The 63,783-nt window shown below is 37.3% G+C and overlaps 4 protein-coding genes across 5 annotated transcripts; 3 read left to right on the top strand and 1 right to left on the bottom strand.

Annotated features, from left to right (window-relative positions):
- The first annotated feature begins 2,161 nt into the window (after window positions 1-2,161).
- Window positions 2,162-8,717, top strand: gda (guanine deaminase). The gene is made up of 14 exons (XM_084114184.1): window positions 2,162-2,402; window positions 2,547-2,635; window positions 2,901-3,072; window positions 3,195-3,282; window positions 3,694-3,799; window positions 4,935-4,962; window positions 5,105-5,212; window positions 5,751-5,858; window positions 7,060-7,157; window positions 7,266-7,333; window positions 7,590-7,736; window positions 7,830-7,948; window positions 8,090-8,117; window positions 8,204-8,717. Exons 1-14 carry the CDS (start codon window positions 2,277-2,279, stop codon window positions 8,269-8,271), a joined length of 1,353 nt encoding a protein of 450 aa, XP_083970310.1. The 5' UTR covers window positions 2,162-2,276; the 3' UTR covers window positions 8,272-8,717.
- Window positions 8,718-22,554: 13,837 nt separating this feature from the next.
- Window positions 22,555-31,843, bottom strand: zfand5a (zinc finger, AN1-type domain 5a). Of its 2 annotated transcripts, none has more exons than XM_084114799.1 (6): window positions 31,161-31,843; window positions 26,453-26,611; window positions 25,942-26,041; window positions 25,693-25,796; window positions 24,023-24,154; window positions 22,555-23,932 (listed from the first exon to the last, which is right to left on the bottom strand). In XM_084114799.1, exons 2-6 carry the CDS (start codon window positions 26,607-26,609, stop codon window positions 23,784-23,786), a joined length of 642 nt encoding a protein of 213 aa, XP_083970925.1. In that variant the 5' UTR covers window positions 26,610-26,611; window positions 31,161-31,843; the 3' UTR covers window positions 22,555-23,783. The 2 variants fall into 2 exon arrangements, with proteins under 2 accessions (XP_083970925.1, XP_083970924.1); XM_084114798.1 differs by lacking the exon at window positions 31,161-31,843 and adding an exon at window positions 28,628-28,812.
- Window positions 31,844-33,884: 2,041 nt separating this feature from the next.
- Window positions 33,885-47,299, top strand: tmc1 (transmembrane channel-like 1). Its single transcript, XM_084114797.1, has 20 exons — window positions 33,885-34,067; window positions 34,782-34,805; window positions 34,887-35,367; window positions 36,186-36,389; window positions 36,462-36,552; window positions 36,650-36,731; window positions 36,858-36,964; window positions 37,097-37,195; window positions 37,694-37,836; window positions 37,976-38,120; window positions 40,633-40,827; window positions 40,911-41,090; window positions 41,232-41,384; window positions 42,948-43,076; window positions 43,155-43,222; window positions 43,323-43,562; window positions 45,723-45,848; window positions 45,936-46,014; window positions 46,382-46,475; window positions 46,693-47,299. Exons 1-20 carry the CDS (start codon window positions 34,031-34,033, stop codon window positions 46,923-46,925), a joined length of 2,910 nt encoding a protein of 969 aa, XP_083970923.1. The 5' UTR covers window positions 33,885-34,030; the 3' UTR covers window positions 46,926-47,299.
- A 2,821-nt stretch (window positions 47,300-50,120) lies between these two features.
- Window positions 50,121-63,428, top strand: tmc2b (transmembrane channel-like 2b). The gene is made up of 20 exons (XM_084113273.1): window positions 50,121-50,261; window positions 50,715-50,756; window positions 51,054-51,468; window positions 52,134-52,280; window positions 53,612-53,702; window positions 53,783-53,864; window positions 53,963-54,069; window positions 54,640-54,738; window positions 54,831-54,973; window positions 55,109-55,256; window positions 55,362-55,556; window positions 55,651-55,830; window positions 55,970-56,131; window positions 57,437-57,565; window positions 58,101-58,168; window positions 58,248-58,487; window positions 62,503-62,628; window positions 62,718-62,796; window positions 62,885-63,005; window positions 63,172-63,428. Exons 1-20 carry the CDS (start codon window positions 50,219-50,221, stop codon window positions 63,408-63,410), a joined length of 2,856 nt encoding a protein of 951 aa, XP_083969399.1. The 5' UTR covers window positions 50,121-50,218; the 3' UTR covers window positions 63,411-63,428.
- The last annotated feature ends 355 nt before the right edge of the window (window positions 63,429-63,783 follow it).

The raw sequence follows: 63,783 nt of genomic DNA, 5'->3' as shown, positions 1-63,783 counted from the left end.
TGGAATCTTGAAAGATATTTACCACATGGGTTTTAGAGGACGATTACCCATCTTCATTTCAAATTTTTTGGCTAGCAGGTGTTTTAAAGCCCAAGTAGGAAACACCTTGTCGGATATTCACAAACAAGAACTTGGAGTTCCTCAGGGAAGCATTCTCTCTGTCACTCTTTTCAGCATTAAAATAAACAGCATTGAGAATATCATCGGACCTAATATATTCTGCAGCCTATATGTGGATGATCTCTGCATTTGTTATAGAGGGAAGAATATGAGTACAATTGAAAGACAACTGCAGTATGTATTCACAAAGTATATCAGTGGTCAGTTGAAAATGGATTCAAGTTCTCTAAATCAAAAACAGTCTGTACCCACTTCTGTATCCAGCGATCCCTTCATCATGATCCAGAACTCTTCATTAATAGAGAACCGATTAATGTTGTTAGGGAAGTAACAATAAAAAACAAGTGTCTTAAAGCTATGAATATAATGAAAGTATTGGCAAAAACAAAATGGGGAGCAGATTACATTGTTCTTTTGAGACTTTATCGAACACTAATCCGTTCCCGTCTGGACTATGGAAGCATAATATATGACTCTGAAATCATATAAGCAGATGCTTGACTCAGTACATCATCAATATGACTTGCCTTGGGAGCATTTAGAACTTCGCCAGTACAAAGTTTGTACATTGAAGCCAATGAACCTTCACTTCAAAATAGACGATTGAAGCTCTCACTTCAATATGCTGTCAAAATAAAGGCAAATAAAACCAATCCAGCCTATTCTACAGTCTTTAACACACAATTTACTCCTTTGAATGAGAGCAAACCTAAAAGCATTGGATCCTTTGGTATTCGTATAAAACCACATTTGGAGAACTTAAATATAAATGTGAACATTTTAAACCAAATACATTTCAATTTTATATCTCCCTGGAAATTAAAGAAGCCTAATATCAATTTGGATTTGGCTCATCAGAGGAAAGGAGTGACTCATCCGTATATAGACAGCAATATTTGGACGAAACCAATTCCCTTTTCACGTACCAATGTTCACAGATGTTTCGAAGGTGGAAAATAGTGTAACGGCAGCAATGGTGACTGGACATCAACGCTATGGAATCCGTATTCCAAAACAGTGCTCAATTTAGCTTTGGAACATATTGAAAATACACAACAAAAGGATTCTATAATTTACAGACTCGAAATCTTGCCTTCAAGCAATGGACACTTTAAAAATGTATTTTTTTATCACTCTTAAAACTAGACTTGATCAAGTGGTCTACACCAGATGTCGTATGGGTCATACAAGTTTGACCCATGCTTTTTTGCTTAAAGGTGAAGACCCAACTTTATGTATGTTTTGTAAGATTCCCTTATCTGTCAAACATATTTTATTGGATTGTCCTGGACTTGGACATATTTAATAAGATTATGCCTGAAAAGGTTTTGGATTTTTTTATCATGTTAATTTTAAAAATCTTTTATAATATGACTTGCTGTTTTTGTTTGTTTTGTTTTTATTGTATTTATATGATATTTGTATTTTTGTAATTGCATTTTTGCCATGAAAATAGCTTTGAATGCTGACATGGCATTAAATAAAATAATCTGAATCTGAATCTGCTGTCATTTGAAAATAATGTGCTGAATTCTCATTCATAATCTTTGTGAACATACAAAGGCTACAGGAAGTCATTCTCATTTATTTCATTATCATATAAATTAGCACAACCAAACAAAACATTTCAAAAGCACTTTCAGTTCTATTCAGTTGTTGTAAATGCAACAAGATACTAATACTGATTGCACTGTTAAATTGATTACTGACGGTATGTTGTATATATAATGTATTATTAATTCAACAGTTTATTATGATTCTGACACAAGACTCCCTATACAGCTGCTACTGCTCATACATCACCATGACCACGCGCCCCATGAGACTTTGTAACATAGCCTAATGAAATGCGCGAGAAAGCACGCTTTCATTTTCTTATTTTAAAATTATTATTATTACTATTATTACTTGTGTCACTGTAGCGATTAATTACTAAAAACAAAATCTACAAAACAGGCGTTGGTGCGAGATCACCCAATTACACAATGTCCCAATGGCGCATGAGAGTTTGATTGGATTGACGCAATGACGCGCTTAGAGCTGTTGTAATGATTACCGGTTTATGACAATAGGCTATACACCTCCCAATAGTTTTTCCTTGCCATGATTCATATATAAAAGTTCAGAGAAGTCACATTTGAAAATTTGTGCAGACAATGCGTCAGAACGACACAACAGCGCGCATTGCGCACGTCTTCAGTGGAACATTTGTGCACTCCACACCGCGAGCTGCAGTCGAAATATTGGAGAACGGTGTCTTGGGAGTCGACGATGAGGGGAAGGTTTGTTTAAATAATTATCATTCACAAATTGTGTCATTTCCTTTTTTATTTTCAATCGAAGATAAAGGCTGTCATGTATGCTATACGTGTGTATATATCAAAACATTTGTTTCTAGTTGTTTTATCTGTTTTCTCTCTGAACAGATTGCATTTATTGAAAAAGATAAAGATTTGGTCAGTGTTTCGAAAATATGGGGGTTTGAAACTTCAGACATAAAACAGCTTGGACAAAAGTGAGTACATTTATCAATACGAATTTCATATAGTCTAAAGTCTTGCGTGAGTCTGCTCAGAGTGCATAGTCACTTTTACATTCAGAATAACCATTCAGCAGTAACAACAAAGGGCCAAAGCCTTTTGTAAACGGGTTTTAAGATCAACATGTCAATATGTGTGGTATAATGAACATGTTCAAGCAAGAAATCTTTCCATATCCATTGCTCTTCTGCAGTATCAGTGCTTAATTTTACTCATTTAGCATTCGATTTTGCTCTTCAGTGAGTTTCTCATGCCAGGAATGGTTGATACACACATCCATGCGTCTCAGTATAGCTATAGTGGCACTGCCTTAGATCTGCCTCTGCTGGAGTGGCTCAACACTTACACTTTCCCTGTGGAAGCAAAGTATAAAGACTTGGATTTTGCCAATGATGTCTACACTAAAGTCGTGGTAAGTTTATTTAAACAGACTAAATAAAGTCTAATTAAACTAATAAAACTGGCAAAGGCAAATTATTGATATGTAATGCATAAAATGTTATTTTCCTTTTTTTATGTTGACTGGAATTGAAGAGAAGAACCTTAAAGAACGGCACCACCACTGCGTGTTATTTTGCTACAATACACACTGATGCCTCCCTTCTGCTTGGAGAACTCGCAGGTACAACACGTGCAACCAAGGACACACACACACACACACACACACATATTGACAGAATTTCCCCTGTGACTGGTTAGCATCTGGGGTGGCAAACACAAACACACATCCTTTCTCTAACCTTTGGAGTTTGCCTTGCTTTATGATATATTGTCTTAGTTCTTGTTCCTGACAGTCTGCTGAGTAACTGCATTTGTTTCGTTTTTTTTATATATATTTTTTTTATATATTATGTAACGAGATTGATGTGACCTATCATTCTGTGAAGTAAAATTATAATCTGTCTAAAATTTAATATTATCTAAAAAAAACACTGTCAACTACATTGCTGTATTTAATCATTATCTCACAAGATAATAAATCAATGATTGATTTTAGATTGTGATATACAGTATTTTTCCCCTTTTCCACCAGATAAGTTTGGACAGAGAGCTTTAGTGGGTAAAGTTTGCATGGACTGCAATTCTGCAGTTCCACAGTACAAAGAAAGTCCAAGTGAATGTAAAGTGGAGACAGATCGGTGAGTTTTGGAGGACTGTGTGACTATACTGACACAACAGGGTCAGTAACCTCATGTACATCAAATAAAAGTTGAGTTAGCTATAAAGCACCAAGTTGCAAAGTATTTTTGAGTTTTCTCAACTTTAAAAGTTGTAGTTGTGACAACTCATTTTTGACATTTATACTGTTTATTCACTCACCCTTCCTCAGCACGTACATTAAATATTTGTTGCAAGTTAAATAATAAGAGACTAAATATTTTTTTTTTCTAATATTAAGAAGATATCACAAACTGCATGTCTCTGAATTCTATAGATAAAAAAAAATCCTTAACAGTTTATAGTTGCTTATATTCAATTGAACAAACCGAACCAAAAATAACACTAATCACACTAATGGTGACTTGTTTTTTCAGACTAAATAGATGTTATCCTTTAATATACACATCTTCGTAAACATTTTAAGTGCAAGGGATGGGTATTCTCAATGGGCATACTCAGTAACTCGCATACTGAGCACTACATTTGAATTTAAACGTACTTTGCGATTGTTAAAAAAGTACATTCTATATAGTATGAATGTATATGAATGAAATTCGGACGTACTACATCCACCATGTTGTTACTGTCACATGATCTTCCAGTGTCAGTTACGTCGCTTCACTGCCATTCATAAATCCTCTCCCGTGGCCTCATGTCCATCGAATGCACATCACTTCAGAATCTCTCCGGAAGAAGTAGGATTTTTTTCACCTACTGTTTTCCGAATACTATGCATTCAGCCATAGTACTCTGTTGGCATACTGTTTTTCACATTATGTATAGTAGGGAAGTATTCGATTTCGGACGCAGCGTTAGTCTTTATAGCTTTATAAAAGCAAACTCAAACTATCCAAATTTACAAGTAAATGGTATTTTATAACATTTACATTCAAGAATATAATTCATATTAATATGAAAATATTAAATTACCTGTAAAACCTTTAAACTTTAAAATAGAATCTGTAACAAAATAGATTGGATTGTACAGTGTACAATGTACAAAATGACTAATTTGCTGTCAGAATTTGTGTTTTAATCTAATCTGATATAAACCTAATCTAATCTGATCAATGAACTTGAAGATATGATTCTGCTTCCTCTTGTCTTTTGCAGTTTCATCAAAGAACTTCTCAAAAAGGAGGTAAAAAAACAGGTTCATTCTTATTCAATTGTTTTATTATATAACTCTAGTTGTTATGCTGATCAGAGTTGAGTAGTTTTGTTTAAATTCTTCCAGGCTCTGTGAATATATAAAACAAAACTGTATTATCTAACTGTTTTAGTACCCGAATGTTAAGCCTGTGGTTACTCCTCGATTCGCTCCCTCTTGTTCTGCTTCACTACTCAGTGAATTGGGTGAGATTGCCAATAACAACAAGCTTCACATTCAGGTTTGTCCTCCTTCCACAGATTAACATCAACTTGATAAGTATATTTACAATGGTTAAAAACAGAGTTATGACATTGTTCATATCGCATGACAGAAGGTTGAAATGTGATGATGACTAAGCATTTCTGACTGACACATATAGCCATACTTGTAATGGTGTTATATGTCAACTCTTTCTTTATGTTCAGAATTATTGTGAAGGCAATAATGAAGTGAACTATGGGTGTGTTCTGCTTTGCGTACTGGCCTTTGACTTTAAGATGGAAGTTCACATTCTGCTTGTATATTTCTAAGAAATATGCACACGTTCAGATACTCGATCCAAATTTATGTAGAAGTGATCATTTGTTGCAATTTTGCTTTATAAAATAATTATAAACTATAATTGTAATTATGAGAGATATAATAAAGACATATTATAAACTGAAATTCCAAACTCAATAATTGTGATTAACAGTTAGCTGCTGTAACTCGTAGGATAAACTAGACAATGAGTAAAACTAATAACACCTGTTTTTCTGCATGAATTAAACCTATAGAGTCACATCAGTGAGAACAAAGAGGAAGTTGAGCTTGTGAAGACATTGTTCCCAGGATGTAAATCCTACACTGATGTTTACCTCAAGCACAATCTACTTACAGATAGGGTGAGTGGTAGAGATTGTCGTCATACATTAAAGACCTGATGAAACATATCTGTCTAGTCTGCAATTTTACAGACACCTTTGTTACTGATTCATTGTATTGTGTTCTGAATTGTGTTGCAACATATCTATATAGCTTAAATGAGCATATGAGTCAAGTGTGGGTCTGAAGTCTATGCATGAGGTAAAGAAATGTCAGCAGTTTCTTCTGTAATCCCATTACAAATACATTCATTATTCAAAAACTGCCTTACCTGAAGGTACTATGAGTCTGCAATGAGATGAAATATTGTCACTTTTTGTATTTATTTATTTATTTTTGTGTGGTAATATTTAATTAGTGGTTTAAACCACCATTGCACTTAAAAAAGGAAATAGGGAGGAGCTCATGGCATAGGAGGGCTTTGAGTCTTCAGTATTGCAGCAACACAAATATATGCAGCTGTTTGCCAATATACAGTAGGCTATCATAAGTTTAAGATTAAAATCATATAAAAGCTGAACATATTTGATGAACAAATATGTTTTTACATAGAAGGGAAGAAATACTTTTTTCAGTATTTTGGTTTGTTGTCATAAGCCCTGTGGATACATGAGAGGTTCAGAATCATGTGCTTTATAATATGAGTTTTGTGCTCAAGAGTTCAGTACAGTGGAGAGCATTGTCATTTGTTTGAGCGTACACATGCCCTGCACTGATGAACCAAGATGCTCGTCCTCATTGATCTATGTAGGACCAAGTGAAAATCCTATTTCTGACTATGAGCAGGGCCGTTGGTAGCGGGGAGAAATGTGGTGACGATTCTAGGCCCCCCCGGCCTTAGTGGGCCCCATGATTTCCACCGAGGGTAACTAACCCTCCCACCCGGAACACAATTCCAATGGCCCCGGACACTCCAGCTATGGACCTGCTTATGAGGCCTATGATTAAAAGGAATTGTTTCCCAAAAAATGTATTATTTATTTACCCGTTTTCGTTATTTACCTCACTCTTGTGGAACAAAACATTTGAACATTTGAATCTGTATGGAAAAGTTATTTCGACAAAGCAACTTTCCAATTATTGGGCATTTTTACTCTAGTACTCTAGTAAGTACTCTAGTAGTTAAATTGAACTTTTGCAGAAAAATAAAAACTGAATTGGATTGGAATTAAATCATGTAAGCTGATGATGATGGTAACAGTGATGGTGGGGTTATTGCAGACTGTAATGGCCCATGGGTGTCACCTAACCGATGAAGAACTGGAGATCTTTCATGAAACTGGATCTGCAATCTCTCACTGTCCTAACAGTAACATTTCGTGAGCACCTCTAGCCTTTTACTATTAGTATTAATATTCAGATCCCTTTAATATATATATATATATATATATATATCTTTTAATTTATTGTCTCTTTTTCCCTCCCAGGATTTGCAGTGGGATGCTAAACGTACGCAATGTTTTGAAACACAAAGTGAAATTGGGTTTGGGGACAGGTCAGTTGTTTTTTTGTTTTTTTTGCATTTCAATTACTGAATCCCTGCTAAATAAATTGTTGCTATAGGCCATTTTGCACATTGTAGTGGAATTTTCTTTCTTAGCTGAAAGCTTTAAGATAATAGGCTATACATGTAAACTCAAATCAGTCACCTGTTTCATGTCAAGGTTTATGTATTTATATGTAATATGTACAATCAGTCTGTCATTATGTATTGATTCTGCATTTTATGGTTTTGTCTGTGCCATCTGTAGATGTTGCAGGAGGCTACTCCCCATCCATGCTAGATGCTATTCGAAGGACTCTGGACACGTCCAAAACCCTGACCATCCAGGACCCTCAGCATCAGACTCTAACCTTTGAGGAGGTTTTCAGATTGGCTACACTTGGGGGAAGTGAAGGTATAAGATTCCAGCTATAATTTGACAAAGATGTTATTTAATACTTGTACACGACAATATATAAACCTGCCCGGCTGTTTCCCCCCCACACAGCTCTCTCATTGGATGAACAGATTGGAAACTTTGTGGTAGGGAAGGACTTTGATGCCCTGCGAGTGAATGTTTGTGTTCCTGATGGACCGATCGATTTGTTTCCTGGTGAAGGCCCCAAGGTTTGACTGATCTCTTACTGATCTGTTCCCCCCTCGTACTGAGAAAACAACAGAAACTGTTTTCATTACAAAATCTCGAATGTGTAGAGATGATAAAGAATGCCTCATCTGATGCCTCATTTTTATTTATTTTTCAACCAGGTCATTTTGGAGAAGTTTTTAAATTTAGGTAAGTTGTTTTTTTTAATACTTGTATAATATCCCTTCAATTCATCTAAATCCTTACACTTTCTTTTTTATTATTTTTTTAAATAGGTGATGACCGAAATATTACTGAAGTTTATGTGGCTGGAAGACAGGTGGTTCCATTTCCAGTTAAATAGTTACTATCTATTCAAGTAAAAAAAAAATTGACCACAAATATTATACATCTACTCTGGACAAACATTTTCATAAGATCACACTTTGCATTTAAAAAAAAAAAAAATGTTTTAGATTTATATTATTCGGTTTAACATCTTGTTAAATGTCTTGCTTTAGCAAATTTTTTATTATTATTTAAACGATGATAAGATAGTATTAGTATTCCTTTTATTTTTTATTAAATTACAGTAATGGATTCTATTTAGTTGTGTTGATCATGGGGAAAAAAATTATATATCACTTGTAATATTTTATGTTAATTTAATCAGCTTTTAATCATTGACAAATGGCTATACTGACAATAAAAAAATGATTTATGATATATTACTGTCATCCTGCTTTTTATTTGTTTTGATTGCTTATTTCATGATAATACACTGCAAAACAAGTATTTGTGACTCTCACACACAGCTTCATCAGTCTCTTAGCTGTCTGTCTCACCTGTTCTTTCACTGTTTATGACATTTCCCAAGTAGAAACACACTTTCTTCATGTCCTCTACAACAAACAAGAGTTCCAATTTACACTCTGAATGTGGTTAACATTTCAAGCAGACAGCACTGTCTTGCAGTATGATATGCTATATCTAAAACTATTTTAAACAGCATCTTTTCAAATTATTCTTTAAAACGTTATGCCCTCATATTCGTTTTTTGGTTGTGTCTGAGTGAGAAATCAAGTCATGCCATTTGAAAGATGTTTGGGTTTATAACTTTTCTGACTCTCATTTTATCTAAAACATCAAAAATATTCTCTCTGTAAGGAGGTGCAAATCTAGTTTTCCGCTAAAAACCCATCAGTTGTATTTGATGCTTATCTTGCTCACACAAACTCATTGTGAGATTCTATGTGTTCTGATGTGCAGTAAAGCAGGGGTCAGGGGTCAGAGTGCTCTTGGCCTCACGCGGGGTGACGATCCTACAGATCACCTACAGAATTTTGGGAGAAACATCTGAGACAAAGTTAACAAACATAACTTAAAAAACTATTATGTTTCCAGAGATATGAAAGAGCAACCTCTGAGCGATAAAATATAGTTTTAGATTCACACACTGAAGCGTCACATCAGGGCTGTTTACGCCGTTCCCATTGTTTTTGTTTCCAGTCTCTCCACAGAGTTTGGATTCATCTCCTGGTTTGAATATCACATTTCCCTGTTCCAAGGACACATTTGCATTTGACACATTAAAACAAATTATGTAAAGCAAAAGCATAAAACAAAACTTATTTGTAACGTGTAAGCAGGGACGAGGCAGAGAATAAGCTCCTAAGGAGGAGCGTGTAATATTGTTTATAGAGTGGGGCGGCAGTGGCTCAGTGGTTCATGTAGATTGTCTACAAACCGAAAGGTTGGTGGTTCAATCCCCGGTTCCACCTGACCAAGTGCCGAGGTGTCCATGAGCAAGACACCTAACCCCAGCTGCTCCCGACGAGCTGGATGGCGCCTTGCATGGCTGACACCGCCGTCGGTGTGTGAATGAGTGAGTGAATGGGTGAATGTGAGGCTATGTAAAGCGCTTTGGTGGCCATAGGTCTGTGAAAGCGCTATATAAATGCAGTCCATTTACCATTTGCAGTCCATATAGAGAAACACGTGATCAACGAAAAACGAAGCCTCACTTTCTTTCAAGTCACGTGAATGCTTCACTTTGCTTGTCGGAAAGTTTAAACCCAGACCACTACTCAACAGGTTTTTGGAAAATTAAGTCCATTTACTAACTTTTTTATATATAAATAAGCCTATAGCCTATCCCAGCTAGCAAAAAGTAATCTATTAGATGTTGAAAAGATGTAAATCTTCAACGTCTAATTGCGACTTTTCAACGTTGAAAACAGGTCGACCTTCAACGTCTTGATGGAATATGTAAAACTCTTGAAATTTATTTGAGATAATAATGAACATGGTTTGGTAGTTTGTTTTTCTCCGTTATTTTAGCATAACAGACTTATCCTGTCTTAGATGATCAGTTGAAAACACGTAGTCAGACAGTCCAACTTATTTTCAACCATATTTCAATGTTGAAAGACGGTAATTGTTTACTGGGATGTTGCATGATCATATATTCTGCCATATAAACACCATAGAAACCATAAAATAATTAGACCAACATTGCATCAAGCAACTCTGAAACTCTGGAATCTGGAACTCTGGAATCTTTTCCCAGAACAATCAGGGGAAAGCCTCAGTGCTTCATGAGGTTTCATTTGCCCATCCCTAGCAGAGAGAGAATCTAGATGTAAGCACAAGTTTTAATAGACAAACATAAACACAAAATAATCCAGGAACAAAGGTAAAATCCACAAAGAGAATACTGGAGAACACCAACAGGAATACACAAACAGCAGTAAGGACTGATAAACAACAACTGAAGCACAGAGGTTTAAATAGACAGGCTAACAGGAGCTAACGAAGGACAGGTGTTGGTGACTGATGTCATGGAAACGAATAAGGTAACTATGGTGACAAACAAGGTATAAGGAACCAAATACAGGAAGTGAACACAGAAACAATGGGGAACTAAGAATTCACTTTAACATAAAATTCCTAGAAACCCCAAGACCATACAGGGATCGTGACATACGGGTTCCTCTTCCAGGTAGAAGATACAATGAAATTAAGTACATTGCTTATAGTAGCCTACTAAATGTCTTTATGCATAAATTAAAAGCACTATAACAAATAGCCTACTACTGTTTTGTTGACAGATTTGTTTTTGTTTTTTCACTTTCTGAAAAGGTGCAGTATTTTTCCTTCATGCCAAACAATTTCTTTTCTTTCTTTCTTTGGGGTGAACTGTGACCTGTTAAATGGTTTTGCGAGATTCACACGCTTGAAGACATTTTTAAACTACATCGTACAGAGAAAAGTAACCAAACAGTTGCAATAGACATTGACTTCCCTAAAATGGAAAAAACTAAAATATTATGGACGTCAATGGCTATTGTCAACTGCTTGGTTACCCACATTCTGAAGAAAGAAATTCATACGGTTTGGAAGAACTTGGTAAATTTATGACAGAATTTTTTTTTTTTTTACGACTTTTGGTGGGCAAGATCAGTAAAAAAATATATATAAACCCACGTTAATCATAGATGCTTATAATTTCTTAGATAAAAATAAATGTAATAATACTTTTTTTAGAAATGTTCTCACTTCGATCTGCTTCCCTTCACCATTCAAGAGAAAACATATCTTCCAGAAATTTACCAGCGATTGTTTGGTGAAGATAAGAACCAGTTACCTTTCTTTTCCTATTTCACCGAAGGTAAAAGAAGTTCACTTCAAAGTGATGAATGAGATTTATCCATGTAACAACTTCTTGCATCAAAGATTTAATATGGATGTGAATGTTTGTACTTTCTGTAATTCTGACATTGAAAACGCAGAACATCTCTTCTTCTCTTGTAGTGTAACCCAGACCTTCTGGGATGCTTTCCAGTACTGGATCATGTACGATACACAAAATATCCCAATGTTAACATATGAATACGTTAAATTTGGTCTTCAAATGGAGAACAGAACAACTGAGTTTGGAGTGAATAATCTGATTTTAATGGCAAAATATTTCATACACAAATGTCGATTTCTTAAAACATCCCCTGTCTTTAATGCCTTTCTAAATGATATAATTTTGTATAAACAATCCCTGAAATGTTGCAAAACAAAAAAAGCCCTAATTTTTCATGAAAACTTATGCAAACTCATTCCTTAGTGTCTACTGCTGAATCTCTTGGTCTCTTTTCCCTTTATTTTTTTTATTATATATATTTTTTTTGGTTTTGTTTTTGGAAAATGTATCAACGTTGTACTCCATGTTCAATTCATGTTGTAAGATTGACTGAATATGATTACAATGTGCCTTGTTGTATGTTTGATATAAATCTTTAATAAAAAAAATTAATAAATAAAAAATTAATAAATAAAAAAAACTTCCTGATGGCCGAGCGTACTGCGCAGACTCAAAATGAGCTTGATGACGTAGATGTGACGTGAGCAGCCACCGAATCTTGAGACGGCGAGCGTGAACACGAGCAACTTTTGGTAAGTATTCTGATTAATTATTTTGTCATTTTGCATAGTATTTATTTATTTTAAAATTGAACGCCAGTACGCCACATTAAGTTAATGCATACTATTAAGAAGTTATGTAAAATGATATTCAAGAACTTGTGATAAGTATTCTGATTAATTATTTTTGTCATTTTGCATAGTATTTATTTATTTTAAAATGTAATGCCAGTACACCATATTAAGTTAATGCATAATATTAAGTTATGTAAAATGATTTTCAAGAACTTGAAAGTTACCCAATAGGTACATGTAAGGAGATAACATACTAGGCACAGGCTAATTATTGCTAACTAAATGCTAGTTAAAGGGACACTGTGGAGAAATTGTGTTTTTGTCAAACAGCGACCCCTAGAGTCGCTGTGGAATACTTGCACTGTCGTAAATACCCCTCCTATAAGCTAGGCAATAAAACATAACGCAAAAAACACGTAGGCCTTAGAGAAGGAGTGTTTGTTGTCTGTTAACAGCTCTGATAATCGAAAGCTAGCTAGACATATGTGGAAATTATTGGACTGGTCTAATTATCAGCAATGGATGAATGAACAGCATGTAAAAAAAATGACATAGCCTACTACAAGCAAGCGCGACAACATACAACATAGAATGCAAACAAGTTTACAAATAAGAGATTTATTTACTGGCCACTTCGTGCGTTTTCTCAGATCGGATAGCTATCAGATTTATCAAAACGATTCTATTTACACCTGGTCACATAAATGTGTTTTTGCAAAACGGATTTAAATTCGATCTTCAATTCTCGCGCTATATGCAGATTTAATGGAGTGCACGTCACCGAAAGCAACAGATATGAGCTGCATTTTATTGATCATCAGCTAAAATTTCAAAATCAAAGACCGCAATAAGAGAGAGCAGCAGCAACAGCCCTGGTAAGATCATTTTGTTTCTTTACTTTTAATGATGATGATGATGATTGTGTGTTAAGCATCTGCGACTTACTTTCACTTTGATTTGCGATAGTTTGTACGTTGGCTTGATGATCTGATGCTCAGCTTCCCATCTGCGGTGATGCGTGTTCCAGCGCGTCGTCATATCTGGCAATAACATATAGCCTATAACACGCTCTCACACGGTTTTTTTATTATCTATTTTTTAGCATTTTTGGGAGGAGTACAATTTACATATGTGGTTTAAACAACCAGATGCATTTACACTTGTTCAGTTTCGTCTGGAATGCGTCTCAGACCTCCTCCTGAAGTGGTTTGAGCGTCTTGAATGCGTTTCGGAGGGCATTTACACCTGGTTTTTTCACGATCGGATAGCTATCCGATCTGAGAAAACGCATGAAGTGGTCAGGTCTAAACACAACAGCCCCCATGACAAAAACATACGCACGAAAGCCGAAAACAAACGCTGGTTGGCATCTCACGTCCATAGACAGTATATAAACGCTCACGTCCGAATTTGAGGAAGTGGTGGGGGAAGTGACGTATGCCGTAAAGCAGTCGAATTTTGTAGTTCTTTTTGTGCTCTGGTTACTACCCGAACCCCGAAGTTACATAGTGCCAGTAAAAGCGATACAGACCCCGTCAGGCTATGGCAGACGTGTCATTCAACCTATTGTAAGTCGATGTACCATCACAAGGGTCTTGGAAATATATTATGAAGGTTGAAAAGTTACACGGTGTAGTAATTAATCTTAAACAGCTAAGTCGAATGTAAGTTAAATGAGTCATATTTAGGAAGAAGTACTTTAGAAATCAGCCTTTATTAATTTTTAAGAGATGGGGTTTGGGGCTGGGTCCGTGGGACTGTTTCTGGGGGACGAGTCTGAGGGAAGGAGACAATGGTAAGGAGAATGCAGAAGACAAAAGGTAAGTAAAATAAAAAGTAAATCCCCAGAAACAGTCCCACGGACCCAGCCCCAAACCCCATCTCTTAAAAATGAATAAAGGCTGGTTTCTAAAGTACTTCTTCCTGCCTCTATGTATTAATGCTCATGGGTAGCCCAGAGCCATAGAGAGAAAGAGTTGCAACACTCCCATAGACCTCCGTTGTAAAAAATGGCGGCGCTTTTAACCGCCTACTTCCGGGATATGAAGATCGGAATAGTTCCAAACACTGTCATTTGGGCGTTGGACACCATTCACTTACATTGCTGCGCGTCGAGTTGTTCCAGAGTTAAGTTGCTGAAATATCGACCTCTTTTGAATTGTCAACTGTCTATATTGTTTCAGAGGCCCTTTGCGATGCTTATACTGGTCTTCATTTGTACATGCACAGCGTAATTATTTATATTTTATGTCGGTTGTTTCAACCAATTTTCAATCACTGCCTGCTAGCTAGTTAGCTAGCGCGACTTCGTCAGCTAAGAGTTCGGTGATGAATCGCTGCCACCTTTATAGCAACTTTTATTTAATTAATTTTTTTTGGGATATACTAACTTTTCATTATGTTTTATTGTCTTGAGTGAAGCGGCTTGTGAGAACAATGCTGGACCTCTAGGATTGTTATGGCCATCACCAGTCCTGTCTGTTTCATGGATCACCTGCCCCTGGTTTTTGTTTTTCTTGTTCACACACACTCACACAAGCACACATTTTTGTTGTCTGTCATTGTTTAATAAAAAATATTTTATTTGAAAACCTTCATTTGTATCAGCCATGCTTACATTCGTTTTTAATCTGTTATAGTTTTGATAATGTGTATGGCTTAATCTTAAAATAATATTATCTTAACATGATAATGTTTCACGTTGTGGTCCTGGGGTGGCCACTTTCATCAGAAGAAGTGAGCTAGCTTCTAAGCGATTTCTGAACGGACCGCCACGGCAGACCTCTTTGCGTGATCACGAAGGTATAGGCTAATGGCTGAATCAAAATTTATAAACAAAATCACGGGAATCAATAGCCTAATACAGCCCAGTTGTGCTAAAATAAATATCATGAGACGTCTATCATCAGATGAATGATATGGAAAAGTTAAGTTAGAGCCGCTAAAGCCAGTGCTACTACCCATGCGAACATGAACACTAAGCTTTTCCCTCCAAAAATATAGCCTAAAACTTATCTCCAAATGCAAAACTGACATTAACAAAATGCAATAACAGCTGAAAAATTACTTGGGTGTGTGTTTTATTTTATATTTACCGTTCAATAATGCAATCGCTGCTGTCTGTCCCATAGAAGAACATGACAGTCAGCGTATGTTTTGGAACTATTGGGGCTTACATGAACCACGTGACAGCCATAGCGGCGACATCAAAGAGTGTCGCAACTCTTTCTCTCTATGGCTCTGGGGTAGCCTAAATGGGTTCCATTCAGACCTTAATATTAAGTCTTTTACTGTTATGTGTCAACAAGATTCAACAAGACATTTCCACCTGTCTAGACCCAATGTTTAGATCTGTTGTGGTACATGCAAATTAGCACATACATAATTAGATTATGCACCGTTTGTCCATGTTAACAAACAATTTCAAAAAACTTGTAATACATTTTTTGTTTGTCTTGATGTAAGTAATCAACTCAGTAATTTTCATGGTGATATCTAAAGGTTACATTTTTTACCCTATTCACGTGAGAAAAAGAATGAATAGGCTATATTTGGGTCTTTTTCGAAACTTTCCCCTAATGGGATTCTTCGGGACTTTTTTTTCCTTACTCGGGACATATTGAGGATACAAAATCAGTTGAGTTTGCTTCTGTTGCAATTTGTTCAACCTTTTTTCATAAAATGACTGGACTAGTATGGTCGGCATGGTGGCAAAATCTTGAAAAGTTTATGTTCGTGTTTTCTGTCAGCTGCTGGTTTATTAGCAAAAATAATTGGTAACCACATGGAGGCGCTACAAGACTGTTTTACACTCCATCTTTGACTCCAGTGATGATGCCGCAATAGGCCTATCACACTAATGGCTTTAGCAAAAACCATAAAATCTGACTTGCTTCAGTGAGGGTGAGTCACATTTGACTCATATTTTCATAATATACTTACATTTGACTCACATTTATATCAGTAAACAATTTACTAATGATAAAATTCTGTTAGTATATCATAGGATATGCTTTTTGTTTTGTAGATTACTCTGTTTATTTAATTACCTGAAACACTTAGTTGAAGTTTGTTGAACCACATTGCCAGCATTCCAGTTCTGAACTCTTTGTCAGGCAGGTCTGTCTTGTGTGTTGGGAAAATAATATCTGATCACATTGCTCAACTTGCAAATCTTGATTTCATAATGGCCAATCCTCATTAGAAAACAGAAGTCATGAGCCTTCAACCTATATATAGGTGTCATTTACAGAAATGTTTAGAAACCTGAACATTCTCAAAGAAAATGTTCCCTATAAGGAATATGTTCTTTGTTGAGATAAGATGAGGGAAGATGCCCCCTTAAAGGGATAGTTCACCCAAAAATGAAAATTCTGTGATATACTCAGCCTCAAGTTCCAAACCTGTATAAGTTTCTTTCTTCTGCTGGACACAAAAAAATATATTCTGAAGAATGTCGGTAACCAAACATGCCCAGGGCCCCGTTGATTCCCATAGTATGAAAAAATATAGCCTATACTATGGAAGTCAATGGGGCCCATCCAATTGTTTGGTTTACCCATATACCCAAATTCATAAAGGTTTGGAACAATGTGAGGGTGAGTAAATTATGACAGAGTTTTTTATTTTTGGGTGAACCATCCCTTTAAGAACAAAATGCATTTACTTTTATATATGTAGTTTTTTACGGTTTCATTTCTATAAAATACTAAATCAACTATTCCATTTTACCTGGCCTAATAACAGACAAAGCAGAATCCCAATAAAAGAGATTCATCTGAATAATAATTTTTGTGACTTATATAGCCTACAGGCCTATGAACATATTTATTTGCCTATATATTAATTGAAGATGTCATAATCAACACTATGAATTCAAATTGAATGATTTTGCTCAATTAGCATACATGGTTCACTTCAATGCATAGCAAAGGTGTCTGAAATGTATATCTAACTCATGGAATTACTGAATAATAACCCCATGAACTATATTATGTATTAAATAAAATAATAATAATACCACCATCACCAACATGACAATCTGGGCCTTCTGTCCTCATTCTAAGGCCCCCTCTTAACCCAATGGTCTAAACTAAAGGCATCTTTACACAGCTGGGTTAAGGCTGCTCTGTGCCTGCTCAAAATTATGTGTAAAGAAGCAATGCAGCATAAAAGCTAGACTAAATTATACTTGCTCTGACCCACATACAGTTAAAATTGTTGTGCAAATGCATTAATGCCACCTCTGAGCAGCATTAAACAGTCTGTATAAAGCCACCTAAGCGCTTCTGTGCCACCTTTGGAGCGTAAATTTGGCATAATTTAGCCTACCTTTTCACTTCAAAATAAAAATATTTAATCCACAAATTGAAAAACATGAACGTGTCTACAAATCTCATTAACAAACAGAAAATCAAAACTGTTTTGACGTTTTGACTGACTATAGGCTAAATCTCACAAAAATGAAGAAGAGCAAGGCAATTGATTAATTGAGATGAGATTTTGTGCCATCTATTGTTAGAAGATAAAATTACAACTGAGGGGCATCTTTACCCCATTCTAACCTATAGGCTACAATATGCTCAGTTCCAACTGCTAAACACGTTTTATTTCTTTTAATACACAGTATTATGACTAATTATGACAATTAATTATTTTGTAGCCCAACTCTGAATGCTCTGAATCTGCTTTATAGTAGTGTCTGGTAAGTAAACACCTTAAGTATTTAATACACAGCTCTGTCTGTGTGACAAGGGAAACTGACTGCTTTTGCGTTCTGGCCCTGGGGCTTTGAAACAGACAGCATAAAGTGAGTGTCATAGAGTGAGAGAGAAGCCAGACGGACCGCGCAAGCAGAAGTGAGGGCGAGTGTATAAACATGGGAAAGACAAAGAGGCACACAGTTGGGGAGAGAGAGACGAGTGAGCGCTGCGAATGAGAGACAGAGGCATGAGTAAAGCGCATGTGAGTGGGCGGAGCTTCTCACACAGACGCGGTGGAAGCATGTGAATGAGGAATGAGGCGGCCTGTGTCATATGCAGTGACGACATAATACCCATCTAAATCCCGCCCCCTTCCTGCCAGCTCGCTCTTTTACAGAAGTGCTGAATCAGTCAAGAGTTGGATTAGTCTGGCTTGGAGTTTCCTGGCTAGACCACACAAGGTACATTAAATATTTAAGGCACACATAAGCACTTAACAACGAAGTCATAAAGAATATAATTTAGACCAATATTATATTGGAATATTGCAGTAATTATCATAAATGATTTATCTGTACATATCATTATTGTTTTTAATTAACAGCTTAAATTAAACTAACAGCTGCTTGAGTTCTTACCAGGTCAAGAATTTATGATCATATAACACCAATTTTATCATTTCTACTATCTAAAGTTCTATACTGATTACAAAGTATTGCTACTGACCCATAAGGTTTAGGTCCTGTGTGTTTAATCGATCTTCTATTGCCCTACAATCCATCACGCTCTTTAAGGTTACAAAACTCTGGACTATTGGTTGTTGGCTACCTATATCTAAGTCCACTAAAGGAGGGAGAGCGTTTACGCATTTGGCTCCTAAACTCTGGAATAGCCTTCCTGATAATGTTCGGGGCTCAAACTCACTCGGGTTTAAATCTAAATTAAAGACACTTCTTTAGCCAAGCATTCACATAATGCATCTTATAACCTTGTACTCCAGTTATATCAGATAAAATGCACAAGATTATCTTTGCTTAATTTTATGAACAGCAGCTACACTAATTATTTTCCATTTGCTTTTCTGTTTTACCTCGGGATGTCCATCTTATGAAGACTTCAGATGCTCCAACACCTGTGAAGAGATGACTCCAACTCCTGCAAGGACTTCAGATGACCAAATCTGAATCAACATGCACCAATGCAAAATTTTCTGTGTATTGTAATCATTTTGTTCACAACTTGTAGAATTACTTCAATGAGCTCATTGTTTCTGCCTTAAATTAATACATTGTTAGCTAACTGCATGATTTGTATACGTATATTTACATTACTTAGACCTTACACCTCTGATAACAGATCATTCTAAATTGTAATGTAGTCACATGTGTTTTCTGTAAAGCTGCTTTGAAACGATATGTATTGTGAAAAGCACTATACAAACAAATGTGAATTGAATTGAATTTCATGTGCCCTTGTAATCTTTACTCAAAATGACTTCCCCTCCCTCTTGCAGCAACATCTCTTTTCTTCTCTGACGACTGTCTCTACTGGCGTGAGGACGGGACAACCTGTCACTCACATGTGATCGCAGCAATAGCAAACCACAATGATTCAATGAATTCTTAATGGACTAAATCAAGTACCTCCCTACATGTTTTCTTGTTTGAAAAGCCATGTCACTTGGATACATCACAATAGAGAAGAAAAGACTATGACAACTTCCATTTCATGCTTCCTTTCATATGATGCAGGAAGAGTGTTGACTCCTTGTGTATTCATGAGTCAAACAGGTTCTCGTATCTGTCACTATCCCCTTTCGCATGTAATCTGACTGACTGACTGACTGAACTTCCTGCATGAGGAACACAAGCAGCTTTGTGAGCCACACCCAGACACACAAGTTAGAGGGGAGTTTTATTCTTTTCTTTTAACTGATTAGCATCTTCCTGATTACGCCTCAAGGAACAAAAGTACACACGAAACACAGCACGAGAACATTCCGGTAAAGTTGAGAAAGTGAGAACGTGTAAGTTTGGAGTTTCCTGTGAACTGAGAATTGTGTCGGATTGGAGTGTTTGCTCGTGCGTGGTATTGTTAGGTTGAGAGGCAGGGCTGGAATCCAGACCAGCCCACGAGTTCCCCCTAGAACGTTTTTACTGGACTTAGGGCCTTAAATTTGGGTAAATAAATTAATAGATAAAATAGAACAGGAACAAATAATGATAGATATTATTGAATTTACTGCGAATGCAGTTAACAAACTTAATATTGCATTTTTGTCACATAGAAATGCATTTGACAAAGCATTGAATTTGAGCTAGAATGCTGTAAAGTAAATTTGCTGCTTTTAAATTCTGTCATAATTTACTCACCATCGTGTTGTTCCAAACCTAAATGACTTTCTCTCCTTTGTGAAACACAGAAGATATTTTGACTTCTATTGTATGGACAAAAACAAAACAAAAACAGACTCAAATAAATTAAAAAAATGGTATTATTTTATATTCCACAGAAAGAAAGTCATTCATGTTTGGAATGACATTAGTAGGCCTAAATGATGCCATTTTGGGGTGAACTATCCCTTTAAAGCAATAACATTAGTAAAAAAGACATATCTCTCTTTCATCAGGATGTCACTGAATTAACATTTTACTTCAATTCAAATACATTAGAACTATTAAAAAGTGCATAAAACATATGTAAAGAGAAAAAAGCTTCATCTTTTATTCATGGAATCCAGGCTTTAAAGCTGTTTTGTTAAATATCCTTTAATTGCCCTAATGACATGTACCATAGTTCTTGCATAGAATCCAGAGTTTAACTGTAGTTTCCCATGTGCTCCAATTTAAAAAACAGTGCCTCATATGAGGAAGGAGGAGGCCTCTCTCTTGCTTCTGCCTGTCAATACATGATTGGCCAGTCCTTGGCAAAAACAAAAAAACAAGCAAACACTGTATTGGCTCCAAAATGTGTCGGGCCACCAGGAAAATGCCTGGTATGCCAGATTACCAATCCAGCCCTGTTGAGAGGGTTTTTGTGAGATCATACTGCCATAGTTCAGTGCATCTGTCATAATCTGGTTAGGCTTTGTTGACAGGCCATTCTCACTGTACACAGTAAAACATTTAATAAACTAATTGAAACTGAAAACTAAAGTTTGCAACCTTCAAATTCTCATAACACTTTTTATCACTAATTACTGATGGATAAATTCAGTATGAAACTCGGGGAAACATAAAATTGCGCAGAAATGACAAATGATTGTGAGAAGTTGTTTTTAAACTTGAAACAAAACAAAAATCTGCCAATGTGACAAGAAAAAAACTTAAATTCAAAGGGACAATATATATATAATTTTATTGAATAATGGTCAATGTATTCTAATTTCCTTCCCTTCTCCACTCTTTTGTCCTCTCTCTTAAATTTTTTTTCCAAACCCTTCTTTTTTCTCGTAATGACCACAATGCCCATTTTCATTTCATTCCTTCCAGCACAAGCTTCATAATTAGTTTTCATACGAAACTCTTTCTTTAAGCTCCTCTGCCTCATGGTCATGAGCCTTGCCCTCATCTCCTCAGCCAAACTCATGACTGTGAAGCCAATTTACATCCTCTGACTTGACCAAGGATTAACGTGAGAAGAACATGTGTGAGAACCCATCTGCTCCCCTGCTGAACCATTCCTACATCCTGCTTTTAATTAAGCCACATTTATTTTTGCCCGTGATACAAATTTCTAAGCCACACTGTTTTTCTAATCATCTCACTTTCCAGTTCGACTTTGCCTTAATATACACTCAGAATAACTCTTTGTACCCTCGGTGTACCCCTCCCCCTGACGGCCGTCTACACACAGTGGCGTAGTCATCTGCCCTTAACATCTGTCACCACCCGTCACTGTGAAGTCATCCTCCCAGACCGGCTTAACGCTCAGCCCCCTCTGTACAAATACTGAGAGCGGGCCACAGACGCTGACTAGAGTCTGACAAGAACACAAACTGACTAGACTGTGTCAGACAATGATACAAAAGCAATTTCTTTCAAGGGACAGATATGTACTTTGAAACCAAGAAAGGAAAAGTATATCCTCCGTTTTTGAATGAGGCTGATACTTAGGGTACACACCACCTGTTGTCATTCCTTAAAAGTGACACACACCTCTCCAGCTGTTACTAGGTCAGGCAGGGATTGTCAAATCTGCTTTGGTTGCGAGTACAGAAGTGCTAAAGGTTGTCAGGACAGCTGTTGTCAAAACAGGATGTCTTTGTTTCAGCAGCCGGGACAGGTGTGCAAAACAAACGACATCTGAAAAACCATACAGGTGTCAAGGAATCCACAGTTTGGGCCCTGAAGCATTTTATTCAGTGTAAAATAATGCCTAAAAATGACTCAATTATCTGCATGGTGTTGAGGAATTTTCCCCAAAATGCAACAAATGAACAGAACAGCTTGACTGTATATTTTCTCTCTGTATATTTTTATTTACAATACTTTTTTAATGCCAGGTAAAAGGATTAAATGCAATACATAAATATGAACATAGTAATGTTTTTTTTTCCATACAAATTTGCATATAACTAAAGGCTGAAATTCAACATACTCTCAACAGTTACATCTTTTTTTTAAGGAAACCTCACTCCCTAAAGAAGAAAAGACGTTTATATACACAACATATGCACTCGGACTCGCTTACATTAAGATATGCAGACACACAAAAATGACAGGTGCATTGTGGGTGCATTTCAAAACCAACAAAAAGAACAATGTTTCACAGACTCGGGTCTGACTTTATGCGTATACTATTGCGGTGTTGCAAATGCACTAAGGAGGGTCAGCTCATCTCGTTTTGACAACAGGAAGAAGGGCTTGTGCGCAAAATTCCCCCCTGTGCGCACAAATACGCTCACACGGAAACCGACTGCACCACCTCACAGTCTTATTAAAAAGTCTACGTAATGTTCACACAAAATTGACAAAATTAAAACTCCCAGACCACTGAAACTCTAAAGCGCAGTTGTGACAGATTGGAGGATTATTGGTTCTAGAATGTGGGAACAGAGTTGCCTTCAACAGATGAATCTCAATCTTTCATTCTAAAACAAAGAAAAGGTATGATGTCACAGTAGCAAGTTCACATTCTAAAATAATGCTAAAAAAAATGGCCTTGTCAACTGGGCGGCCCCACATTCCAAGTGATTTTGTTAGAATGACAAACTGCAGTTTAACAGACCAACACATGCAGCACACACCATCAGGTAGAGCTTTGACACATCTCTTGAAAATCCAGCGTCTTTCATAAGACAAAAGGCTAAACAACACTAGTTACTCAGAAACTACACGGCCACGTTTTGGCACAGAGTATCTGCCACTCCCATTGCATGAGGACGGGAACAAGCAAAAAAACAAAACAAAAAACAGCTAAAATTTCCTAAAAGGTGTCCTATGCTTTAGGGGAAAAAAGAATTTGCAATAATAACTAGCATAAAACACCACAGAGAGGGAAAAAAAAAAAAACACGGAAAGAAATGAATACCTATTAGAAAACCAAAATCTGTCAGATCGTTCATGCACGAGCCTCAGACGGTACAGTTCTCTCGTTTTCTTCTTGAGGTGATCGAAAAACACAAGTCCGTTTTTCCAAGTCGTCCATTTTATCCACCAGTGTTTTTGAAGAAAGAGGGAAAAGCTTATATTCTCTGGATCTTATCGGCAACTACAACTGGATTCTCCTTGCGGATCTTAGCAGCGGCTTCCGCCTTGTAATCGTACGTGCAGTTGTGCTTGTCAGAGTACCGGTGAATTCCACAGAACAGATTACCACATCGACAGTCAAAACCTGTAAAACAAGAGAAAACATTAAGACCTCCGTTCATAGATGCGTATGACCGTCAAACTAATAACAGAATGACCAATCCATGAGCCTCACCTGTTAGGCCGACTCTCTTACGGCAGGTAAAGCATCTATTTTTCTTAGGTTTGATGGAGTCTGGGATCTTGTCCTCGTCGCTTCCCTGAGCCACAGCGATAGGGGAGTAGGAGGAGGTGGGCTGTGTTATAACTGTGGGAAGAATAGAGACAAGAAGGATTGTTAAATTAAACAGTTGCAATGTGGCATGGGTGGATTCTGGAAGCAGTTTGTGGGGTTTAAAGGAAAATGAGTATGGTCGGTCACAATTTTATAGGTCTGTTCCTTAAAATAAGCTCTGCCACAAACCCCAAAGTCCCAATTTCTGTCAGAATGAAGTTATTAACACTGCATGAACTCGCATTAAAACTGGAGCAGACCCAAAGATGGCTCTGTTTGTTCTTGGGTCTGGGCTAACAATAAGAGTACATATCTAAACAACGGGTGTGTATGATGCCAAAATACTTCTGAAGACATGTTAGCAATTGAATTTATAGCAGCGAAGTTCATTTTAATAAAAAGAGGAACTGACAAAAGAGAGCTTACTGCCTGAGGCCCAACTACCACAAACTTCACTTCAGTTCAGTTTGAGATTGACATTGTAAACAGAGTCTTATGAATAAACACACCTTGCAACACCTGAATGGTTGCAGGAATGGTGATAAGTGATAAAACCAATAAAAGTCATCTTGCTCACTGCTGTAGCAGAAAAAATTGAAAATATATTTAGATGGCACTGTTTTGGTCTACCAACATTCGTCAGACTTTTTTTTTAAAATCCCAATACAGACATTATAAATTCCCCCCGGGGCACAATTTGTTTAAACATTATTTTAAGGGTTGTGATCAGGGCTAAAGCATTAACTTTGCATTAACTTAAGCATTAACTGTGGCTAGTGGTTTTAAAAAGTTTAAGTTTAAATTCAAGCCCTGTTACAGCACCAATATTCATCCGGAGCAAAAGAAACGTGTGAGTGAGGGGAGGCGGGTTTGTGCATCAACTCGCTGTCGGAGAGATGAGAGAGCGAGAAAGCACAGCTGGTATCGTGTATCTATTCTGCAGAAAATGAGTATTGGAAGAGTTTAAGATATTTCAGTATTGATATGTATCAAAAAATTTATATTTTTGACAAAACTACATTGCACTTTATTATTCAGATGCCCTTTTAAAAGACTACAATTGAAAAATGTATACATTATATATACAATTGAAATCCACCTGCATTTGGGAGGTGTTAATGTCAAGCCCTGGTTGTGATATGAATGAAATGTTTAGCATAATTATCTACATTTACCCATTTTAATACATTTAAAATGTCATTCTGCTTTCTAAACACTGGTGAGAAATCATGAGATCAAATACAATCATTTTTTTCCAATGACAGCACCACATTTTAACAGTATGAATCTACATATAGTTTTGTGGAAGAAAAAAATGATAAAATCTCAGATTAAACTTTATAAAAAGCAAATATTTGCAACAATGACAATGTACATTTTTTTATACATTTTTAGAGACAATTATTTAATTCAGTTGTCTTTGCAAGAAATCACACATTTTTTATATTAAGTATAAATACTTTATATTTCAGAAAGTGAGTCCATTTTGTCGACATGACAAAGTTTGAAACACCCTGTGTTAGACTAAACAAGGAGCTTTGTATGTCTACTTCATTTTTAAGTGCAATTACCTGGTTCAGTAGCCTCAGTTTTAGGAGACAGGGCCTTTTCCTCTCTAGAAATACTCATTTCTGTCATCTGTTGTGTCACCGGTAAGGAGGTTGAAGGAATACTTCTGCAAAAAACAAAAAAACAGTGGGGTTTCAGCACCTGGCTTTTCTTGAAACACATGAGATCATTGTAATGTCAAGCAGCTGAACATAAAATGCATCCTTTCTCAATCTGAGGTTTAACAACAAACACACATGTGAAGTACTCACTCTCTCATGGTATCTGTTCTGGGTGCAGGTGAGGCCTCTGCTTTGTTTATGCTGGCTTCTAGTCTCTGTATAGCACAGGCCTCTGCTGAGGGGCTGCCAGCTGGTCCAACAGAACACAAAGACACATAATCACAAACAGTGCACAGGTGCAGCTGTGCTACAGTATACAAAAAGCCTGTGACACAAAGCAGTGCTGCCTAGTACAAAACAAGTGCAGCTTATTACAGTTTCTCAGGGAAGTCCCAACATAGATCTAGAGACCTCATGAAAAATATCAAGCTCTAAAACAACTCAGCTATCACTGGGTGCAGGTGGGTCTGAAATGTCTTACAAGCAGTAATATGGCGGTCTGTTATTGCTGTAACAACTTTAATGTCATCGTCTCCAAGAGGTGCAATGAATGAGAGCCCTTATACCATAGTATAACCAAGTTGTTTGTGTGGTCTGTTACCATAGAGAGAGCTTTTTCCAGGAGGTTAGACAAACAGGTTAATGTTTCAGTGCGACTTACCCAGGGGGCTCATGGGACTACGATCACTGCTTTGCTGTCTGTTCAGGTGCTCCTTATAGCACACCGAGCACATGCCATTGGTCCTGGGGTTGCCATAGAAACCACAGCCTGTGGTACACAATATAGGCACAGGACTCTGGTTTGTCTCTTGGGCCATTGCTAATATATCACAAAAGAAAAAAGAGACAGAACAGGAATGTCTTGTTAATAATGACTGCATTGTGGTTGGCTTACATGCACACGCAATGAGTAGAGGAGATTATTGTTTTCAAGGTCCACTCAGCTAAAAACTAGCTGTTAAACCGTTTTAACCTACATGGACTGGGTCCCCATCATGGATGTTGCCATGTTCAGGTCACATATATGTATTATGATAAGAACCATAGTGTGTGTATGTATAATACAGTGAATAAACAAGTAAAGATTACTTCAAAAAACAATATTAACATACCAAATAAAATATGCTGTAAAGAAAGAAATATTTTTTCTCCCAAAAAGCAAATTACATACTTTTATTAGTAGTAACAACTGGTCATGTGACCTCAACATGGCGGCACCCATGAGAGGGCCCCACTCCATGTAGAATAAAAGAACTTTTTCTAGAAAACTATCCTTATCTCATGTAAATGTACGTCATGTTAATGACATTTAACAAAAGTACAACTCATTTCTCTGTGTAAAAAATAATTAGCACAAAAGTCACCTTGTGCACCTTTAAAGCAAACGGGTTTAAACTTCTCTAGAGTCTCTAAGCGTGAATACACTGCCCCTATAATTAAAAGGCATTGTTTTATCTCAGCCAAAAATAAAGACACAAGCTCCTCAACCACCCTCCTCAGGACAGAGTAATTACAGTGAAGTCAACCGTCTGACCGGACTAATACAGAGTTCAGCTGCATCTATTTCTAGCCACATCCAAACTGAACTCGCTTCAAGTAGGTATCCCAAAATAAAGTACACATAAAACAGCACGATACAAGCTCTCCCACCTAACCATGACTAAACAAACGAGTGGGTGTTAAGCGTGATATGCAATTTCAGGAGGCCGTAAAGGTAAGATATCTAAGACTCTGATAATGTTTTTAAGCAAAAGAAGCACACAAATGCTGTTAGGACAGTGTTCACGTGATCAACCATATGAGTCAAGGCACCGACACCACAACCACTGATAACCGCTCACGAACACTCGTGCTAGTCAATGCTGGCGGTTTAACAACTTTAAACCTTCACCAACCGAGAATTACAGACCATTTAACCGTCTAGATGACGGGACAGCCGTGTCCGTGATGGCTGTGTCTCAAAACACTATCTAGACAGCATATCATAAGCGCGTGGCTACCTAGGTAGGCAGCTTAACGTTACTTCTGTCGAATCTCACAGACAAACTAAACCGGGTGGACTGTAGAGGACTGAAAAAACTAGACAGGCAGGTAAAAGCCCAAAATAGCAAAACATCAAATATCATGACACATCCAAACGCAACCATCGCGACTGTGAAGCAGCTCTGGCTTTGTTTAATCTTCCTTCTTTGTCCCTTTGCTCCAGGATTTCCTCCCCAGACAGACAATCTGCCCTTTGAACAAGCCCGAAACAAAAAGCTAACTGGTTTAGCCAGCTGTTTGTCTGAGTTACTAGTATCATAGAGCAGGAAAACGCGAACAACTAAACGAGATTTCCTTGGATTTATAAGGGCACGGTCGAACAATAAACAACCCACCGCACAATGAAGATAATCCGTTGGATTGTGCGTCTGTTTCAAAAACCACAGTTGAAATTCTGAATTAATAAAAGATTTAAGAACCGACAGTCGCAATTCGACTTCTAGATCAATGAACAAGATGGAAAAAAGTTGGCGATTGTCCGTGTCTTGTGTTTTATGTAGAGGCGAGTCACGTTCTGGGGCTTGTGATGTTCATGAAGGTGCTGCTGACAACTTGGGACACTTTGTTATTTTAGGGATCCACCCGTAGAACAAAAAAAGCTCAATACCTCGAGCAACCCTGGCGTTTATAGATCCGAGCGAGCGGTTTAACTCGCTGTGCTACACGTTCTGAATCGGTAATCGTTAATCGCTCCCTTTTTCGGGGTCAGCCTCAGCCTGTCTTTCCGTGATCACAGCGACAAACCTCAGATTATCACCTAAAATAAAATTCAAAAAAACGTTGCGGTACTTACCTTGGTGGATTTTAAAATCTAACGTAATCGGTCGATGAACCTCGGTTAAAAAACAGGGACTCTTCGAAAATGAGTTTGTCTTCCTCCCGAGGCTTTGTGTCGGTGATGTAAATAAGTCAATTCCTCTCTTGTCCTCTCCCAAGCTCTCTCTTCTTTCACTCTGTTTGTTTCCTTCTTTAGTAAAGGGGAGTGGCTGTTAGCGTCATCACGTCGAGGCAGGTATTCATTGGTCACTCTACGTTTGGGGGCGGGGCCTGGAAGTCAAAGAGGGGCACAATCCTCTTTAAGGTTTGCCTTTGCCACCTACACTGATGACGAATTCAAACCTTCCTGATGAAAGTCTCCCAAGTCTGAAGACACCGACAAAGTCAACAACAGGCTCATGAAATTGATTTAACGGGTACATGTTGTCTTATACATATATTCTCATTTTTATTTGGTACTTTACACATTTATCAGTGACCAATTTTGTGTTATTTGTCCCAGCTCTTTTTGTTGTTGGCACTACAACATTTGGCATGTGTTGACACTCTGATGCCATCTTTACATTGCAAAGGTGGCACAGGAACTGCATCTGAAGTGGTGCATTTACACAGACTGGTTAAGGGTGTCAGAAACGCATTCACATAGGAATTACAATTGCAGAAACAATGTTATGAAAATTAGTTTGTAAGTAAATATAAATGTAGATAGATAAATTGATGAGTGGAAAATTAATTAGATATAATTAAATATATACTCTCTGTCAGGACAACAGTGAAGTTTAAGGCCTGTTCAGAGCAGCCTGTGTAAAAAAGATGTTTACACTGTCCGTTCTGGAAATCTTATTTCAAAGAAGTTCATTCATTTTGTTACTTCTGTTCCTGGAGATGCTGACAGCTCTCGTGTTTTTCAATACACACATACCTAGGTGTCAGTCAGCAAACACTCATGTGAACATGTGAACTGCATGAACCCATGAGCATTGGTGTGAGGGAGATTCCTTTCAGTGTAACCCAACTCAGTGTGTCCTGAGGGTGGCTTTGCACATGAGCAAATGCAGACGCCGCATGGTTGTTTGTGAAAAGAACAGTTTGAGGTGGAGGAGGGGGACGAGTTTAAAAGCTGCAAATATAGGGGAAATAAACCTGCCTGAACTAGTTTAAGTTTGGTTTGTCACACCGTGTCTGTGTGTGTCTGCATGCATTTGTGTGTGCCAATATGCTGTACAGGGGAGTGGCTTAATCTACAGCATGTTTTTCCTTTAAACTGATGTTTTTGGATGATTTGTGTCAGGGCTGAAGTAGAGTTCAAGCTCATGTCAAACGTGAGAACAAGGCAAACAAACATGTGATTTTTGCATTTTTAGTACAATGCATAGATAACAGTAGGACAGTAGGTCACTCTCTTCAGTCCAAGTTAAATGTGTAAATGCTGTCTTATCTGCATGCATCCTTAAGCACACAGAACCTCACTGCATTTACATTTCGCCGAAGTTTTCAAGATATCCACCTTATATATAATATAATATAATGTCTTCCTTATTTACATATATAACTGCTCTTTATGAGCCAGTTAAGTGGAAGTAGTTTTGCATTTGGATACCATTCTTGGCTGTGGCAAATGAATTCGTTAGATATGTGTTTTTTCATCATTCGTGGAACATGGTGGACAAAAAGATATGGTATATTTAGACAATGACTGTGTTGTACAGTAAGGTAATTTTCCTTCCTTCCGTCTATTTATGCTTTTAAGTGATAAGCTCCAAAATTACTGATACAGAGTTGATACACAAAAGTCTGTTTTGTTATAGTGTACAGTGATTTAAGTAACCTCTTGTGCCATAAGGTTGCCAACCATGTCATAAAGTTGAGTTGTAACAGCTGCTGGTGCCATTGGCTTACTTGTGTTGGCCCATAACAGCATCAGAATCAGATAAACACTCTGAACATCCTCACACTCATAAACACTAAGTGTGTCTTCACCTTAAGGCAATGATGATCTAATGAACGTATATTGGATTATCTCCAAAGAAACACATACACACACACTGCTTATTCTTCATGAGGTCATGAATGAAACCTGGTTAGACAATAGGCTACATTTTTAAACAAAATACTTTACTATGGAACGATAGAAAACTATCAGTGACACAGAGTTATGATGGTTAATTAAACCATAAAAAAACATTTTTGTTATTTGAAATAAAATAAATATAAAATTTTAACTTCTTTCATTTCAGCTAGTTGCCAAGGCTAAATTTCTAAATAAATCTTAAATACAAAATATCTTAATAAAAACTAGATATTAGATTTATAGCCTAGATTATATATAAAATAACAAAAACACATAACAAATGACTAAAGCTTAAAATAGAAATAAAATAAAAATAACAACAAATTCAATATTATTATTGATATTAATATTAATGTTAATCAAAACTTTAACAGTACCTCTAAAATAACACTGAAATGAGGTAATAACACATACCTTTATTCTAGAATGACAGAATTTAAATCCATAAAATGCGCTGTTTAAACCAGCCTTGATTTACCTGTCAGTTGCTCCACTTTATTTTGACAGCTTCTTCCTGCCCTTGTAGTTGTTTCAAGTATGCTTTCACTTTGGCTCTTCTTCCTCAAGGGAGATTTGTTGTTCAGTTGCTCAAAAGTACCCAATATTCTGACAGTTCTTCACAGCACAGTGTTTATTCAGTATAAATTAATTAATGAATCCATCACAGAATGATAGTCTTCAGTCAAAGGCTATTGAATCCTGTTATAATTATGAATTTTACAGCTTTATTAATGTATTGATTCTGTTTAAAAATATTTTAAAAAGTTAAATGAACAAACAATCAGAGGAAAACTGTCTGAGTACACTACAAACCAGTCAGCAGCCGTGAGTGTGAATATTTTTAGTCCTCTATCACCAATGTGATGTAAACAAACATGAAGTATGTAATGCTAGAAAGTTTTCTTCATGTTCTAGTACACTCATCCATATTTAATAACAGGATCTACAATTTCCCAATCACAAGTTTCGTCCTGTACCGTTTCGTCCGTCCTGTGAGCAAATTGACAACGAAGAGTAGGCCTACAAAATAGAAATGAATCATCTTTCCAGTGGGTAGGCTAGCTACTCTTTTCTTTTCCTGGACATGCAGTACTGAGAATACGACCTGAATGAAAACGTGAGAGTAACAGGGCACCGGCTCTTCTATAAATATAAACCTTCATGATCCACCCATGCTATTAAATATCCTGACTATAGGATTCTTCAGAGTAATGGAATGCAGAACAGCAGCGGCGGCTCACATGATCACCTGAGGGTGGTTCTGATGACAACATTAAAAGAGAGACACTAGTGTATGTGACTCATAACAGAGTCACTCCACAAATAAAAGCTGCCAGCTCATAGTTTTAGTCACGCGTCTATTGACGCTAAATAGCTCTTTATGGTGTCTTAGCATTATTTGTACAGTACTGTACACGTACAGTAGGTTTTGTCAAATACTGTTGAAGTAGCTATATGAAAAACCTTTTTCTTAAGACATGATTGGGAAAAGAGGAACGTTTCTGTGTTTCTCTTATCAAAGGTGTGCCAGTGGCTGAGGGAATGAGGGGGATAGAAGGAGACATGCTCAGAATACAGTTACAGCCCGTGTCAATCCTCCGAAGATGGAATCCCCAAACGGTGCTGCTAAACTTAGCCGAGGAAAACAATCTAGCTCTCTGCAGGGCGAACAGACAAATACTGAGGTAGACACTCAAGCACAGGGATCACACGCACAGATATTGACACAATATGCACGAATACACTGTGTAAATGTAAATATCTGCTGACTAGAAATGGGTCAAACGTTGAAATTTCAATGTAGCCTGACATCATCTGAATTCCCCCAGACTGCTCATTCATTTCAACAGAACAGCCTCAAACGTTTATCTTTAGTGACATCAGGTGGTCAGGCTGTGTAACAGCAATGAAGGAATCCACAAATACTATTGGTGGTGTTTGATTCGACCTCACTTCTTTGTTACAGCTATATCTATCACATGCACTGAACATCGTCCTTACATTAGTTGCAAAGAGAAATAGGTGAAATCCCTATTTTAAGGATGTAATAATTATAAGATTCCATCTGTAAACTCCAAATTACTGGTTGATCCCCACCATTGATTAGTATTAGCATCCCAATGCCTTAACTAAGGTTACCACTGCGTCTCAGTATCATCTGTTCTGTTATTATTGTTCTGTTCTGTTCTTTCTTTCTTTTTTCTTTCTATCTGTCTAATTCCCATTATTAAATATTGTTGAGATAATTTAGGCACACTGTAAGAAAGATAAAGATAGACAACCTTAATAAGATTCAGCTAAATATGGCAGCATATCAAGATTTATTTATAGAGCTCTTTTTCTCCTTTTCCATACCTCTAATATTTCCATGCGTCTACTGTTCTGTGGAGCATTTTCCCACAGGACACTTCAGGCATATATGAGTAAAATCTATCTTCCTATTCATTTCTCCACAGGCACTTCCAGACTTTCTGTTTTTAGCCTTTATTGTATGACAGCTTTGGTTCTAATGTGCCAGCCAGATACTGTACGCTGTTTGATATACAGTAGCACTGCATCGCTCATGTAGTTTAGAGTTTCACACTGCAGGACAGTTTAAGCTGAGGGGGGTATTTTATTTTAACAATTAGCATTTGGTCCCAAGTCAAATTCAGAAGGTGTAGCAGAAAAAACTGCCTGCCTCAAAATCAGGAAACGTTGGGGACCATTTTAAATTATTTTGGTAACACTTCACACTAAGGCCCCATTAGTTAATGTTACCTAATGCATTAACTAACAACTAACAAACAAACAAACACTTTTCCTACATGAAAGTCATTCCTTAACATCTTAGATTTGTAAAACGATTGTACCATTTCCTGCAAACTGAAGCAGTATTTAAGTAAGTAAGTTTTATGTATACGTTTTGCACTATAAGTGGAAGTACAGCTCACACTGACCCTGTGGCACTAATCTTCTGTTATCTGCCTCTTCAATCTTTCTATAGTCAGTCATTAGACCATCATCATCTATTTTGGCTTGGTACTGTGTAACCTCCTTTCTTTTTGAAAAAAGAGTCATAATTCTGTTGAATAATTGAAAGGGGTGAAATTGAGAGGCTCTAGAGTTTCGACTGGTTATTGTTCCTGGGAGAGGTCGCTGAATGCTAGTAAAAAGTGAACTCTTCATGCACGGTACTCATCACCCTCCAGGTTCTATTCAATCAGGCCATGGTCCAATGCTGCTTCATCATCATCATCACTCACACTCACACACACACACTTTCACTCTCACTCTCACTCACTCTCTCTCCTGTATGCATGGACACACACACGCGAGGTCACAGAGTGAAGGCCACTCAAGAGGAGGATGCCACGGCATAAACTCATCGCATCTGAAAGTGACGGTAAAGATGATTATTACTTTCTGTGCATTTGATACATTTTTAACACCATTTTTAAACATGTGATGTTTGTGTTTATCAGTGTTAGCCACAACTAACAAGTTTTTTGTAATTTGTAATTTGTGTTATTAATAATTACTATTGTTAAACACTATTGTACTACTATTAGTTATTAATAATTAACTAATGTAATATTGTATGCAGAGATTAGCAGCTTAGCAAAGACATACTGTCTCAATATTTAAAAATCTGATAATGATTTTTTTATTCTGATCAAATTATTTGAAATGTTTAGTTACTTAAAAGGCAATTTATATTTTATGCCTTATTTTCATTTTGATGCAAACCTATTGACTTAATCATGTATTTCAGCCGTGCTAAATACCAAGATGGTCATGCAGAAAATATGAACTTTAAGTATGTGTATGTGAACATTACTTTCATTCTTTTGACCTTTGACCCCATGTAAGAGGACAGTTTGCATTGACACTGAAGATGAAAAGCACCATTGTGTCTATTGTGCAACACAGCTAAGCATGTAATGACTCGGTCAGCACTTACCGGTCTGGTTACACTGTGGTCAAACACAACAGACGCTGAACAGCTGCTGGGAACCCTACATGTCTGACCTTTCAGGACTTAACCATGTCTTCTAAACAATGTCTGGAACTTATGTCCATTATTTTTTACTTTTTTGTTATTTGTTTGCCTTTACAGTGAGCATTGAGGTGGAGGATGAAGGTAGGATGGTTGACTGCTTTCTGTATGCATGTTTTTATTTTGTGCTGTATGTTAATCTATGTACAAACATTTTTCTTGTAGGGAAGGACAATGAATTCAGCCTTTACTATGTAGAAGTGGAGGAAAACTTTGAGGGAGGTACAGAGAAGCAGGCGACACGAGATGACAAACGGAGGAGAGTGAGAAATAGTGAAGTTAGCAGAAGAGCTTCAGAGAAGAGAACAACTGAGGCGGGCATTAAAAGAGCCGAGAAAAAGCATGATAAACGGCACAAAACAGCAAAGAAAGAGGGTGAAAAACATGGAAGAAAGCAAAGAAGAAAGAATGCAGATGCAGAGGAGGCTGAGGAAGAATCCAGAAAGGAGAAAAAGAACATTAAAAATGAAAGAACTAAGACATTGAAGCTGGAGGATGAGAAGGAAAAAGATGTGAAGAAAAAGAGAAAGAAGCATGCAAATGAGGAGGACGATGCAAAGCATGGAAAGACAAAACACAAAGATTGTCATGACATGCCCTTGAAGGAAAAGAAAAAGAAAAAGAAAATAAAGAGACCAGAAACTATGTAAGTTTGTTTTATTTTGCGAATCATTTTAGTAAATCAATTTGGGATGCACCGATATGAACATTTTGGTCGATGCCGATAACAGATAATTCTTTATATTTGAAAGCCGATAATCCATATATTGGTCCAAATTTTTTATTACAAAAACAAAAGTCTCATCATTACATCCATGTCCCAAGCACGCAATTATAATGTTCTCATTATAATTTTATGTAGCCTAAGCCTATTTGATAGACTTGCGCTGCACGTTTCCTTTTTGAAGTCATTCCAATCATATTTCAAGCAATTCAAAAACCTTAATGGTGAACAGTGCGCATCTCAAGTGTCGCAGGTGAAGGAGAATAATCCATTATTTATTGGCTTTAAGATATCGGCCAAATTTTCTTACCGGGCCGATAACGATAGCATTAAAAATAAACGCAGATACCGATATGATGGCAGATATATAGTGCAAAATCAATAAATGTATAACCACTAACTTCTGTCAAACTATGCACACAATGGACTAGATGGAGTCTTTTTTAATAGAAACCTGAAAAGTTTGTTTAAATAAGTTTTTTTAAGTATGTTTTAGCTTGTTAGAATATTTTTTCAATGATTATTATTATTATTATAACATTTTGCACTAAAGCAAAATGAAGATTTATTACAATTCTGAAAAATTTTCAATTCAACTTTTCTCTGAAATGGTTTTGCTATAGATGTCATTTGTATTGGATATGTTGTATTGAATGCAATACAAAATAGTAAGCATCCCATTTGTGGTCTCAGACGTTTGAGTCTCGCTCAGCATACCTGCATCCATTTCTCCCTCCCAGCTCAGAGTCTGAGTCTAAATCTGAGTCAGAATCTCAGTCCGACTCTGACTCGGAGTCAAAGGACAATCAGGCAGTGGGAGTTTTGGGGTCTCTGACCCCAGAGGAGCTGGAAAAGTTAAAAGAAGCTGTGGACGAAAGGAAAAAGCTAATCGCCACACTGAGAGGAAAGCCCTGGCCCATGAGGAAAAAACTAGTTATCCTTAGGTACGTCACTGCTGTCTTTATGTGTATGTACCACCCGCCTTCAAAATGCCAGCAATTTGTGTTCTGTCTCAGGGAGTCACAGGAGTTTGTGGAGAAATATGAAGGGGCTCTAGGAAAGGGCAAAGGCAGAAAGCTCTATGCCTACAAGGTCATGATGATGAAGGTGAGGAGATGACTGTCATTATGAAACTAATGGAGCTGGAGATCTCCTTCTACAGCTTCAGAGTGATCATCAATTTTCTTTTTTACTTTGATTTCAGAAATGGATGAAGTTTCAGCGCGACTTTGAGAACTTCAAGACTGCATGCATCCCGTGGGAGATGAAGATAAAGGAAATAGAAAGTGTGACGCCTTTTAGTTTGAGCTTACTTCTCTCTCCTGCTGTTTTTTATACTTCCTTTTTGTGCACCCCCCCCCCCCCCCCCCTTATCTTTTCTCATATACAAACTTATTTTTATCTCCTTACAGGCCATTTTGGCTCATCAGTTGCTTCTTACTTCATATTTCTAAGGTGGATGTATGGCATCAATATGATTTTATTTGGATTGACGTTTGGGCTGGTGATGGTTCCAGAGGTGAGAAATATATTAAATCCTGCAAAGTTTAAAATTATATAAGATATTAGTAAAGAACACCACACTATTTCCTTCAATGTAACTAGCTCATTCTTAAATGTATCACAATCTATGAATGTATTCACTTTCCAGGCTCTTATGGGGAAACCGTATGGCAGTTTACCCAGAAAGACAGTGCCCAGAGTGGAAGAGGCCAGTGCCCAGAATTTTGCAGTCTTATGGGATTTTGGGGTAAAGAGTCTATATAATTATACACTACCATTCTAAAAAAATTTAAAGAAATTAATAATTTTATAGTCTGCAAGGATGCATTAAATTGATTAAAAGTGAGATTAAAGACTTTTACATTGTTACCAAAATTATATTTAAAAATAAATGCTGTTCTTTTGGACTTTCTATTCATCAAAAAGAAAACTCCTGACAAAAATCTTTCAACATTGATAATAATAAGAGATGTTTCTTGAGCACAAACTCAGCATATTAGAATGATTTCTGAAGGATCACTGAAGACTTGAGTAATGATGGTGAAAATTCAGCTTTACCAACACATTAATAATTACAATTTAAATATATATTAAAATAGAAAAACATTTATTTTACATTATATGAATATTTAATATTGTACTCTTACAGACTCAAACTTTTGAACAATATAGTGTAAATACCTCGCCATCCAAGTACATAATTTCTCTTGCATCTTAGTCCAGTACTTTTCTTCTTTTTTTTCAGGGCTATGCTAAGTACTCTGTCCTCTTCTATGGCTACTACAATAGCCAGCGGGCCATTGGGTGGCTCAAGTTCCGCATGCCCCTCTCCTACTTCCTGGTGGGAGTGGGCACAGTGGCATATAGCTACATGGTGGTAATCAGGACGTGAGTGATGACAGTCTATTGTATAGTCTTACTGTCTATATCAGAAACCTTTATATATGTTGAGTGTATCAATAAGCACATTTCTGCCTCTTCATACACAAAACATTTCTTTAATGATTTCCAAACTCTTACCGAACAGTATGGCACGCAATGCAAATGAAGAAGGTGGCGGAGATGACACCAGCTTTAATTTCAGTTGGAAGACGTTTACTAGCTGGGATTACCTCATTGGAAATCCTGAGACAGCAGACAACAAGTTTGCCTCCATCACCACAAGCTTTAAGGTGTGTTTCTTTTTATTTTATTTCCCCCCTTGTGCTGGGCCCAAGTCCATGTTGTCCATAATAGAGGAGTCTTATAATGGGAATGAAAATTCTCTAAGAACTTGATATACCATAAAAAGATTCTGTAAGTTTCAAAGCTGTAATGCATTTAAAAAAAGACCATGAACTGACAAGGAGCTGCAAAAATGGCTATTTTTGGATTTCTGATGTTAGACCCTATGAAAGCCCATTCCACCACATAAGAAAATGCTTGGAAAATCATAATTACGACATAAAATGTCACAATTATGAGAATAGAATTCTAATTATGACTGAGTTATTATAAATTATGACATAAGTTAACATTATGTAAAAAGTCATAACTATGACAAAAATATGAAATTATAAAAAAAAAAAAATTATGTGAAAATCGACTTGACACTGGTGTTATATTGCTGACTTTTTATCTAATAATTTTGACTTTTTGTCATAATTTTGACATTTGTCATAATGATGACTTTTTATTCCATAATACATAATAATAATAATGATATCATAGCTTTGACTTTTTATCTAGTAATTAAAAATGATCTAATAATTATGACTTAGTATGTCATAACTTCTTTAATCTCATAATTGGGCCATTCTACAAAGTCAGAGTTGTAAACGTCTTGGAAAAAATGTGACTTTTTTCACAAATTTTGTATGTATGCAATTTGTATAATATCCAAGGTACACATTTCTAGTAATTGTGCAGTTAATTATCATATTGTATTTTCAGAAAGTTTTGGAATATTTTTCCTCTCCCCAAATTTGTCACTACCGAAACACAATAATAAATAATTTAATAAGAAGGCTTTTATTGGCCTTAATGGCCTATTAACATTTTGTTTACATCTACCTTGTAAATATATTTTTTGCTATTTTTAAACAAAGTTTTCACAGGTAAATCAATAACAATTACAATTTTAACAATATTTCAAGAGTAATTTATAAGATTTGTTGTATTTTGAATCCAATCTTTCATTTTAAAAGGCATTAAATTAATCATACTGATTTCAAAGTTAAGGATTCATTAGTTTGAATATACATTGAACCAAACACTATAATAACATCTTAGCTGATAATTAAATATACTTTATTTTAGACAAAACATGCATGTTTCGGTCATGACGGCACATTTTCAGTAGTGACAGTAATGCTTTGGTAGTGACCACATCACATTACAGAATTTTAACTCGCATACTAAAACACTAATAAAACATACTAAGATACATACTAGATTTGCATAACTGTACGAAAATTTTGTTTATTTCCCCCAAATAAATGATTATGTGTTCCCTTTAGTCACTACCAAAACAATGATGACATGTTTCGGTTATGACTGTTTCGGTAGTGACAATTTTAGATACTTTTGAGCCTAACTCAAAGATGTTAATCAGCACATGATTAATTAGCATAGTTCTGACCAGTTGTATACACACAAAAACTACATTTTATCAAATAACACTAAAAAAAACATGATATCACAACCGAAACTTCACCACATGTTTTGTTAGTGACTGTTTGGGTAGTGACAAATTTTAGATACTTAGCCTAGCTCAAAGATGATAACCAGCACAAGGTTACCTAGCACAGTTCTGAACAGTTGTACACACATAAAAACTACATTTTATGGAATTACACCCAAAAAAGTTTGCTTAATTACAGAAAAAAAGGTGTTTGGTAGTGAAGTTCCTTAAAGTTACACAGTTTTTCAGACTTTTGAACACATTTCCCTCAACATGATGGTACCTATCTACAATGAATGAGAGGCTATGAGAGAGAGGGACACAGGAATATTTCCTGATCAAAAATGTGTGGTTAAAAGCCAATGGGCTAAAACACACACTGTTTCGGTAGTGACATGAAAATGTGGGACACATTTTTTTACATAAAGTTTCATGATTTAAAAATAAAATATATATATTTTTTTTTACTTTTTAAAAACAACAATGGAAAAAATTGGAAAAAAAAAACATTTCAATATCATTTTCACAAGTTGAAATTTAGGGGTTAGGGTTCAGGACAGCCCCCTCCCAATTGAAAGTACCCAATACATTATGATTTTATATTAAGCTTACTGATATTTTTAATATTATTGTGGGATTCCATAGATAATAGAAGGATAATCTCAAATTTGAATACTTAAATTCTTTTTAAATGTGTTTTTTGTTTGTGGGACAGCAGTTTGCACCAATTCTGTAGAATGGCCCAATTATGATTAACCAAAACATGATTTTTTTTCTGAAATGGGCTTTCATATCAGACAGATATTAATAAATGCCACATTTACATCGATGACGCTATTCAGTGTTCAGAAACTTAGGCTCCTATACCTTCACATGCAAAGAAAGCATTTACACAGAAGTCTTAAAGGTCCCATATTGTTAAAACTGAAATTTAATTCAAAATAAACAATAATAAAAAAGAATGATGTGACCCCTTTAATATGGCGTCTCTTGGCTTCATAATAAATTCAGCGCTTTAACAGGAGACCATTGTGGAGGAGCAAGAGAGCAGAAAAGATGACAACATCCACCTTACAAGATTCCTTAGAGTGCTGGCCAACTTCCTGGTGCTCTGCTGTCTGGCAGGGAGTGGGTACTTGATCTACTTTGTAGTACGCAGGTCTCAGAAGTTCGCTCTGGAGGGACTAGAGAAATACGGCTGGTGGGAGAGGAATGAGGTCAGGCTCATGTAACAATGCACAATGGTAATCCTCTTGTTAATCAATAAAAATGAATTTTGCGTGGTTTTACATACATTCAGGTGAACATGGTGATGTCTCTGTTGGGAATGTTCTGTCCGATGCTGTTTGATGTAATCAGCACTTTAGAGAACTATCATCCACGCATCGCCCTCCAGTGGCAGCTGGGACGCATATTCGCCCTTTTCCTGGGGAACCTCTACACATTCATTATCGCTCTCATGGATGCCATCCAACTAAAGGTAGAGCTTCATTTAACAAAGACTAAAGCCCTCGCAGTCCCATTTTCAGTATTTCTATTTCTGTCCAGATGCCACAGAATCTGTGCTAAATCATCTTCTTATGAAGGTCATTTATTCTCCTAACTGTCACATATTTTCAAGAGGGCAGAAGAGGAGATTGTGAAGAAGAATATGACAATATGGCAGGCTAACCTGTACAACGGGACTATGCCAGACAACTCGACTGCTCCTCCGATCACAGCGCACCCTGCTGATGTTCCAAGAGGGCCTTGCTGGGAGACTATGGTGGGACAGGTACTGGGGAAGAGTGCTTAAAGCTCTTTTCATAATCCAAATTCCAGTACAACTGGAACACAATACATTCCAAAGCAGCATTACGAAGTATTGTATAACTCCTAACCCAACCTTTAGTGAGAAAAATGTAGTATACACTTGCAAAAACTTCCCAAACACTCTACCCCATCTTGAATTGTTTAGACAAGCAGTCCCACTCCTGACCCAAAATCACGCCGTTTGTTGAGGTGATGCTGCTATTTTGGGCTGCTCAAGTGCTACAGACCAACAGTGTTTACACTTTTTTTTTTTCTGTTAATCAATCTGCAACGGTTTACTTCATTGCACATTAAAATGTTAGAGGGCGAAGTATTTTAACATTGAAAATTTACACAGCAGTCTAAAAATAAGTCTAAGACACTGGTGAGATGACTATTAATGACTTATACAATTTAAAAACATTTCAGCCTGTTTTAAAGATTTACACATTTCAATTATTTGACACATTTACATTGAATTAAACTACAGTTCAAAAGTTTGGGGTCACTTTCATTTTTTTAAAAACTAATTAATACTTTACGAGACATTAAATTTATCAAACATGACAGTAAAAGACTTTTACATTGTTACAAATAAATGCTGTTCTTTTGAACTTTCTATTAATCCAAGAATCCTTAAAAACACACACACGACGGTTTCAAGCAGCACAACATTTCTAATTATTATCAATGTGTTTCTTTAGCCCCAAATCAGATTTCTGAAATGATTTCTAAAGGATCATGTGATGCTGACATTTTAACTTTAAGTATGCGATTTCGGATGCAGTCAATGTTTTGATCATGGTTCTGAATCTGATCCAAACCGTAGTCTTTGACAAAAAGGCGATTTTTCTCAGCTTTTTGCTAAAAATTTAGCTTTTTTTTTAAAATGAAACTTACCCACATTCAAGTTTTGATAAAAAAGAATGCATGAAGCTAGAATAAAGTTATAAAGAATAAAGAATAAATAAAAGAATAAAATAAAGTTTTTTGGTTTGTTTAAAAGTAGAGGTCATATTGCATGTTCAGATATTATTAACAAGTATTCTGGGGCCATGAAACTTTTGTGAAAGTTATCAAAAATGCCAAAATGCTGGTGGGGAAAGGGTATATATATTTATTTAAAAAGAAGAGTTATTTTAAATTATAATATTTAAAAATGCTGTTTTTATTGTATTTTTGATTTGAAAATGCAGTCTTGGTGAGCATAAGAGACTTTATCATAAACATAAAAAAAACGTACCGACTTTAAACTTTGAATGGTAGTGTACTGTAAGTATAATATTTGTAAATATAAGCATTTCATTAAAATGATTGAAAAATATTAAAATTATTTTCAGACGAAATACAGTTTGGTAAATGGAAAAGCAAGTACAAATGCTTTGGCATTAGATTTTATAGTTAGCATAAAGTTACAAATATTGAGTGTATGTTTTAACAAATCCTAAAAAAGATAACTACAAAGTTTTAAAATAAAGTGTTAAACGAATGTTATGATGCTTTACATCAAGTTGTTAGAGATCATCAGCATCCTCTGCGTCTACAGGAGTTTGTTCGTCTCATCATTTCTGACACAATGACGACTTACATCACTCTGCTTATTGGGGATTTCTTCCGTGCCGTACTGGTGCGATTCCTAAACAACTGCTGGTGCTGGGATTTGGAGTTTGGCTTTGTGAGTATCCACAACACATGCAGAATCAGTGTCAGGGATTCCCTCTCATTTATAACTGAAGTGTGCTTTCTTTATTAGCCGTCCTATTCAGAGTTTGACGTCAGTGGGAATGTTCTGGGGCTGATCTTCAACCAGGGAATGATCTGGTGAGAAATATCACCATATTATGTAGCATGTTTTCTTTCTATCCGAATGAAACCTGTATACCTCTAAACCGCACCAAATCTTTGTCTGTGTGTGTACCAGGATGGGGGCGTTCTACGCTCCATGTCTTCCAGCATTAAATCTTCTACGGCTTCACGTGTCCATGTACCTGCAGTGTTGGGCGGTGATGTGCTGTAATGTGCCTCAGGAACGGGTCTTCAAAGCTTCAGGCTCCAATAACTTCTACATGGCCATGCTGCTGGTCATCCTCTTCCTTTCTACATTGCCTGCTATATACACCATTGTCACCATTCCCCCCTCCTTCGACTGCGGACCCTTCAGGTTTTAAATTTTAATTTATGAATCAGAAATGGTGGGGATTATGGAGAAGGTCTTTTTAGCATAAGAACTGAGTAATAGTGTTTCAGAAATTGGTCAGTGTGGTGAAAGCTTAAATTAAGAATAAATACAAATAATTAGACTTTAGAGTAATGGGCTCTCAGTTATTTCTGTATGTATATATGTATTATGTATACAGTGAGGAAAATAAGTGTTTGAACACCCTGCTATTTTGCAAGTTCTCCCACTTAGAAATCATGGAGGGGTCTGAAATTGTCATCGTAGGTGCATGTCCACTGTGAGAGACATAATCTAAAAAAAAAAAAATCCAGAAATCACAATGTATGATTTTTTAACTATTTATTTGTATGATACAGCTGCAAATAAGTATTTGAACACCTGAGAAAATCAATGTTAATATTTGGTACAGTAGCCTTTGTTTACAATTACAGAGGTCAAACGTTTCCTGTAGTTTTTCACCAGGTTTGCACACACTGCAGGAGGGATTTTGGCCCACTCCTCCACAGATCTTCTCTAGATCAGTCAGGTTTCTGGCCTGTCGCTGAGAAACACGGAGTTTGAGCTCCCTCCAAAGATTCTCTATTGGGTTTAGGTCTGGAGACTGGCTAGGCCACGCCAGAACCTTGATATGCTTCTTACAGAGCCACTCCTTGGTTATCCTGGCTGTGTGCTTCGGGTCATTGTCATGTTGGAAGACCCAGCCTCGACCCATCTTCAATGCTCTAACTGAGGGAAGGAGGTTGTTCCCCAAAATCTCGCAATACATGGCCTCGGTCATCCTCTCCTTAATACAGTGCAGTCGCCCTGTCCCATGTGCAGAAACCCCCCCCCAAAGCATGATGCTACCACCCCCATGCTTCACAGTAGGGATGGTCTTCTTGGGATGGTGCTCATCATTCTTCTTCCTCCAAACACGTTTAGTGGAATTATGACCAAAAAGTTATATTTTGGTCTCATCTGACCACATGACTTTCTCCCATGACTCCTCTGGATCATCCAAATGGTCATTGGCAAACTTAAGACGGGCCTTGACATGTGCTGGTTTAAGCAGGGGAACCTTCCGTGCCATGCATGATTTCAAACCATGACGTCTTAGTGTATTACCAACAGTAACCTTGGAAACGGTGGTCCCAGCTCTTTTCAGGTCATTGACCAGCTCCTCCCGTGTAGTTCTGGGCTGATTTCTCACCTTTCTTAGGATCATTGAGACCCCACGAGGTGAGATCTTGCATGGAGCCCCAGTCCGAGGGAGATTGACAGTCATGTTTAGCTTCTTCCATTTTCTAATGATTGCTCCAACAGTGGACCTTTTTTCACCAAGCTGCTTGGCAATTTCCCTGTAGCCCTTTCCAGCCTTGTGGAGGTGTACAATTTTGTCTCTAGTGTCTTTGGACAGCTCTTTGGTCTTGGCCATGTTAGTAGTTGGATTCTTACTGATTGTATGGGGTGGACAGGTGTCTTTATGCAGCTAACGACCTCAAACAGGTGCATCTAATTTAGGATAATAAATGGAGTGGAGGTGGACATTTTAAAGGCAGACTAACAGGTCTTTGAGGGTCAGAATTCTAGCTGATAGACACGTGTTCAAATACTTATTTGCAGCTGTATCATACAAATAAATAGTTAAAAAATCATATATTTTTTTTTTTAGATTATGTCTCTCACAGTGGACATGCACCTACGATGACAATTTCAGACCCCTCCATGATTTCCAAGTGGGAGAACTTGCAAAATAGCAGGGTGTTCAAATACTTATTTTCCTCACTGTATATGTATTATATGTATTTAATTAAAATGTACAGTTTAAAAGTGGAGGTCTGCCAAGTCAAATCCTGCAATGCCGGATCTTTAACACTAGAGCGCAGCAGACTGCAAGTCTACAATTGTCTCGCATCCTTTTTCTTCTTAAAATCCGCATAAAATGCGGTTACCATTAGCCTACATGAAGAGTTTTTTTTAAAAAAGTCGACATAAATAAACTAAAATTAAAAGATAAAAATAAACATAAACATTTATAAAATAATTAAAATATTTATAAATCCCCCTCTCAGGGACTCAGGGAGCCAGTTGACGAGGCTGAATCCATCTACTTATTCGTTTGTTAGCCTAGGCTACTTATTGTAACTAGAGATTTTTCTGCAGTGGGAAAAACCGCATGTTTGACGTGATTCAGGAGACCCTGGAGACAGACTTCCCTGCCTGGTTCGGTAAAGTGTTCAGCTATGCCTCGAACCCCGGACTAGTGCTGCCCTTTCTTCTGCTCTTGGTGTAAGTGGGAATGTCTAAAATCCATCCATGTGTTTTTCCTGTACTTCTATAAAGATGTGTGTAATGGTGTTTTTTCTGTTATTTTAGTCTTGCAATATATTATCTGCAGTCCACTTCTAAAACATACAAAAGGGTAAATATGGAGCTGAAAAAGAAACTTCAAACAGTAAGTTGGGAAGACCAAATGTCTGTTCAAATACAGTAAATGTCAGTTAAAGGGATAGTTCACCCAAAAATAAAAATTCTTACTAACCCTGTAAATGAGCAGATTATATTATGTAAACTTACCACTAGGTGGAAGCACTAACATTGAGTTATCATAAATAATGATGATAATAATAATAATAATAATAATAATAATAATAGATTTAATAATTATTATAATGACTAATTATTGTTATTGTTATTTCACATAGACCTAAATATATTTTATATTATTTCAATTTATTTTTATAATTGGACATAGATCTACTCACTACTGTTACTTGTCATTTATTGTCATGTCACTGAATTCTCTGATTTTGCATTTACAGCAAAACGAGGAAAACAAGAAAAAGAACAAACTTGCAGCCTTAAAGGCAGCCAATGAACTGGAGCAACAACGCAGCAACAGCGCCTCCGATTTGGGTGAGAGCACATTGAACGGGTCACAGCTCCCATCAGTCAGTGCACTTGACAGCATCTTGGAACCAGTCCAGGGAAACTTTCCATTAATGTTGAAGAGCTAATGTGCTGTGTTTGGGCAACAGGTGGCCACAGTATTAAAACAACATGCCCTTGTTTCTGTATAACAGTGTTGTTCTGAGACAGCAGTTGAAAGGTCTCTCTGCCTCCTCTTTCTCAGGAGTGAATGAAGAAAGCAGCAGCCTAGATGAAGCAGGGCATCACAGACAAGCTGGGCAGAACGGTCGCTTTATTCACCCATCACAGAGTCAGCATACTCAAAACTCTGGACCTCCCGTCACCGCGACCCACACAACTACCAGAACCCCTGCATCCCGGGGACACACATCATCTGGACATCTTCCAGGTCACCCACATCAGCCACAGAAAAACTCTCACTCAAGCAAGAGATAAATAGCACAGATGTAAATAGATGTGAATCTCTATGTTGCATACACAACATTTGTATGCACTTATATGACACTTATTTTATTTCTTGCTGATATTGTTATTCAGTATACTGTGCCCAGGCCTGCCGCATATGTCATGAATGTCTCAGTTATGCTCAAGGTGACTATGTAACTCTAGATTGATAAGTCTTGTCTCTGTGAAAGAGAAATGACTGCTCTTGTTACACACTGGCCAAACTGGGATCAAACTCTTCATCTCTTGCTTTGTTTCATATTTTGACTCATGTTTTATATATATTTTTAGTTTTAGAAAAAATGCTTCTTGATTGTTGGTTTACATGCCAATTACAACTAGTTATTAAAATGCAGCAGATAAAGTAAACATTTGTTTGACTAATATGTTATTCTAAGAGCTACACAGAGGTGGAACACGTGTGTCTTATTTACAGTGGAAAGTGATTGGACATCTATGCTACACTTAAAAATGTATGAGTGTCATTGCATTATATGACAACATTTTAAACCAAGTGGCATTTATGATTAGCCTGGCCTTACCAGACTCTCGTACATTTCATTTGTACAGAGAGTCTGGCCACTCTCCATTGACAAGCGTTAACTTCCTTGAAGGCGGGTACTCTGTTGAAGTTCAAAACTATTGGATCTGCCCAGAGCCACTCTGGATCTGCCATAACCAATCGCTAATGTTTGATCGTGACGTAACCCTAACCTCAAACTAGCGCACGACCTCAATGTCATCGTTCTCAGCCACTCCCTCTGTTCGCTAAAACCGAATGGACCGGTAAAAACCCACGAATATACCGCAAACCCAGACGGAGTACTGAAGGAAAATGAAAATTGAGCGGAAGTACGTAGGAGGATGGAGCCAGGCTAATTTATGATAGCAAGAACACATTTAAAAAACAAACAAAAATAATTCAAATTTCAAAGAATCACATAAAACAACAGATATAAAAGTTGAAATCAAGACAAAAGACACTTTTTTAACAGCTTGTTAAAAGTCTAGTTCTTAAAAAAGGCCTAGCATCATTTGTGTGCAGATTTCATAAATTTTTAAGTGTGACAAATTGCTTTGTTGGGGGCCAGTGTAAAACCCAATTTATATGCCATAGCTACGTCGCATGTGTAATTGCAGGTCAATGCGGACAATGACGCAGAAGTATAAATGAAAACCAACGTGTAGTCTATGGCGTAGAGGCTCAGACGCAGAAGTATAAATCACCCTTAACTGTCAGCAATCTCAAAATGCATCCTTCACACAAAACGTGTTTTTCCGTTCCACTGTGCTACTTTTTCATTGATTTCCCATGTAAAAGCGATAGACGGACAACATGTTTAACCATTGTGTTTGTGTCTTTTGCAGCATCGTGCATGCCAGGGGTTCCTCATATCTGGTCCTGGAGGGCCACTTCCCTGCAGCGTTTAGTTCCAAAACTAATCAAACACCTGAAAAATCTAGTCAACAGAGTTACTAGAAAATTGCAGGTAAGTGAGTTTGATCATGGTTTGAGCTAAACTCTACAGGACAGTGGCCCTCCATCTGGATTTGAGGAACCCTGACCACTGGACGCGTTTAAAACGTTTGCGTTCAAAAAGACCACAAAACGATAGATCTGGAAGCTAAATAATTTTTTAACCAATTGACGGCTTGGCTTTGCCCAACATTACGTCTCCATTTCATTGTTTTCCTATTCTCAAATCCATGCTGCTTTATCTTGATCAGCGTGTTAGGTGACCCACAACATTTCCATGCGCAGTACTGTATTCTCAAATCTGCTCTCAGCTCTAGGGGTGTCTAATGTCCTGGATTATTTTCCAACAGCCACAGATTTGGCAGCAAAGATGCATGTGTCTCACTTGTCATTCCACGGCCCATGCTGCTCTGTTTGGGGTTACGCTGTGTACCATTTAAGTGAGGGGAGTTTGTTACAAACCTACTACAAAACATCCATAAAGAATATAAGAATATATAAAGAGCACCTGTTTTGAAGATGGATCAAAGAGATCTTACAATCCTTAGAACCTTATGATATCCCTGTATCAAATCTTGACGATTATTTATAAGAAAATTGGCACATAAGTTTCATTAACAATGCAAATGGTCATTTATAATTCATGGGCAGTCGTCATTAACTATTAACAGGAGTCATTTGAGATTTTGTTTATTTGTTCATTTAGGTAGTCATTGTTAATTGAAAATACAGCTCATTTTAAATTCTTTTAGTAAGAAATCAAGAATAGTGATAGCATTAGGGCTCATAATAGTATTAATGAATAATTTAATTCATTAAATTATTAATTGAATCATAAATTAAACTTTACTGTAAAAACCAATTGTTTATCCAATTGATTTGTCCAATATATTGGAATTGATCAAATTAATTAAAGTTATCTCAACTTTTGGAAGTAAGTAAAACTCAAAAACACTCAAAAAGTACAGTTTTCACAGTGTTTGTGCATTTATTGTGAACCTTCCTTACTTGCGGTCACTACAGAGAAACCGCTTTTATATGCTGGATATCTGATCTGTGTGAATGTAGTTCTGTTACTTGATGTTATTTTAGTAGACCTCTTGTATATAATTAACTCAAAGCAATTAATGGTATTCTGCTGCGCTGTGTCTGAACAAGAAGGTTAGAACTTCCTGTTGACACAATGCCTCATCATTTACACACATTAAGAACAAAGACACAAATTTAACCAAAGTTAAACATGTTTAAACTATAGTTCAGTATATGAATATCTTGTACTTGTAAAAAAAAAAGTGTGGTGTGAGAGTAATAATAATAAAAAAAAAAAAAAGTTACCTCTTTTTACTAAGGTCCAAAAATTAGTTATTGAACTTTTTTCTAATTAACATAAAGAATGATACATTTGCCGTAAAGAAGAATAATTTAATCAGAACTTCACATTAGTTACAATCTGTTATAATTTTCTTATTTTAATTCTAGAAAAAATATTTTCCGGTGTTTATCGTGAAACTTGGGTATACTTGCCGTTCTTCATTTAGCCGACCTGCTTGTGTTTAGGTATCATGAGAGACACCTTGATTATTCTCTGATTATTTGAATCTTGAATCTGCCCTGTACACTGGCGTTTTGTTTGCTGGCTCTCACGGCTTTAGATCTTGGCTACCATTTTCTGTAGTCAAGGAGACATTTGATTCCTTTTTTAGGAGTGGAGAGCCTGTTAACAGAGACCCACCTGACAGTCAGGTGTGTCTTCAGCTCTAGATGCCTCGCAAGACTGAATAGCTGGACTCAAACTCAAACCGGCAAGATGCCTCGCAGAAAAAATGATATTGCGATAACCGTGGATGATGGTAAGTAGATTTTATTATCAGAAGAGGATCATTCCAATGCATGTTGATTCAATTTGATTCAGTGTATACTAGTAGACTGTTCGTTTCAAACGCATCCATCTACATATGAATGGGTTGGGTAACTATTTGCAACTTTTATTTACTGTTCTGATATAGTTTTTATATTCTGATGGAGTGCAGTTGATGATTTTACAACTGGCAGGCATGTGTTGTGATGTTGTGTTTCCTGCTGTTATATGTTTGTGAGTGAGTTTTTGAATGATGACCCTTATTTAACAGGTTTACCTAATTTATGGTAATTGTTTTAATGATTAACACAATATATCATGTATGCCATGAATGCACTCATCTGACAGGATGTTAAATAGTTGTGTTATTGAGTTATTGTGACAGTATTTTTAAAATGAAAGAAATTCTCATGATATTAATTCAGTGTATGTGTGTGTGTTACAGTTGGGATGGAAATCGATGCAGAATATGATAGTGGAAGTGATGGTAAGTTTTGAAGATGGCTGAATTTTTTTTTATTAACATAATTATTGTTTATCATTATTATTTATTATAATATTACTTTCGATAATATTATTGTATTATTTTTAATTACTATTTTGAATATGCATGCCATGCAGTGATCTTATAAGATGTATTTTGTCAATTTTTTATATTTAATTAAAATATAATATGAATGTATGTATATGTATATATATATATATATATATATATATATATATATATATATATATATATATATACACACTCTCACACACACACACATTTTCTCTATATTTTCAGTGGATTCAAAAAGAAGAGCAAAAGGCAGGAATAAACCGAAGCCTGCTGCTCGAGGAAGGAAAGCCAAGCCTGCCGATAGCGTGGAGGAGAGCGACGAAGAGGAGGAGACTCCACGGAAGAGGAAAGGCCGAAAGAAAAAGGAAGTAAGTGAAGATGAGAGCGAGGAAGAGCAGAAAGGAAGAAGAAAGAAAGCAGCAGGTGCGAAGAAGAGGGCTGCCAAGAAAGATGACTCAGAAGAGGAGAGCGAAGAGGAGAAAGGAGATAAAAGAAAAGGAAGGAAAAAAGGCACAACTAAGAAGGATAAAGAGGTGGAGAATATCAAGGAGAAGAAGGGGAATGGCAAAGCAGCAGGAAAAGGAGGGAAGGATAAACAGGAAGATAAGGATAAGAAAAAGAACAAAGGCAAAAACAGCAGGTGCAGTATTCTCTAGCCTCCCTCTCCACGCCACACACACACACACATGGTGCCGTTCACTCCTCATTACCTCCACAGCCATACACATCTATTGCCATAAAAGAACTTTTGAATGTTCTCAACTATTCATATTACAAAATTTGTGGTAAAATGCAGCCAAGGACCTAAAACCTCTGAACAACCTTGTTATCATAATATTGTATTGTATTGTATTGATTGTATTGCTATAAATAAATAAAAATATTATATTTATTTAATTTATTTAAAGTTTTAATCATTTACTAAACCTATGTATAGGGTCCATTCAGGGTGATTGGGACACTTTTTGCCATTGAAATGACTTGGAAAAAGTGTCCCAATCAACCTGAATTCACTCCTATATATATAGACTCGTCACTATATTATAGAGTATTATAGCAACCAATGTAAAGTAGTACTGTTGTTATTGGCTATACATTTTTTGGTTTCAGTTGGACATTTCATTCTTTTTCTTTTTTCTTTTGCCTTCCAACTGATGATCTGGAAGTGCTTTTCATGGCCATCCTGCTCACTAGAACTTTTGACTTGACGTGACCAAAACAACAATATCCTTGTGGAATATACTGTTAAACTGGACTTAAAGGACTGACTGCTGACTCTTGGGTCTCGGCTTTGTTCTGCTGCAGTTCATCATCAGACAACAATTCAGAAGACGAGTCTCTGTCTGAGGGAGAGATGGCCCGACTAAAAGAGGAAGTGGAGGAGAAGAAAAAGCAGATAGCGACACTTCGGAACAAACCCTGGCGCATGAAGAGGAAACTCAAATGCCTGAAGTAAAACGGATTTCCTCCTACTCATTGTTTGAGCTCTTGTTTCTGTCACCTCTTACTCAAATGAAGTTCATTTATTTAGCATGAGTTTCATGTTTGTTTGTGCTTCATTAAAGCTTACAAGTTGCTGTGCTTCTGCTTTCTTGCATTTTCACGCCTCAATGCACTTTAAGCTGATGTTTAAAGGAGCTCTTACTGGCTACACATTCTTACTGGCTCTGAAAATTATTTTTAGGAAGCATGGTAGTAATTTGAATTAGAATCAGTATGACAACATGGCACTTTTGAAGTTTACAAAAAGTTTCGGTAAAGAATCACCATCATCCAAAATGTGTTCGATTGCACTTTGAGATAAAACACTTGACACAGAGACTACGCCAATGCATTCATTACCTAGTGGCCTCCATCTGAACCTTTACCTCAGACTGCCCAGTGGAATTGACCAGTGTGGGTGACAAACGAGAGTTTGGACAAGTGCCCTCAGAAGTTAGTAGTGACTGACACACTGCCCAAGAAAGCATCAATAACATGGGCCCTGAAGCTGTAGGGAAAGAAACAGTGCCACATAAGGGACACTCACTTGGCAAAGCTTCATGGGTAACTTCTGGTTGGTGAGTGGAATGTTACAGTTTCATGAGCTTGATGCTGTTTTATGCATGCTGATGTTTCTTACAATTCTCTTCAGAGATCTCATGTACCAAGTGCCATAAGGTCATATGGTCATGTCCAAACAATACACAGATGTCGATATGGTCCACCATGGGTTATAATGAGGTGCTTTGTAGGTTTGAGTTTTAGTTCAGTTAACTACAATTACACTGGTACCCATACTATTTCCATGTGAAAACATTAAAGGGTTGGTTCATCCAAAAATGAAAGTTCTTTCATCATATACTCAACCTCATGTCATTTCAAATCAAACCTGTATGACTTCTTCTCTTCTTTTGCCTATACAATGAAAGTCAAAGGGGTCTAAAACAACACTGGACCCCAGTGACTTTCATTTTATGGACAACCCCCCCCCCCCAAATATCTTCTTTTGCTTCACATTTGGGTGAACTATCCCTTTAAGTAATATCCGTTTATTAGTGAATTAGTTCATCTTGTGTCCATCTGGACCATTCACATTCATTATTCATTGATGAGTTAATTAATTGGCTGTAGGCTCAAGTTACAGAGTGTGAAGGTTGTGAGTGAAACATGATATTTGTTCCTAGTATTATCTCTGGTGCTTGCTGAATGGCCATGCTGCGTAATACACGCAGATATTTAGATATTGTGTCATACATTTTATTTCCATGCTAATACAAGTTTCTATTTATATCACCTGTTAGAGAAGCCCAGGGGTTTGTAGAAAAGTTTGAAGGGGCTTTGGGCAAAGGAAAAGGAAGGAGACTCTATGCATTCAAAGTCATGATGGCTAAGGTACAACATTAAATATTCCACAGTGTCATGTTACATTTTAAATGCAATCACTGAATATTTTTTGTTTGTTCGTTTCTCAGAAATTAATCAAATTCAATAGAGACTTTGAAAACTTCAAGACAGCCTGCATTCCCTGGGAGAGTCGGATAAAAGAAGTTGAAAGTCTGTTCATCTCTGTTTCTTTTTCTTTTTTATCGAAATCTGTATTTTCAGAGTTCAGTGTGTTTCTTATTCTCTTCTCAACTGTTTTATTCTCATAGGTCACTTTGGGTCATCTGTTGCCTCCTACTTCATTTTCCTGCGGTGGATGTATGGATTAAACCTTGTTCTCTTCGGCTTTGTGTTTGGACTTGTTGTTATGCCAGAGGTGAGATGTGATGCTAATGTCTTTGTTTAAACACCTTTTGGGCAATGTACACTACCGTTTATTGTAAAAATCGTAATATTGTAAATTTTATTACAATTTCTATTTTCATATATTTTAAAGAGTCATTCTTCCTGTGATGGCAAAGCTGAGTTTTCATTCCTCCATTCCATTCCTCCTGTCTTCAGTGTCACATGATCCTTCAGAAATCATTATTATATGCTGGTTTGCCTCTCAAGAAACATTTCCTATTATTATCAATGTTGTGCTGCTTGATATTTTTGTGGAAACCGTGATTGGTCAGACTGGTAACCGAAAGGTTGCGGGTTTGATTCTCAATACCAGCAGGAAATGAATGAAATGCACTTGAGCAAGGCACCAACCCACAATCGCTCCCCGGGTGCCACAGCAATGGCTGCCCACTGAGTGTTCACTACTCACTGCTCCTAATGTGTGCACTAACTTGAATGGGTTAAATGCAGAGTACAAATTCCAAGTATGGGTTATCATGTCATAAAAGAGAAAATTAAAATAAAAGCTACACTAATATGATCTGTGTCTTTCTCTTTGTAGGTTCTGATGGGCATGCCTTACGGCTCCCTTCCCAGAAAAACAGTCCCCAGAGAAGAACAGGATACTGCCATGGACTACTCTGTCCTGTTTGAGTTTGGCGTAAGGATTTTTCACTATTGGATTCTGTGTAAAAGAGGTTGTAAGATTGCTATTGTCTTATTTGGATTATACCTTTAGCATTTTTTTCACAGGGTTATTGCAAGTACTCCGTTATGTTTTATGGTTTCTACAATAATCAACGAAGTATCGGATTCCTCCAGTTCCGGTTACCTCTGTCATATCTTTTGGTTGGTGTTGGGATATTTGGCTACAGTCTAATGGTGGTTATCAGAACGTGAGTCTAATAACTACATCTGCAGCATTGACAGTGACACTCTGTATAGGGTTTTGCTCACTGAAAATGCTCTTTTTGCTGATAATGTGGAGCCTCTTTCTTTCTTTCTTTTTTTAATGGCCTTCCTTCTTCTAGAATGGCAAGAAATGCCAATGAAGGAGGAGATGGAGCAGAGGATAGTGCCTTCACCTTTTGCTGGAAGCTGTTTACCAGCTGGGATTACCTTATAGGAAACCCAGAGACAGCTGACAACAAGTTCGCATCCACCACCACAAGCTTCAAGGTTAATAACAGCAATCGTATCAAAGAATGGTACACTGTGCTGTGAAAACCTCTGCATAGCTAGACTGATCAAATCAAACATTAACTTAATGTTATAATTCCTCAGGAATCTATAGTGGATGAGCAGGAAAACCTAAAGGATGAGAACATTCACCTGCGCCGCTTTCTACGTGTCCTAGCCAACGTTCTCATCCTGTGCTGCTTGGGTGGGAGCGGATTCCTCATCTACAATGTGGTCAAAAGATCTCAAGAATTTGCCAAAAAGGACAGGAATGAACTGACATGGCTTCAAAAAAATGAGGTACCCCTTTTCTTTTACCTTTCAATTTATTAATATGATGGTACATGAAAAAAAAAAGAAGGAAATTGTGAAACTCTGTGTCTTCTTCGGTCAGGTTGAAATTGTGATGTCCCTGTTGGGCTTGGTGTGTCCACCTCTGTTTGAGGTCATAGGGGAGCTGGAAGACTATCACCCTCGAATCGCCCTAAAATGGCAGCTGGCCAGAATCTTTGCCCTCTTTCTGGGCAACCTGTACACTTTTCTGTTTGCTCTGTTTGATGAAGTCAATGCAAAGGTATGACCATAGAGGGTCTAGTAACCATAAACATAATGAAAAGAGGATATTACTCTGCTTAAGAGTTTTGGGATCAGCCCTTACACATATGCCTGTTACATTTTATGTGAATCATTTCTTTGGTCTTGTATGTTCACAGCTTGAAAATGAGAAACAGATAAAAAATGAAACCATCTGGGCTCTTAAAGAATACTATGACAACTACACCTTACAGTACAATGTCACAGAAAACATTCCCCCTCCAATCACCTCCCCAGCTGATGTCATCAGGGGGCCATGCTGGGAGACAGAAGTTGGCATTGTAGGTATCGTCAGCACCAACATCACCATCACCAAACTTATCAGTAACAGTCAGTGCTGAACATGTACAGTGTTGCCTACTATTTTCAATGGAAAGTAGCTAAAGCCTGCTCAAAAATGTACTACATGTCACTGGATGACGTAATGCGCCAATTGTCAGCACTTTACATCCGTTTTTTTCTCCTAATCCGTGCTCACATGTATTTTAATATAATATATAGCCTAATGTCCAATAAAGCTACATATTTTCTGTCAGAAAATGGAACAAGTATGTCACAGTGACTGATTACATTTTAACCAGCAGTCCAAATATCACTATATTTGTTGTTAGCTGACAAGTTGCTAAGTTGGCAACACTGACCCTATAGTGCTTGACAAAATATTAGTCACAAAAATCTATTTTTTGAAATGGAACAGTTTAACCCTAAAATGTAAAAGTACATCTAAAAAAAGGTTTGCATTTATCATATTTGATACATCAGGCTTTTATGGTATATAGAGTGTGAAATAGTCACAGCAGGGGTGGCGAACTCCAAAATTCAGCTCCAGCCCCAATCAAACACACCTGAACCAGATCATCAGGGCCCACGTCTGAAAGCTTAAGCGCTGCCTTCGGAGGATGCATTCCAAGGTAGAAAGGCATCAAGGAACGTCCGAATCCAATGTTAGCTTCACTTCCTGTCTCCTCCTGACATACCTTCATCTGTTCGATTTTTGAAGGCAGCATAGTTGTATCTTTCGCTGACTTTAATATCCCACAATCCCGTGCTTTCCATTCTGTGACAGTTCAGCTGAGAAATAAAGATGCCGTCTGAAAGTTGCGGTTGCTGGTCAGTTTGTGTGTAAATGTACGTTTTTGGCCAACGTTTGGCCACTTCTGATGTCATTTCTAACGAGTAATTACTATTGATATAAAATATTCACTTTGTTTTCACCAATGCTCCCTCTATTATGCCTTAAAAGCATTAAACCATTACGCTGCCTCAGAAGTCTGTCTGAAATCAGATTTGTGAGGTACTTTTGTGCGCAAACGCACAAGTGCAACAAGAACTTAAGTTGCTTCAGTCTGGTAAATGTTAATTTTGAAATATTACTGACAATACAAAAGTTATACAAATGCCTTTTACTTGCTAAAAAAGTATGATCTATCAAACAGAGTGCCGAAGTCATGCAGTAGATTGTGTGCAACAGGTTTCTCAGCAATGTTTGATTCATGCTGATAATTCAAAGGCCTTAGAAATTCATGTATCAAACATAATACAGTAGGCTTTATATGGTTAAAATGTACTGCTTTATTTCCTCACAGGAGTTTGTGAAGCTCACCGTATCCGACATCCAGGTGACATATCTGACCATTCTGATAGGGGACTTCCTACGAGCCGTGATTGTGAGATTCCTCAACTATTGCTGGTGTTGGGATCTTGAAGCTGGGTTTGTAAGTCCAAGCTCACACCCTGCTGTTATTCAAGTTACTCACGTAACACTGTGTAAACAAGCTGGAACAGTATCAGTTTGATGACCTCTGTCAGATGCACATTTTAGTTGTTAAGTTTAATTCTTAGCAATTTAGCGATGATGGGACGTTCCCATCAAGAAGAGGGCAGATGTTAGAAACCTGACTGACTGTGAATATGTCAGGTTAAGTATATTCTCATCAAAGGTTTTTTGTGCTCAGAAAAAATGACTGCTCTATATGGCTTTGCCCTGTCGCCCTCATTTTCCTGTCACTCGATATAGGTAACATACTACTCATTCATCCGAGGTCAACTGAACTCCATGAGAAGGTGGCAGGATAGGTGATAGGGCTGCTTTTCAACCAGAGTCACAGAGAGACACACTACACCATTCAGGGCACTTAATTACAGAGAGAGAGAGAGAGAGAGAGAGAGAGAGGTATCTTTTACTGTGACATCTCTTTCTGTGTTGTCATGCATACAGATATTTATGCATGTGTGTTTGTGTTTCTGCAGCCATCTTATGGAGAGTTTGACATCAGTGGTAATGTACTTGGGCTCATCTTCAACCAGGGAATGATCTGGTAAGTAGATCATGCGAGTAAAAACACAGCATCTCGACGATGGACAGTGTGATGGCCTCACATAATGTGTGTGTTTCAGGATGGGCGCATTTTACGCCCCTGGGCTGGTGGGAGTAAACGTGTTGCGTCTGCTGAGCTCCATGTATTACCAGTGCTGGGCAGTGATGGCCTGTAACGTTCCCCATGAGAGAGTGTTCAAAGCCTCACGTTCTAATAACTTCTACATGGGATTGCTCCTCCTCGTCCTCTTCCTCAGTCTCATGCCTGTGATCTACTCTATTATGACCCTGCCACCATCTTTTGACTGTGGACCCTTCAGGTAGCTTTTAAACCTTATCAATGTACTAATCCTTGAAAAAGACTCACTGTGGTCAAAAATGGGAAAAAGTGGAAAAGTACAGAATGCCTGAACAAATTATTCCTGTAGGAATAGATTTGTTATCCCTATTCATGTATTAAGTATGGAAGCCCATTTACTCCACATAAGAAAAAGAAATCATGCTTTGGTAAATCATGATTATGCCATGAAAAGTCAAAATTATGACATACTAAGTAATTATAAGATAAAGTCGAAATTACAGTTGTAATTGAAATTATTCAACCTCCATTGCAAATCACTTTCAGCTGTTTGCCTTGAAAAAATCAAACAAAAGTAATTGAAATAGCTCAACACAACAAATGTTTCAAGTGGTTTCCCCAAATTCAACTGAAAATGCAACATTTAATGACTTCTGCAGTCTCAAACTTATTCAACCCCTTCATGGCAAGCATCTTTAGTACTTTTACCCTTTTGCTGTTATGGCCTGCTGCAAACAAGATGTATACCCAGACACCAGCTTCTGGCAGCGTTTCTGAGGAATCTTAGCCCATTCCTCATGAGAAATGGCCTCCAGTTCAGTAATATTGTTGAGTGTGTGTGCTGCAACTGCCGTCTTCAAATCCCACCAGAGATTTTCTATGGGGTTCAAGTCAGGTGACATTGATGGCCACTGTAGAATCTTCCAGGACTTCTTCTGCACCCAAGCCTTGGTGGAATTTGAAGATGCTTGGGATTCAGCTTCCTCCCTGACGGCATGACGTTTTCTCCTAGGATTTTCTGATACTTAAATGAATTCATCTTGCCTTCCACACGTTGCAGGTTTCCAGTGCCAGAGGATGCAAAGCAGCCCCAGAGCATCACCGAACCACCACCATGCTTAACTGTAGGCAGAGTGTTCTTTTCAGCATATGCTTCATTCTGCTTCCTCCCGAAAAGTTCCAGTTTTGTTTCATCGCTCCACAGAACAGAATCGCAAAAAATTCTGTGGCTTTAATTAATATGATTTTGAGCACTTTTCTTGTGCTTTTGAATCAGTATGCAGTGTACGTCATGGAGTTCTGGCATTGAAATCGCATGCATTTAGTACACGCCTTACTGTGCAAGCTGAAACCTCAGTGTCTGTTGCCACCAAGTCTTGCTGCAGGTCTTTTGCAGTCACTCAAGGGTTTTTTCTGAATCTGTCTTCTCAGATATCTGATTGCAGCCATTGATAGATTTCTTTTAACTGCCCCTTCCAGATAGTGTAACCACTGTCTTTAACTTTTAACTTGAGAACTATGCTTCCAACGGTGTCTCTAGGAACATTTAGTGCCTTTGCAATGTTTTTGTATCATGTTCCTTGTTTGTGAAGAGCAATGATATCTTCACTTAACTTTTTGGACCATTTTTTGACTTAGCCATATTTCTAATATACAGTCAAACGTGACACTGAACAAACCTAGCCAGTTCAGATATTTCATGCGTTCTAGCTCAATCACACCAGGTACAACTAATGGAGCCCTTCATTAGTTGCATCAGGTGTGTTTGAGACAACACCTGTTTTGCAGATTTGTGCTGTTGCGAGGGATTCTATTCAGGGGTTGAATAATTTTGAGCCTGCAAAAGTCATTAAAAGTTGCAATTTCAGTTGAATTTGGGGAAACCACTTAAAACATTTTTGTTCATTGCAAACAGCTGAAAGTCTGTAAATTATGCCAATAAACCTGATTTGCAATGGGGGTTGAATAATTTCGATTACAGCTATAGGCCTATATATGATGCATGTACATAGTACAGTATGTCATAATTTTGACTTTATATCATAATTTTGGCTTTTTATTTATTTAGAGTACAGAATGTACAAAATTATAACATTTCATCTCATAATTCCTTCTGTCTTTTTAATCTTAATTACACATGATATTTTTCTTATTTATGGGGAAATGAGCTTTCATGATTAAAGGCAAATTAATACAGGAGATCTGATAAAATACTTGCAACTTACTTAGCTAAGAGGTTATAAAACAGTGATAAACATAAAATGTGTGTTATTTGCAGGATATTTTGAACAAGTATGTCTTAAAATGTTACAAAAACATCTTACTACAGTATACAGTAATAACAAGCTTGTTTCATGTTGGTCCATCAATATGGAATAAAAATGTATATTTTAAATTGTCATACATTTTTAGACCAGCAAAATAGGGCCTAGACCGTGAACTCTGTCGTAGATTTTTCCCTAAACCTAACTATCTGGGTCGTCTCCAATCGACGTTCCCTTCCTACTCTAAGTCTACCTGGGTCGTCTCCAATCGACGTTCCCTATAGTCTACCTGGGTCGTCTCCAATCGACGTTCCCTGGGTCGTCTCCAATCGGCGTTCCCTAACGTCTCCAATCGACGTTCAATATATAGTCTACCTAACTAACTTGCTTCCCTAACTAGCTTTCTTGCTGCGCAGCAATGATTGACAAACAGACTTCCACAAATATCCTTTAAATGCTTTAATCATGGCCGGAAGAGTTCCCGAGCAGTTCTCAGGGAATCTCTCCCAAGAAGAAGCAAGGGCGGAGGATCTCAGACAAATTCCATTGAGAATCCCACCAGTTAAAGGAACACTCCACCGTTTTTTGAAATAGGGCTTATTCACCGTCTTTCCTACATTTAGATAAGTTGGCAAACGCATTTTTGTCTCAGTGCATGCATTGTTTAGTTGTTTCACCACCGCTAGCTTAGCTTAGCATAATGAATGGAATCCTTTGTTGCCAGCTAGCATGTCATGAGTAAAAGTGATAAAAAAAAAGAAAAGAATTACTTCTTGTGGCCTGCGTATTCACAACGAGTACAAATAGCAATGCAGATTAGGTGATTTCCTAGGCAGATACTGACTTGGGACTATATTGGGGTGAAGCATAGGCAAAGCACTGCTACTTGGGCGCAGAGATATCACACTCACCACCAGTTTGTGTTGACTCTCATCCTCACGTCCTCAGGCTGTTGAGCGACTGCAACCTCCTCCTCCTGTCGTTCTATTTCCAAAGCACGCAGCTCCTCTTCTGAAAACTCTGGTTCATAGAGGTATGGTTCTGGCTCTTGACTGTCTGAGAAGTCACCCTCCGCGTCTCTCAAAAAATCCGCCATGTTCATCGCCATTCACTATGTCTACTGTAGGAAAAATAGCCGGCTACTATTCACGCTGGTATGTTGACAGAAGTTGGGGGATTTTAGGTGTTGTGTGATATCTCTGCGCCCAAGTAGCAGTGCTTCGCCTGTGCTTCCCCCCAAGTCAATATCTGCCTAGGAAATCGCCTAGTCTTAATCTGCATTGCTATTTGTACTCGTTGTGAATATGCAGGCCACAAGAAGTAATTCATTTTTTTATTTTTTATTTTTTTTAATCTCTTTTACTCATGACATGCTAGCTGGCAACAAAGGATTCCATTCATTATGCTAAGCTAAGCTATCGGCGCGCTGCCAAACTAAAACAATGCATGCACTGAGACAAAAATGCATTTGCCCACCTATCTAAATGTAGGAAAGACGATGAATAAGCCCTATTTCAAAAAACGGTGGAGTGTTCCTTTAATAGAATACAACAGTTTTTATAGAATAGGGAGGTATGGCAAAATTATATGAATTTAATTGGTTCTTCATATGCAAACCCTTCTGTTACTAGGTAAAGCAAACTTTGTTTTAATGATTACTTCATTGTTAATCACAAGGTTCTAACCTAGTCATCTATCTAGTTTCATTTCCCATATTTGTTATTTTTACACTCACACAACCAAAGTCAAAGGGGTATGGCAACATAACATACAACATTCAAAAACACAGGACAGAGCGTTTTAGTACATTGTGTTTCAAAGTGTTAGTTTTGTTTGGCCTAAAAAGGGAAGTAAGGTTAGATGTTAGAGTTAATATTAGTTTGATATACAGTTTACTATTTTATTCATTAAAAATCCACCACATCTCATATTTTAATTTTTCTGTTGAATCATAAATGTCCTGAGCAATATGAGATCCACGTCTCTCCACAGTGGTAAAGATAAGATGTTTGATGTGATCACGGAGACTATAGAGAAGGACTTGCCATCATTTATGGCAGACATCTTCAGTTATGCATCCAACCCAGGCCTCATCATTTCTGCAGTCCTGCTCATGGTGTGAGTAGTCACCTAATGTGAAGTATAAAGGTAAATGTTATGGTTTATTTGCATTTAATAAAACTATCTGTATGTCTTGTCTCTGACAGGTTGGCTATTTATTACCTGAATGCTGTGTCCAAAGCATATCAGAACGCTAACATGGAATTAAAACGCAAAATGCAAATGGTTGGTAAATGTTTTTGTAAATTATGGTAAAGTTGTCTGACATCAGCAGTGTCAGCCATTGGTTTATATTTTCTGCTCCGTCATATAGCAAAGAGATGAGGAGAAGAACAGGAGGAACAACAAGGACAGCACCAACCAGGTGATGAAAGACCTGGAGGATCTTATGCCCAACAAGTCCCTGATTCCCCCTCCATCTGCTGAAGAGGCTGGTCAGTGGGCTAAACAACTCGTTGAACTAGTCATGACATGTTTATTTTGCCGTGTTTCCCCTACTGGTGTTCACATTGTAGGAGAGACTTCAAACTTGAGAGTGGAACAGTCTTCATTCATAATGGAGTGTCTGTTTCTGTGACAAACTTGCCATTTTTATTACAGAGAAACCAACTGACCAGCTTAGCAAGTCACCAAAAGTGACTGGCAAACCAGGTGCTGCAGCCACCGGGAAAGGGGTACATGTTCAGAGAGATGTGTCTTTGGCTGCGGCAAATCCTCGGGCACCAGTGACTCGCCCTCCAGGTCCCAGGCCACCTGGGCCTCTCCCAGGTAATGGCCGTGGACCTCCACCAGGTCAAGGGATGGGAAGAGGGAGAGGTGGACCACCACCACGAAGATAAGGCTTTAAGAATGTACAGTGAGGAAAATAAGTATTTGAACACCCTGCTATTTTGCAAGTTCTCCCACTTAGAAATCATGGAGGGGTCTGAAATTGTCATCGTAGGTGCATGTCCACTGTGAGAGACATAATCAAAAAAAAATAATCCAGAAATCACAATGTATGATTTTTTAACATTTATGACATTTTTTATGATACAGCTGCACATAAGTATTTGAACACCTGAGAAAATCACTGTTAATATTTGGTACAGTAGCCTTTGTTTGCAATTACAGAGGTCAAACGTTTCCTGTAGTTTTTCATCAGGTTTGCACACACTGCAGGAGGGATTTTGGCCCACTCCTCCACACAGATCTTCTCTAGATCAGTCAGGT

This window comes from Abramis brama, assembly GCF_963993115.1.
Source record: "Abramis brama genome assembly, chromosome: 5".
Lineage (NCBI taxonomy): Eukaryota > Metazoa > Chordata > Actinopteri > Cypriniformes > Leuciscidae > Abramis > Abramis brama.
The sequence above is the reverse complement of the archived record's forward strand: the minus strand, read 5'-3'. Positions and strand labels throughout refer to the sequence as shown.

Coding starts and splice junctions, on each gene's coding strand:
- gda (XM_084114184.1), top strand. CDS start 2,277: ATGCGTCAGAACGACACAACAGCGCGCATTGCGCACGTCTTCAGTGGA. Junction 7,334..7,589: donor GAAATTGGGTTTGGGGACAG/GTCAGTTGTTTT, acceptor TGCCATCTGTAG/ATGTTGCAGGAGGCTACTCC. Junction 7,949..8,089: donor TTCCTGGTGAAGGCCCCAAG/GTTTGACTGATC, acceptor TTTTTCAACCAG/GTCATTTTGGAGAAGTTTTT.
- zfand5a (XM_084114799.1), bottom strand. CDS start 26,609: ATGGCCCAAGAGACAAACCAGAGTCCTGTGCCTATATTGTGTACCACA. Junction 25,797..25,941: donor AGAACAGATACCATGAGAGA/GTGAGTACTTCA, acceptor TGTTTTTTGCAG/AAGTATTCCTTCAACCTCCT. Junction 24,155..25,692: donor AACTGAGGCTACTGAACCAG/GTAATTGCACTT, acceptor TTCTTCCCACAG/TTATAACACAGCCCACCTCC.
- tmc1 (XM_084114797.1), top strand. CDS start 34,031: ATGCCACGGCATAAACTCATCGCATCTGAAAGTGACG. Junction 38,121..40,632: donor CCATCACCACAAGCTTTAAG/GTGTGTTTCTTT, acceptor GCGCTTTAACAG/GAGACCATTGTGGAGGAGCA. Junction 46,476..46,692: donor CAACAGCGCCTCCGATTTGG/GTGAGAGCACAT, acceptor CCTCTTTCTCAG/GAGTGAATGAAGAAAGCAGC.
- tmc2b (XM_084113273.1), top strand. CDS start 50,219: ATGCCTCGCAGAAAAAATGATATTGCGATAACCGTGGATGATG. Junction 62,629..62,717: donor TCTGCAGTCCTGCTCATGGT/GTGAGTAGTCAC, acceptor TGTCTCTGACAG/GTTGGCTATTTATTACCTGA. Junction 62,797..62,884: donor TAAAACGCAAAATGCAAATG/GTTGGTAAATGT, acceptor TCCGTCATATAG/CAAAGAGATGAGGAGAAGAA.